Source organism: Eutrigla gurnardus (assembly GCF_963514095.1).
Source record: "Eutrigla gurnardus genome assembly, chromosome: 14".
NCBI classification, from domain to species: domain Eukaryota; kingdom Metazoa; phylum Chordata; class Actinopteri; order Perciformes; family Triglidae; genus Eutrigla; species Eutrigla gurnardus.
Window position 1 is genome coordinate 19,634,387 of NC_139937.1, and position 70,706 is coordinate 19,705,092.

General features: G+C 39.6%; 6 protein-coding genes across 9 annotated transcripts in view; 2 read left to right on the top strand and 4 right to left on the bottom strand.

Annotated features, from left to right (window-relative positions):
* Nucleotides 1-10,539: 10,539 nt before the first annotated feature.
* On the top strand, nucleotides 10,540-30,865 carry plekhf2 (pleckstrin homology domain containing, family F (with FYVE domain) member 2). Its single transcript, XM_084026195.1, has 2 exons — nucleotides 10,540-10,690; nucleotides 25,315-30,865. The coding sequence occupies exon 2, from the start codon at nucleotides 25,326-25,328 to the stop codon at nucleotides 26,058-26,060; it is 735 nt and encodes a 244-aa protein (XP_083882321.1). The 5' UTR covers nucleotides 10,540-10,690; nucleotides 25,315-25,325; the 3' UTR covers nucleotides 26,061-30,865.
* A 6,852-nt stretch (nucleotides 30,866-37,717) lies between these two features.
* Nucleotides 37,718-42,062, bottom strand: wdr73 (WD repeat domain 73). Its single transcript, XM_084026391.1, has 8 exons — nucleotides 41,929-42,062; nucleotides 41,053-41,120; nucleotides 40,630-40,715; nucleotides 40,460-40,548; nucleotides 39,873-39,940; nucleotides 39,492-39,659; nucleotides 38,452-38,808; nucleotides 37,718-38,209 (listed from the first exon to the last, which is right to left on the bottom strand). The coding sequence occupies exons 1-8, from the start codon at nucleotides 41,994-41,996 to the stop codon at nucleotides 37,980-37,982; spliced, it is 1,134 nt and encodes a 377-aa protein (XP_083882517.1). The 5' UTR covers nucleotides 41,997-42,062; the 3' UTR covers nucleotides 37,718-37,979.
* Nucleotides 42,063-43,900: 1,838 nt separating this feature from the next.
* Nucleotides 43,901-47,833, bottom strand: cfap418 (cilia and flagella associated protein 418). The gene is made up of 6 exons (XM_084026575.1): nucleotides 47,663-47,833; nucleotides 46,995-47,097; nucleotides 46,242-46,306; nucleotides 45,798-45,863; nucleotides 45,580-45,675; nucleotides 43,901-44,827 (listed from the first exon to the last, which is right to left on the bottom strand). Exons 1-6 carry the CDS (start codon nucleotides 47,806-47,808, stop codon nucleotides 44,668-44,670), a joined length of 636 nt encoding a protein of 211 aa, XP_083882701.1. The 5' UTR covers nucleotides 47,809-47,833; the 3' UTR covers nucleotides 43,901-44,667.
* Nucleotides 47,834-48,763: 930 nt separating this feature from the next.
* cd83 (CD83 molecule) lies at nucleotides 48,764-53,155 on the bottom strand. The gene is made up of 5 exons (XM_084026597.1): nucleotides 53,019-53,155; nucleotides 52,640-52,776; nucleotides 51,428-51,656; nucleotides 50,715-50,821; nucleotides 48,764-50,597 (listed from the first exon to the last, which is right to left on the bottom strand). The coding sequence occupies exons 1-5, from the start codon at nucleotides 53,044-53,046 to the stop codon at nucleotides 50,436-50,438; spliced, it is 663 nt and encodes a 220-aa protein (XP_083882723.1). The 5' UTR covers nucleotides 53,047-53,155; the 3' UTR covers nucleotides 48,764-50,435.
* A 117-nt stretch (nucleotides 53,156-53,272) lies between these two features.
* LOC311024064 (uncharacterized protein) lies at nucleotides 53,273-57,625 on the top strand. Of its 4 annotated transcripts, XM_084026259.1 has the most exons (6): nucleotides 53,275-53,316; nucleotides 54,809-54,833; nucleotides 54,921-55,045; nucleotides 55,918-56,037; nucleotides 56,285-56,399; nucleotides 56,795-57,625. In XM_084026259.1, exons 3-6 carry the CDS (start codon nucleotides 54,926-54,928, stop codon nucleotides 56,851-56,853), a joined length of 414 nt encoding a protein of 137 aa, XP_083882385.1. In that variant the 5' UTR covers nucleotides 53,275-53,316; nucleotides 54,809-54,833; nucleotides 54,921-54,925; the 3' UTR covers nucleotides 56,854-57,625. The 4 variants fall into 4 exon arrangements, with proteins under 4 accessions (XP_083882383.1, XP_083882384.1, XP_083882385.1 ...); XM_084026257.1 differs by lacking the exon at nucleotides 54,809-54,833 and having other exon boundaries at nucleotides 53,273-53,316; XM_084026258.1 differs by lacking the exon at nucleotides 54,809-54,833 and having other exon boundaries at nucleotides 53,273-53,316; nucleotides 56,285-56,375.
* Nucleotides 57,626-59,037: 1,412 nt separating this feature from the next.
* LOC311024270 (uncharacterized protein) overlaps nucleotides 59,038-70,706 on the bottom strand; it is an 18,398-nt gene continuing 6,729 nt past the window's right edge. Inside the window, exons 11-26 of the mRNA XM_084026596.1 lie at nucleotides 70,126-70,179; nucleotides 69,548-69,601; nucleotides 69,255-69,308; nucleotides 68,670-68,714; nucleotides 65,671-65,724; nucleotides 65,527-65,580; nucleotides 64,911-64,964; nucleotides 63,296-63,367; nucleotides 63,151-63,186; nucleotides 62,556-62,600; nucleotides 62,407-62,439; nucleotides 61,770-61,916; nucleotides 61,226-61,402; nucleotides 60,803-60,893; nucleotides 60,262-60,339; nucleotides 59,038-60,152 (exon numbers count right to left, since the gene is read on the bottom strand). Coding sequence (XP_083882722.1) covers nucleotides 59,947-60,152; nucleotides 60,262-60,339; nucleotides 60,803-60,893; nucleotides 61,226-61,402; nucleotides 61,770-61,916; nucleotides 62,407-62,439; nucleotides 62,556-62,600; nucleotides 63,151-63,186; nucleotides 63,296-63,367; nucleotides 64,911-64,964; nucleotides 65,527-65,580; nucleotides 65,671-65,724; nucleotides 68,670-68,714; nucleotides 69,255-69,308; nucleotides 69,548-69,601; nucleotides 70,126-70,179 — 1,254 coding nt within the window. The 3' untranslated portion in view covers nucleotides 59,038-59,946. The remainder of the gene's footprint in view (nucleotides 60,153-60,261; nucleotides 60,340-60,802; nucleotides 60,894-61,225; nucleotides 61,403-61,769; nucleotides 61,917-62,406; nucleotides 62,440-62,555; nucleotides 62,601-63,150; nucleotides 63,187-63,295; nucleotides 63,368-64,910; nucleotides 64,965-65,526; nucleotides 65,581-65,670; nucleotides 65,725-68,669; nucleotides 68,715-69,254; nucleotides 69,309-69,547; nucleotides 69,602-70,125; nucleotides 70,180-70,706) is intronic.

Here is a 70,706-nt window from a genome sequence, read left to right on the forward strand (position 1 = left end):
GGATGGATGGATGGATGATGGATGGATGGATAATGGATGGATGGATGGATGGATGATGGATGGATGGATGGATGATGGATGATGGATGGATGGATGGATGATGGATGGATGGATGGATGATGGATGGATGATGGATGGATGGATGATGGATGGATGGATAATGGATGGATGGATGGATGGATGATGGATGGATGATGGATGGATGGATGGATGGATGATGGATGGATGGATGGATGGATGATGGATGGATGGATGGATGATGGATGGATGGATGGATGGATGATGGATGGATGATGGATGGATGGATGATGGATGGATGGATGGATGGATGGATGGATGATGGATGGATGGATGGATGATGGATGGATGGATGGATGATGGATGGATGATGGATGGATGGATGGATGGATGATGGATGGATGGATGGATGGATGGATGGATGGATGGATGGATGATGGATGGATGGATAATGGATGGATGGATGGATGGATGGATGATGGATGGATGATGGATGGATGGATGGATGATGGATGGATGGATGGATGATGGATGGATGGATGGATGGATGGATGGATGGATGATGGATGGATGGATGGATGGATGGATGGATGGATGGATGATGGATGGATGGATGGATGATGGATGGATGGATGGATGGATGGATGATGGATGGATGGATGATGGATGGATGGATGGATGATGGATGATGGATGGATGATGGATGGATGGATGGATGGATGATGGATGATGGATGGATGGATTGATTGATTGGTTGATTGACTGATTGATTGAATGATTGATTGATTGATTGATTGATTGATTGATTGATTGATTGCTTTATTGATTGATTGGTGGATGGATGGATGGATGGATCCAGCTGAGGAAAGATGACATCATCGTCATAATCTGGCCCGAACAACAGTAGTAGTAAACAAAACCCAGCTGGCGCTCGTGCCGCCTTTAATCCGCAGAGGCACAAATCTGCACGCGCCTAAATATCAGGCAGGTTCCTGGACATCCTCCTTCAGTTCCACTCTAAGTCTGATTCAATACCTACTTAACTGTCGCGGTTCTTATTAAGGGCGACATGAAAATGTACATATTCAGTTTACAGATGTGCTCAAGTCATTTTTCAGACTTAAAGTGTCAAACTGGTCACCATGAGCCCCCAGCGCGCCCCGGAGTACTGTGTGATCTGAGACTGTTCGTGATGATCGTTGTTTAGTGGAAATCTCAAACAATGTCTTTAAATAAATGAAGATAAATCAAAATCTCAAATGTATTCCGTGGGAGGAGCTCCGCGTTTTAGAACATAGAACAAAGGCGCAGCTATAAGGCTCTCCTGTCACCACTTATTTTGCTTTTCACGTTCACATGTCGCGTCCTCAAGCTTTTGTTGTCACTGTATCTCCGTCCAGAGCGCGCAGTCATGCAGAAACCTCCCGCACATGCAGCTAATAATCCCCGGGATGCAACGAGGGGCACGGACCCGCTCCGTCCTGCAGGACTGTGCGCGTCCTGCGGGACTCCCAACACGTCCACACCTTCTAACAGTCACTCCGTGGTCAAGAGTTTCTTAAAGGAATACATTCATAATGCTGGTTTGAACTCAACCCTCTTTTTAAAAAAGTCTCACGATTTTCTCATATAGGTTATCACTGAAGATTATATCAGATATGAAATAATATAAAGATATTTAATAAATACAGGAATCTCTACTCACTCTCAGCTTTAAATGTCGCTTTAAACCAAGCCGTCCGGGAAGCAGCATTTCCCAGCTGGAAATCTATGCAGTTTAAAACATTCCCTCAGTCCCCAAGACACAAATAAAGAGTCCAGAATCAGCAGCGGGGAAACTCACTCTCCGGTGTGCAGATGTTGGAGCATGAACTGGAGGATGGATCATCCGCGCCACCGGGCGCTGCGCTCCGGAGAGACGGTTTACGTGTCTCCTCCGCTGGTCTCTCCTTTGGCTGAGGATGTTGATGACACCACCACCACCGCGTCCTCCTCCTCCTGCGTGCGTCTCTGAGGATGAGGGTGGTAGTTCATTTATCTGACGCTGAAGAACAATTCAACCCCTCTTCTAAAAGCCTCATTTCCTTACAGACTTGTGTATTAATCTCAAAACTGCAGCATTAAAAAGGTCCCAAAGGGGTTCCAAGTTTGACAGGAGGAGCTCATGTTCCATTTTCACACTGCGATTTTGCACATTTTGCAAAGTGGGCTGGTCCCTCCAGGGGCCCTGAATGATCCAGGTTTGTATGCACCATGGCCAGCATCGAATGGGGCTTTATCACGCTCACTCCTTATATCTTTGTCGTCATGTTTTGATCAAATCGACACGCAGCGAATGTGGAATAAGCTATGTACTCTCTGCACGGCTGGTAACTGCTGTAAATAGAGATGAAACATGACAAACCAAACGGACATTCAGGCCTCATTGTCTGCCCTCGAGAGGAATCTAATTACTGTAAACAAAGACCAATCAACCGCTTTTATGTGGATCTCTTTAATCTAAAGTTCTTTACAATGGACCTGCCATTCTCTCTCTCTCTCTCTCTCTCTCTCTCTCTCTCTCTCTCTCACACACACGCGCACACACACGCGCACACACACACACACACACACACACACACACACACACACACACACACACACACACACTTTGCTACTCGGCTTCCTACAAATCATATAGAACTAAGTGTTTTGGACTTCAGCTGTGCTTCACATTGTGGTTGTCATGACTATCAGTAGATGAGTAATTTGAGGATCCTTGTTTTTCAAGGACCCATAGATATGAAAACAGCAGAAGTGTTACAGTATATATATATATATATATATATATATATATATATAATATGTGAGGAAAGGCCAATATATATAAATAATATAATATATATATATATATATATATATACAACTTGACCACATGAAAATGCTTCTTCAATAAATGGACTTACAAGTGCACGTTGACAACCTGCCTCATGCTCCTTCATCACTGAAGCTACCAGTGATACGTCAGCCAAGTTTATTCAGAGGGTTTAGCTTTTCTGGTGACGTGTGCCTCAGTACGCACTCAGGTGCCAGAATAGCTGTCCTTAAATTCAGTGTCCAACAAGACTGATAAAGTAGATTCGGGATAAAAAAAAGACTGGTGACTCTGTGACTAATATTGCTGCTTGTAACTCACTGACAGTAGCTCTCGGAGTCTAATCCGGTCCAGCTCCTTATTTTTAAACTTCAAATCACTCTTTAATTTCCTGCCCATCAGGAAGCCTCAGAAACCGTCAAACAAACGCTGCCTGTGTGGTATATTAATATCATGCGTCTGCAGGTTTGCCTCCAGTCCTGCGTTATCAGAAGTGGTCACAACAAAACAAAAGCATAATCCTGTGTTTCTCTGTGTGTGGTGGGTAATCCTTAATCCAGAGGTCACAGCGGGCGGCCGTCGTCCGATGCTTGAGATTACAGAGTTTTGGGTCTGTTTCTGGAGCTTAAATCAGAAGGCTAGCTTCCCGTTAAACCCTTTAGCTGCTTCATTTCATGATTTCCATTCTTATACCACCAAAACCACTGTCAAACTTCATGTTGTTTATGCTCCAGTGAGTGCTGGTGAGCGACCACCCTGTAAGTGCACAACTGAACTGAAACTGTTTAAACTTGCATTCCCTCTACTGGCCATCAGGGGGCGACTCCTCGGTTTGCAAAAAGAAGTCAGATTCTATGGAAGTCTCTGAGAAAATGACCCTTCTTCTCACTTGTTTCTTATGTAAACGTGAGTTTATGGTCTGGGTGTTGTCTTACAACTTTCAAAATGTATTTTCAGTTCATGAAAGTATATTTTAACATTTGGGTCACCTAAAAACGTCTTATTCAGTGTCCGGCTGTACTTAGCTCCACCCTGTGTAACTTCTGGTTGCAATAACCGAGATGGCAACAGCAAAAAAATCAACACTTGTCACAGAAAATGTGTTTCTAGTCTAAACTAGGTATTTCAAGCCCAACCTTGAATTTAACTAAGTAAGTTTTGTTGCCCGACCCTAACTAACGTTTGTAGCTGTCGTCCAGAAGTCGTGCACAAAACAGATAGATTAAATGTTGCGACTGTTTCCTAAACTACTGAGACTGTGTCGAACCAAACCAGCTGGGTGACAGAAAGGAGTGTGATGTGATGATTCTGGGTCAAGGATGTTGTATGTGAAGCTCGTCATGCCCTCGTCTTCTTCTTCTGCAGTAGTTTAAAGAGAACCCATAACGCGTTTCTGCTTCTTCTCTTTCCTTTACCGTGTTATATTGTTTTTGTGCATATGAAAGCTCTCCAGTGTCTCCCCCACAGACAGGCTGCTCCTGAACTGCTTCTAAAGCCTCACAGAATCCTGCCTTTTTTCTTTTTTTTTACCTTTACATGAGTCACCAAGTAACACATTTGCATAATATCTGCCAAGCACGCCCTCAACCAGAGGTCCTCAGAGGTGGTGTAACATACTACAAGAGTATGGTTCGGTTAGTAGTCATGTAAAGGACATCCAAAGGAACAAGTGCAGCTAAAATTCATTTTTTAGTGGATGGAAATACACACACATATTTGGCTGGAAACCTGACCACACAACACTGTCACATGATTCTACATATCACATATATGCGATGTCTACATCCCGTCGAAGGAACACGTCTGCTCCGCAATGCAATTAAAAGAAAACAGCAGTGAGGGACAAACGAGAGCATGTTTCCTTCAAACTCATGATGCAAATACAGACATGTTGCTGCATATTGATAGCCGTTTATGCAGTGAGATAAAGTGTAGTTCCCTGAGTGAGGAGTTTAGTCAAGCAAGGACCACTAATCTGAATTTATACATCTTCATCTGGCGTGATGGTCCTGTTGATACCTCTGGTGTTGGAATTCATTTGTTATTCAGTGTTGGATGTCAGCGCCAGATGGATGTGTGGATACATTATGAAAACCCTGCAGGGTGTTCATTATGTATCCCAAAGGTCTATCATTATCTGTAATAGAGATGTTTTGTTATGTTTCTGTTAACATGTTGAGTCTGGGGGAGTAAAACTGACATGATAAAGAATAAATAAATAAATAAATACAAAAACAAATCATTCAACGTAGGATGAAAAGCCTCAATTGTGAAATAAATGTGCAGGTTAAAGTCTTAACCCTCATTCATCTCTCTTTGTATTTATTTCTGTATTTCTTCACCCGTATGTTAACAAGGTGGCGTGTCTTGACAGTATATGAGAGTGATTGTCTCGTTTCGCTCTACTAGTCAGTGTACATGCACAACTGACAGGGAATAATTAGCATCTAGCAATGATGATAACTGGAGAACAATTGCGAGAGAAATCAGCGTCTTGGGCAACTTGGCTGAAAATGCTTGTCGGGACTCGAAGCTGCTTCGACTGGAGGCGCATTTGGAACTTCGGATTTGGATTTGATTGCTCACGCATTAACAGTCAAGGCATGCGCCCTCTTGTCTCAACGGGGCATCAGTAAGCCTCATTCATCGTGCTATTTTCAATGCATTTAATGCAGACGGAGACAAGCTGTTGGGGTTTGTTGTTTCGGGGAGTCCAGGGATTCCAGGTAAGACGTCAGAGGAAAGGGCTGCACGATGGTGTAGTGGGTAGCACTCTCGCCTGCACAGCAAGAGGGTCCCGGGTTCGATTCCCGGGTCGGCCTGTGTGGAGTTTGCATGTTCTCCCCTCCGGCATGTCCAAAGAGGATGGGGATAGGTTAATCGATGACTCTAAATTGCCCGTAGGTGTGAATGTGAGCGTGAATGGTTGCTTGTCTCTACATGTTGGCCCTGTGATGGACTGGCGTCCTGTCCAGGGTGAACCCTGCCTTCGCCCAATGACAGCTGGGATCGGCTCCAGCCCCCCCCCCGCGACCCTGAATACAGGATAAGCAGTAGAAAATGGATGGATGGATGGACGTCGGAGGAAGATAAAGTGGCTGAGTCTGTGGCTGGAGCTGCAGAGACAGGTGAGTGAGCAGGCTGGAGAGTAGTAGCACAGGTGACAATTAACACAGACGCATGCAACGAGAAAGATCATCAGCCAGAGAGCAGTGTACCACTGAGTGGACAGAACAATGGACCATGAACCAGTGCATTTCAGGAGACATGAGGCCGATCAGCCTGCATTCGTCTACTTCACCAATCACCTTCTAATAACCACTGACTGAGCAGATTCAAAACGATAGGACAACAGGAAATAGAGGAAGCCAGAGGGAAAGTTATATAGTATACAGAGAGATGGAGATCATTACTGTGGAGACGTGGGGGGAGGAGGGGGAGAGAGAGAGAGAGCGCCCAATCCCAATCCCAGTCGGCACGCCATCACCGAGTGTTGGATTTATTCGCTCTGACCGTGATGTGCTCGCTTGTCTGTGGGGAAAGACAAGCACTGTAGCCCCCCTCCTCTTCGCCCTCCTCCTCCTCCTCCTCCCCATCATACTCCGATCCCCGCCCCTCCTCATAACTTCCTCCCACCTCACCACTGCTGGGCTGATCTCTGGAGGGCTGATGGAGCTCGGCTGGGGGCCGGCGCTCTGGATTTCGGGCGACAGATGGGAGAGTTCGCAGGAGGCTGAGCTTCACGGTCGGCTGCATGCAGAGCGCCGACTGAGTCACGTTTGAGTGTGCGGTGATGTCATCTTTGTTTGGACTTGCGTGTCCGAGCGAGACCCGGGGGAGGGGGGGGGGGGGGGGGGGGGGGGCGTGTGGGTGAGAGGTTGCCTCAGCTGCTGCTATAAGAGACACAGTCGGCCCTCCACAGCTGTCTGCACACTGTACTTTAAATTTATATAACAGAGTTCTGAGACAAAGTAGAGGATGCAACCTGGCCAAAAGTATGTGGACACATTACGCCCATATGTGATTCCAAAAGGCATTAACATAAACGCTGATTACTTAATTAGATGACAAAAGAAATACAGTATTTAATTACTGTGGATTGATATAAATGCCTGTCAGTGTAATGCAATTGGCTGATAGACTCGCAGCGTCCACATAATTTGTCTAACTGGATATCCTGCCAGAAAAAGGAGTTTTAAAACTAGTAAAAATGCTTTATATTTTACACTTCCTTTGGGTTAACTGTCCCTTTAATGTGTCGACGTACTGTATAATATGCGGTGCTATAGGAGGAGTCTCTGCCTGCCAATGGCCTTTCCTCACATAAATGATCATGACATACTGTAAATTGACATGTTCCCGGGGAGACGAATAATTCAGCCACCACAGAGATAAACAACAATGGACGCCGTCAGCAGCACACAAGGCCCTCAGTCAAATGTGACTAAGTGACAGCTGCGCTGATGCATCGTGGGTCTGCAGAGCCTGAGTCAGCTCCAATCGCCGACCTGACGACCTGCACAGAGACAGAAGTAGAGCGCCGGTCTGCATGTCCACTAGTTCAGATTCAGAGAAGGTCAAAGGTTACAGAGCGTCCTTAAGGTCCAACAGCAGCTGGTTGTGAGGAGTAATACCCAGCATGTAACACAAAACCCTGATTTTTGCTTTAATTTCTTTCCTGACACAATCCTCTGACAAATCATCAGCTTATAACGTTGCTCTTTTGTGCTTTTAGGAATAAATGTGATATCAATCAGTGTATACTGGTGTAAAACAATAAACTTATACTAGTTTGTATTTGAAAATGCCTCGTTGGCATATTTAAACATAATATTTCAGAAAACTTCTCACTTCTCACACAAAATATGATTATCTTTATGTACGTAAACCTTTCTTCCCTTAACATTGAAGAGCTGATAGCATTTCATTTCCGGGACCAATTAACACACTGCATTGCGTTCCTGTTAATCACCTGACGACAGGACAAAATAAAATAATCTCCTCCGAAAAATAAAAAGTCAAACACATTATGGGGTTCCAGAAGAATTATGTAGAGTGGTTGAAGAAAGGAGGGATGACGTTGAGAGAAACAGGAGATGACGGGTTATTATCTCCTTTAACAAGCTTTCCCCCCATCTTCCTCCTTTCAATTAAACTCATGATGCTGATTTTTTCTAAATAGAAAAAAAAAAGTCTCACATTTGTTCTGTTCTGATCTTAAATAATTGTATCAATATTTAATCTCATGTTGCCTATTGGGTCCTAATCTGGTCTCCTCCAGCGTCTCAGTGCTGCATCTATCTCTGTGGTCGCTCAGGTCAACTTCATACTCCCTGTCTTTATGTCTTATTCATGGTGATCGATGTGTTTCCTCATCCTTTGCCCCTCTTCTCAGATCATCAAGGACAGCTCTGCTAATTGTTATTCTTACTGTCTAAAACGATAGAAGCAGCATTCACTTTCTGTGCACCACATATACCACTATAAATAATAAAGATTTTTTTTTTTAAATGTTTCTGTTTTGCCTTTTGTTAATTTACATTTGAGCCTGTTTATTCCAAAACCTGTCATGTTTTTCTTCCTGTTTAATCTGTTTAAATGTGAATTTGTGTTTTGTAATATGTATTTTTTCTTTCTTTCTACTATATCTTTTACATATTCAGTCATATCATTGATATATTTGCTTGTATATTGCCTGGTAACAGCGTGTCCTGTTGTGTTGACTGCTCTGAACCAGGATCAGCTCTCCTCCCAACAGCTCAGCTCCTGGTCCTACTCATGTTGCCTTTACTGTGCGTGGGAATAACCGTGTGAAAGACTTATTCACGTCTGTTGCTACTCGTTTGAATGCGTCAAGGACCGATTGAAGATATTAAGCTCTTTGCACACACGCACTCCTGTGAGTAATACATGTAATAACGTTAGACAGTGAGGAGCTCTGTCCTGACATGGTGTTTCAGGAGTTATGTAATAAAAACAGATCTTTTTATTTTTTGTTCAGTGTATTTCAGAATGCTGTGCCCTACATTTCACAATTAGATGTTTGCTTATGAGTCATTTCAGAAGGTAGGAAGCCGTGAAAAGTATGTTCTAGTAGAATCGCAAAACAACTCAGGTAGCTGATATTTGTTTGGTTCATTCACTTTAAATCATTTACACAGTATAATAAAGTATATCAGAAATCACAATATGTTATGTCCAACCCAGAAGGAATTGTCTCACAACAACATTCCTGTTGTGTCTGACAGTTTACATTAAAAAATGTATAGAAAATTAAGAACAACCAGTGAAGATAAAACCACAAAAAGAAAACCAAGTAAATCCAAACCATGACTAATGAACCAAGAAATAAGTTCATGACAAATGAGGGAAAACCTCAGATAGTGCATGTATGTGGACTGATTAAATGTTAAGAAAAGCTCTTGTAAAAATGTGATGATGTTTGACTTGTATCACAATGACACTCAACGCCATGATGTTAAATCTTCAAAATGAAGATAGTTTTACTGACTGAAGTTTTCCTTGTGTTGAGAAAATCCTCCTACTTCTTGTAGAATACTCTTATTATCACAAAGCTGAAAACAGGCGATACGTGGGTTTCACAGGACAGCGATGCATTAAACATATGATGATCTTATATGATGCATTACTTTGGATTAAACTAGTTAAAAACATGCAACATGCTTCTGATTCCATACTTTTTTGAAGTAGTGTTAATGGGCTTTTCCTTGCACTGGAGTATTTATGTGGTGTTAGTACTTTTACTTTAGAAAAGGATCTAAGGAGGTTTGTGTTGAGATTATTCATGATAGTTCAATCAATACAACACATGTTATGACACAAGGTCGTACACAGAACTCCTCCTTTCAGACTGCAGCAAACACTCTCAGAACTGTCATGAAATGTTTTATGGATGAATGAACATTGTCTCAGTATCTCTTTTAAATTACTTTTTCAAATTCATTTGAACAGAATGTCCTTTATGTGTTGTCTTTTCACTGCTTTTATTCATTTGTTGTCTTCACTTTTTCTATTATTGCATTTGTATTATTGTATTGATTTGTTTTTATTGTTTCATCTATAGCACTGTTTTATCAGTGTTTAGATGTGACCTGCTTTTATGTTGCTTTCTGTTGTTTTATTGACTTGTATCTTGCGTTTGCTTAGCTTTGTATGTCAAAGCCCCCTTTTGAAAGGTATTATATCATGAAAGTTATGATTATGATTATTATGATTATTATTATTATTATTATTATTATTATTATTATTATTATTATTATTATCTTGTCATTAGATTCAAATCATTTTCGGGTACATGTGCTAAGCTTTTTAACAGATGATCTCCCTTTCAACATTGTTAGTCAGAAAGCTACTGCTGCAATCCTGGAAATCTGAAACATTCCTATATTGTAAATGTGGTTTAGGAAGTAGCTTTCTACACCTGTAGAAAAGTATACATTATGTCAACCAGAGAGGAAATTGTTTTGAAAATGTGTCATGAATCTAACGATTTAAAGTGATCAAACACTTTGTCAGAATATCTCTGTTGACCTTTGTATTTCTGTCAACTCTGAAAGACATTTAGTGTGTGTTGTTATATTTCCGGACTCTCCAGTGTGCCCTGAACGCAGCGCGGCGCTTCGCTGCCATATTGTTGTTTTATTTTCGGGGCAGCGGCGGTCGGAGTTTCCAGCTGCGGTCGCTGTCTGCGGACTCAGCGGTCTCTGAGGGGGAGGCACTGCTTTACTGACATTATCTGGAATACAACTGAGCTTCAACTCGCTGTCAAAGTCATCGGAGTACGAGAGGAGCCGCCAGGTATGTAGTTTTTCTGTTTTAAAAGTTGGTGTTCTGTCACACTTCATGCTAAGGACTAGCTAAAGCTCTCTCCGTGTGTTGGTGCTACTTTTTCCCATTCATGCTAACAGACGCTAGCCTGTTAAAGTTAGCTCAGCGAAACCTCTTCTCTGGACTTCCCTAAAGGTCTGAACTTTAATGTAGAGATGCATGTGTGCGTGTGGTGTTAAAAAACGAGCTCGAGAGTTGAGTTTGCTTCGGCGCAATCGACCACAAATGAGTTTTGGATGCTAACTTCTGTGCTAGCTCGGCTAACTAACTTAGCTGCCAACTTGCACTAAACTTCTGCGATAACTTGGAAAAGTTGTTGAGGAAACCTGAAGTAATTAATTGTTGCCAGCACATGTGAGTTCGTGTACGCGGAGGGGATCAACTGGTGTGTTTGCTCAGTTTGATGAAGTCATTGTGGTTTATTTATTTATGGCAGGTCAGGACGGACTGGAAACGCACCATTCAACAGCTCGTACACAGTTAGCTTGGTTTTTTAACGATAAGACGTGATTTCCAAAAGGGAGCAAAGAGTTTCAGTGTGGGTGTACTCCACCCACCTGTACCTCACTGTATGTCGGGGAAACTTCTCCACCACTAAAAGGGAAGTTTGCCTGGTCTTGTCTTTGCTGCATTCGGGTTTGTCTGGAGTTGACTTCTCTCCTGACTTATGTGTGTGCCTTTTATTCTGTCGAGGTTCATTCACATGCAGTTTACTATGTGTTTCTAGGCTTTTTATTATTATCCATTTGCACCCAATATCTTGCTGCTTAGTTTCAGTAAGGAATTTCTAAGCCCTTGGAATGTTATTTAGATTCACATCTCTGGCTTTAAGGGCTGCAAGGATTATTATTATTTATATATATTATTTATATTTATATAACTGAATGAGTTTCTTTGGTTTTAAACATCAGAAAACACAATTCTAATGAGTCCAATGTGGCATCTTCAATTTTTTTTTTGACCAGCAACCAAATCCCAAATAGTTATATTGTACATATTTCTTAGGGTTTTTGTATCGTTTTGGGGGAGTTTTATTGCAACTTTTGTATTAAACATTTATGTACTGCATTTTGCAGCACTTAGCCTGTATTTCAATGTACTGAATAAACCTGATTTACAACAATATAAAACAACAAAAAGCAGCAAATCTTCACATCATGAGAAGCAGAAGCAGAAAGAGATGAGATGTTGTTAGAAAACAATTTCATCGGATGCCTCTGAAGTATTTGCGGTTGGGGTCCTTGTAGACGTAGCCCCTTTTACACTGCCTTTTTGTTGCAGGAGTATCGCTCCTTTTTTCCACACAGTCGTCATTGTAAAAGCTACTGAGACGGAATTCATGTTTTAAAATGAGTATTTAAGGCATTTAGCGATGAATCTTGAACGGGACAACTCTTAGACTCTTCAACAGGACACTCATAACGGGTATCAAAACTGTGATCTTTTTGGATTTGAGGTTGTTTATGAAACTGCTCTGTAGTGTTGAGTTTCATCTCCTGATCGTGTTGAAATCCAGCTGTGATGCGTTTCCGCTAGGTCTGCAAGTGAATTATTTGCATTATTAGTAATTCATTCACTATTCCTCAAATAGCTAACAGACAATTTAAAAAACCCCACAGTAATCAATGTGCAGGGATATGCAACAGATCTTCCTAATTGAGCTGCCAGGACCAGCAATCAAACTTGTTTTCAAAGTTGTTGTTGAATCTACATCAACAATGAATCACCATTCTTCAGCACTTCATGACACGATGTTTAAAAAAAAACTGCACAGAAAGTAAAAAGCTTAGTCAGAGGCCCCTTTCCCGTGCATGTCACGCATTTCTCTTTTTTAACACAAAACTTGCACAAACTTGATAGGGTTGATGTGTTAGTGATAAATCTCTGGTCTTAACCTAAAACTGACAAGTGATTTATGTGTCTTGTGCACAGCAGCGTTTTGGGGGGAATTCTCCTTCTTTAAAGGAATAGGAGGCTGGCACTCGGTTGTTCGTCTCTGAGTGGGAAATTACCATCAGCATAGTCAGATGTAAATAAAGAGCGAACAGGAAGCCTCTGGTTAGTGACTCTTGGAAAACAAAACTGTCACTTTCCATTTCCAGTCCCCGAAGAGATTAAATTACATTGCACAGTTTTTGGCAGGTAATCAGCCGTTGACTGTGACTAATCAGCCGCTCAAGTTGCTGGATGAGACGGTAAATTTCCTACTGGAAAGTCAGTCAGCTGAGGTGTCTTCCTGTCTTCCCTGTGTAAGTTTAGCATTGTAAAACAAGTTCTGCCAGAGCTAAAGAGGGTGAGGCCAATGGAAATTAACTACCTGACAGGTAATCCCGCCCCTCTCCTTTCAGGACGCCTGGTCTGGCTTCCTGTGTAATCCAACAACCAGCACATAATCCAATATATCTGTTTATAAATGGATGCAGATTAGAAGCATAAGAAGAGCAGGTTACGTCCTCTGTGAAACGGCAGGTAAACAAACAGAATAGGGAGCGCTTGATTTAACACACGAGAGATGGTATGCTAATGGTATAGCTATCGTTATTAGAAGGTTTGCACGCTTTATTCAAATTTGAAATTGCAATATAATATTTTGTCCATAAAATCAGTGAATAACCATGATAATGATAATAGTTTTGTCTAGCACTTTTCCAGGTGCTCAAATATGCTTTACAAAAGCAAAACGTAAGTAAACATGATCTCAGTGTTGATCAGGATAATCTTGATTATTGTTCTGGCCGATATCGTGCAGTGTCTAGCTATGACACAGGACTCAGGGATATCTTTTAGGGGCTTTATTGTGAACTAAAATATAGATGCAGATGCACAGACACTATCTCTTGTACTACTTGTGCATGGGTGTGACCCTGTGGAAGAGAAAACGAAGCACACCAACGATAGGCTACTTAAGTATTGTAGATAATTAATTAAAATTACACATCCACAATTTTCAGTTATTAAAACGACAAAGGTCGTTTTTTCAAGTAAGCTTTTCTGTTTGGGAGCTCTCAACTTTAATGAGTGAAAACTGATTGGTTAACCATTCAGTACTGAGATATTCAAACAGTCACCGTTGAAGTAATTCAAACTAGTTTCAGGCACATGCTCATTAGGGAGATGGTATTTCCTGTCAGGTTTCCAGTGAAACAGACAAGCCTTTCTATTGGTTGAAACATAAGACGCCGTTATATCACTTCCTTCGCCTGCATCTTTGATTTTTTACTTTAATCTTCATTCATTACTTCCTGTGGGTAAAGATGAGTTGTTGAACCATCTGCAGCTGAATGGATCAACAGTTTTCTTTCTGGTACATTAGAATGCCTAATTGGTGGGAATTTATGTTACCTTTCCAATATTGAGGCATCAAAGTATGAATTTATCATGCATGTATTTATCCGTCAAACTAAAACACTGTGTTGTGGGTGTTTCCTGAAACCATATCACCACTTGTGCTGATAACTAGTTGTCCTGAATACACTTTGTAGACATAGTGTAGTGTAGTGTAGTTCAGCCTCAGATTGCACAAATTATTACATCCCAACAAACCAAAACATCCAGACAACTCAAACGTTCTGCTCTTAAACGCAACACCAGAACCCAAGATCAGAAAATAAATAAACCCAGAAGGCTTTAAAATGAGGGGTAGAAACTGAAGAATAACCTATTTACATTAAATACATCATGTTAGTCTGGAGGTCATATCAATAGTCATCATTAAAACTGAAAGACCTTTTAAGACTTACGCCAGAGATATTAAAGAAACATAGCAGCTAACACCGTAAACACAATATGGTTTACACATTTATTTAAACTCATACCATAGATTTGCATATTGCCTATATGTCTTAATAATCAGCTGACATGAGTCTGTAGGTGAAGCAGCAGGTTTTCCTTGTTTCCTCTCTGGATAGTTTAGAGGAAAGTGAGCCAGCAGAGAGGAGACAAACTACAGTGACAGAAGTGTGAAACACTCTGCTGAGGCCACATTAGAAAAATAGAGAAGTGAAACGCTGACTTACTATGAAACGAGCGTTGTTTCCAGAAGTGTTGAGTAATGGTAAGATATGAAAAGGAGAAGTGTAGCTGTAGGTGCTGTAATGATTGTATTATCAAAATAATGTTAAAATCATTAAATTGCATGCTGATAACTCTGTGGTTACTCAGATGCAATTATATAATATTATTATTGCTGCTTATGTAGTATTTTACCAGCAAGTTTGTATCGAGTAGTATTCCCAATTTAGTTTATGGCATTTAGTAGCCATTAAGCACTGTAACTGTATAGAGATAGTACAGCCAGGCGGCAACCTCCGGTTCTGAAAAGTAAAGCCAAAGCTGAAATGCCTTAAACTTGCATTCTCTCTACTGGCAGGTGGCAACTCCTCTGGTTGCATAAAGAAGTTTGATTAGAAGTCTATTAGAAAATTACCCTACTTCTCACTTGATTTATTACCTCAGCAAACATTGTAAACATGAGTTTATGGTCTCAATCTCTAGTTTAAGTGCTGTAGGAATAAATCACATATTTACATCAAAATAATATCAATAATTCCATGATAAAACTAAATCTTCCCACACAGTCAATTTATTATAAACAAAATGTGTATTTAAAGTACATTCTAGTAATTTCTGAATTATAATATTACAATGTAGAAATTCTCTCCACCATAGAGTTGGTTTTCCAGTGTACCTGTTGGGTGTATTTGCATTGGAAAGGCTCAAAGGTTGATCAGCTGCACACATGAGTTCAGCAGAATGAGGGAAACAGATGGAGGCCTGTTCGGAGCACATTCCTTAGAAACTCCATCCTGTCAATCCCGTTTCTTTTTGCTGCACACCAGCAGTTAACACTGAGCTGCAAGCTGAGCTATTTCATGTGCACTGCTCACCGAGTCCGCTCGCCTCCTTTCAGACCCAATCATGACTGCTGCATCATGTTTGCCTCTGTTTTGTGAGATTTAGTATGGACCAGCATGTTTGGATCTTTAGAATTCTACTCGTTTCAACGTATTTGTGCCATAGATTATGAGGTATCCTCAAAAATCTCATTGATGGACTAGAATTATTTTTCATGTCTATCAAATGTCAGACAATGTGAAACATCCAGACAAAAACAGTGATGCATCTTTATTTTTGGATTTTAATGAGAATTTTACCTTCATATCTTTCAAACCAATTCCGATTTGTATGATACAGTTGATGTGCTACTTTACTTATATACAATTAATAAGGGGGAAAAAAACGATTATAGACTTTACTGCATCGTTGCAGAATCGTTCAACAAAACATCGCGATGCATCATAGAAATAGGATTATTTGTCCCACCTCTACCTACTAGTAACCCTCTCTGCCAGACTACATCTTTAGTATAATCCAAAACTCCAAAAAAAACAGGCACATGAACAAGGCTTAATTATTTAATTGATTATTCTATAATATCCTCAAAAACCGTGTCAGGTTGTGACAAGAGAACTCTGTGTGTACTGAAGCATCGCTGGCTCTTGCATCGGTTTTTGTATATTAATCTTTACACCTTTAGTCAATATACTGGCGGCTGCCACAGTGTTTTCTAGACTGTACTGGAAACAGTGGCAAGTTAGTGTATTTCCGAAGACATGACTAATCTCTGTGGTTACCGCCAGATTTATCATCTGCAAGACTGCACCAGCTCATTCTACTTGGGGAAAGCTCTTCACGTTTGAACATGTACTTGACTAATCAGTTAGCTCGATAGCCCGCCTCATACATCTTTAATCTGTTTGAACTTGTTTATGTGACTGATGAAACCCTCGTGGCTGCTAAAGACAGAATTGAGTTCAGGGCAGGGATGAGTTTCTGCATCTTTTGCAGGCTGAATAATAGTTTGATTTATGATTATTCATAAATAAATCTTCACCAGGAGGTATTGGGAACCGAGCTGAATGTCTGCTGCTGAAAGGAACGTAATCATTTTTAGATACTAAGTGTTTATCTACAAAGGTCACTTCTTTCATGGAGAGCAAAGTGTAGGAAATGTGCTTTGAGTCAACAGGTTGTAGGTCACGTGTAAAGCTGTAAACGAGCAAAAGATATTCAAATGCAGTCGTTTTTTGGGTAAAAGGTGGTGGCAAAATAACTCGGTTTGACTTTCAAAGGGGACAGCTCAGGTCAGGAGGAAGCAACTGCTGGAAATGTGTAGGTCATTAGCTGATTTCTAATCTTACTAGGAGCTTAAAGGACCTAATTCTGACTTCTCTCCATTAGCAGAGATTTCCCCCCTGTCTAAAACATGTTGTGTGCATCAGTGCCTGTCGTACCTGGAAAAATAGTTTCTTACAAGAACTGAATTTCTAACTTGAATTTGAGCTAGTAGGATTTTAATGACGAGGTGAGATTTAACACATGGACAAACATGTCCAGGTACATTCTGTAACGTTTATTGAATATGGGCAAAATGTAAACGCACAAACTATCTCTAAAAAATAAAGACAATGACATGTAGAAACAGTGGTATGGTCCTTTTTAAAAAGCTTTGTGTGCTCATATGATTAATGACGTTTTGCGCTTCGCCTCTGAGAAAAGTTTTAATTGTAGTTAACTCACATTTCAGAATAAAAGTTTGTTTAGAGGATGAAGAATAACTCAAGTATAAATGAACAGAGAAATAAAATACAAATTGGAAAATAAACAGGACATTTTTACATCGTTGGTAATTTGTTTCAATTATGTATTTACATTTTCATACTTTTATTTATGTATACATTTATTCATTGTTTGAATGAAGTCCCTTTTCCGTCCTTCCTAAACATGGACTGTTTTGCAGAAATTGATGTCTTAGTGCAGCTGAACTGTTATCTAACATGAATTTTGGTCTGTTATTACTGTGATTATTACCCTGAACCTGCCCCCAGATCACAGTGGTTAGAAATCTCTGTAAAATCCTTTCATTTTCTTTCTCATCTGAGAGCTTTTGAACGTTTATGTGTTTGGATGCTGTTGTGACGAGCTGAGAAAACTGTTTTCAACGTTCCTGCATGCCAGAGGAGAGCCTGAGAAAGTATGGGAACAGGTCCTTAAGGGTTTGACAATAGAACCGTGTAAAGGGGGGGAAACATATGTCCTTCTCATGTATCCAGAAAGTTGTTTTCAGTACACTATTAACACCGGAGTTATATAAATAACAGCGAATTAAGGAATTATCTCATTCCTTCTTTTGCAGGGAATATCCTTGATGAGCAGCCTGGTTAAAAGTGATATATTGTATCCAAAATCTTATTAGTATAAGACATTTAAATTGGCTCTATAATGTAACCTGTCAGCAAATTTAGTCGACCTGATTTCAGTCAGTTTTAGTGTTTCCAAGGGCTGCAACTAACAATTACTTTAATTACTGAGTGATCATGCAATTATTGATTCGATGGATGTAAAAACTCTGAAACTTGTGAAAAATGGCAGTTAAAAATTCCCACGGCCCAAGGAGATCTATTATGATGATCTTTTATGATGCTTGTTTAGTCCGGCCATCAGTCCAAATGCCGAAACGTGTGCTGTCTACTTCATCATATCTCATGAAAAACACCATAAAATTTTCCACATTGTTTCACAAAGGTTTATTTTTTATGTTTGCTTTAAAAATGACTGAAAGGATAATTCAACTATCAAAATAGTTACATAAACTTATGGACTAGGCCTTGCAGTTATTAATGTATCACAGAAGCCTGTTCTCCTTACATAACAGAATATTGACATGTCAAAGTCTGTTTCCCCAGGAAGTCGTTCCTCTGGAGATAAGTCGTAAACACTCTTGTACACTAGCTCGTCCATGCTGCACAGGAAATGAAGCCTTTTATCCTGAAAAGTGCAGGAGTTTTAGTACTTTACTGCTATATGTTGTACTTTTACTCCAGCCAAATTTCGAATGCAGGACCTTTTCTTGTAACAGAGTATTTCTACACTGTGATATTATTACTTTCCCTTAAGTAAAAGTACTTCTTCAACGTTGTTGGTCGTGTTATTGGATGCCTGCTCACGTTGGCATGACATCTCTGGTGAGTTCCTGTCTGGAAGTGTTGCTCAAAAAGTGTCCACACCTGCTTGAAGCTTGAAATCCTCTAATTGAACATTTGCCTCAGGTTATTTTTCAGAGTGTAGAGTTGTCGTATTCCCTCCAGTTAAATTAAATATTTGAGCAGAAAAGCTGCGTGGCATTTTCCCAACCAGAGTGAAAAATTACCACCAGCCTCCAGCCAGATCCTGCTAAATTAAATTCTGTGTTCTGGCCTACAGGAGGAACGGTTAATAATCACTGTTTATAAAACTGAATGGATGATAAGAACAATTGTTATCTCTTAACATTTATAATTTGTTTACATACCATCACCTCTCACAACGATCCTTTTATTTGTTTGTACTCGCCCACATTCGGCTGCGTTTAATCTTGTGTACAGACTGAAGGACATAGTTGACAAATAAGAGCTCCACAGAGTTATAAATGACTGTTTGATTTCTGTCAGTGTGTGAATTGTGTTAGAAAATGTGAGGTAGTCCATCATGGAAGTTCATCCGCTCAGAGTGGAGCAATGCTCCGTCGTTCCCCTTTCACATCAGAGCTGCAACTTTGGGGAAAACCTGTTTGTAGTCCAGCTGGCAGTGTAGCTTTAGGGGTCAGTCAGTTAGAGCCTGTTGCCTGCAGCCCTTTTCAGATCACTGTGGTTTTTTTGTACTATACCTGCCTGCAATATTAAACTTTACCCACAGACGTAGTAGTAGAGGTGTGGCCGTTTCTCCATTCTAGTGTTTTGTATGCAAAGTCAATGCAAAAGATGCGAAATCACCCCAGGCGTTGGCATTCAATCATCGCACAACCACAATTTGCTCTCCCACTAGCTGCCACACGCAAAGCTGTATTACCAGACCTCATTCAAAAATCGACAAAAAATGTTTTGGATTTTAAATATACCCAGGCTATGTCTTGCTATAACTTTATGACAAAACTTCCACAACCATGTCTGTCACAATGACAAAAAACTATTAAGTCTGCCGCAACCACTGAGTACATGCGTGATCGTAATACATTTCTCATCACAGATTTGCGCGTGGCGCTCTGACGCGAAGCCAATCATTGTTGGGGTTCTCATAGGGTCGTCACTCATGGAGAATCGTGCAGAAATAGAGGCAAAACATAGCGTTGTGGTCTCCTGGAGCTCTACGATAGTATCTTTATGTTTCATACAGATGCCGAACCAAACTATGAGTACATACCAGAGACCGGCTGTTAGTTTTTTGATCCTTCTTCTTGTGCCTTACAGGGCAAACCTTTGTCCCACCTGTTCTAGAGAACAAGGCACCTTTTTCCACTTTCTTTCTTGTTTTTATGTGTTAGGTGGAGGAGGGGGTTAATTTGATTCTCTCCTGGCAGTAAATGACTGAACCGTGTAAACTGAGAGAGAGGCCACAGCGCTGCTAATGAATTAACCATTACGCTCATCTAAAGCCGCTGCTGTTTCTGTAAACCAAGGTAGCAGCCAGTTGCCTGGACTGCATTGGCATTCAAAACTACCCATGTACAAAAATAGCCTTCATTCTCTACCCTTTTCTCTTATGCAGCACTTCTTGATCATTTGTGCACAAAGGAGTCAGGGTGGTATTTTATTTACTCTTTAGATTCAAGCAAATTAACCCAGTATATTAATACTAATGCATGAGACTGAGTTTGAGCTTTCAAAACAGTCCAGATAGATTTCAGCCTAAAGATCATCTTTTATAATTAATACATTTTCAAGCAATATCGCCAAACATCGTTTGATTCATTTGTGTTTTACACACTTAAATGTCACCCTAGACTATGGATAGTTGTGTGAAGTATTCTATTTTACTCTTTTTCTCATTTATAGACTGAACAATTATTACATTTTTCAAAAAAGAATTGGTAGTGATTATAGTTTGGTGAAAAATATTTTTATTCATATTATTAAATATTTTTCAGGTGTGTATCAGATCAATATTATAGAGCTTTCTGTAATTATAACCTAGAGAGTCTTTTAGACGGACCAGAGTGAAAATGTGCAATTTGTTTACAAGCAAACATGCAGTTTAACCAATACACAGAATAATGTTTTCAATGAGAAATGGATGAATAATAAAAAATGCACTTGATTTTAAATGAGCCGGTCTTTGAAGGAAGATTGTTGAGAAATCAACAATTACTTTTAAAAGCAACACGACTAACTAAACTAAAATTCCAGCCTGAGGACCTTTCTTTAATGCTCTCTATTATTAGCGAGTCGTCCTCCAATCAGAAGATCGGAAGTGGCTTGAATCCCGACTCCTCCGGTCCGCAAGTGTCCTTGGGTAAGATACTGACCCCAACATTTCCCATGAAGGCTGTGCCATCAGTGTGGGAATGGGTAGATAGACTGAATGAAGTGCCTTGAGAAGTCAAAAAGACTAGAAAAGTGCAATAGAAATGCGTTTACCCATTAGATGTGTGAAATTACTGCGGGTGAGCCTTCAAAACCCCCGACCCTTGCAACAAATGCAATTTATCCATGACTAGTTTGGTGATCGTGTGGGTGTCTTGGCTCAGTCTAGCCTCCATCTATCCGTCCACAGCTGGACGGTGTGTTTATTGTTTCGGATGACACAGCAGCTGGTGAGGGTTAGCATCGCTCTCCAGCTGGCTGACAAACCCAATCCGTCCCCAAGGTGGGAAAATGACACCAACTGCCAACGTAATGGTAATAAAGTCTATCTCTACTACCAGCCTTGTCAGGTAACAACTCCTTAATGAGGGCATTTATCTAAACGTTATCATCACAGTGTTGAAAGATTAAAGCAATTAATTTTCTCACTCTGGCATGCCAAAGAGATTTTAGCCTTAAATATTATTACCTGATGACTTAATTCAGAGTAAAGGGATAATACAGCGTATCTGTAACTGTGGCATCTTAACAAACGGTGGCAAGATTTACTTTAGTTTATTTAAAGCAGCTATAATAAGCTGTTTTATAATACTAATAATGATTAATCAAACAATCAAAATGTTTTAATCAGATTAATCACAGGGTAGCTGTAGATAAATTATGACTACCACAATGACCATTTGTAAATATACCAATAACAATAAATTTAACTGATACAAACGGAACATTGTTTGAAGTAGAAGTATTACTAATTAACTGTTTAACCATACAGTTACACAGTTACACAGTTAAGAGACTCAGAGGAGCAACTTGTCACTTAAAGAGGACAAGCTTTAAGTGACAATCTGACCTTAAACGTCAGCCCACCTTAAGTGTTTCTGAGCAGCCAGAATTGATAAATTAATATTTGTTCCATTTCTTTATGAACCCCTGGATGTTCAGTTCAGATTAGCAAAGATTTGTCAATTTGAAGTTAATCCACTACAATTTCGATCATTGATTTATCGTTTAAAGTAATTTCTTAAGCAAAACTAGGCAATAGTAGCTTCTCAGATATGATTATTTGCTGGGTTTCTAACTAATGGTAGTAATTCTAATCTCTTGGCCGGAGAAGTCGAGACATTTGAAAACGTCACAATAGACTCTTGTCTATAAAATGCCTGCAGATAGTTTCCAAATGACGAATCAACTAAACAAAATGTCAACATTTTTGGGGAATATGCTTTCTCGGGGGGGGGGGTGTGTTAGAGTCAGTGGGGGTCCCGGGCCTTGTCTTTGACGAGGCCAGTGTCAGAGAAGAAGAAACTGTTTTTGTGGAGGGGAGTGAAGTAAAATGGTATTCAAGTATTTTACTGAGTAATCTTTATTATTTTAATGTAAGATTTCTTGTTCTGTTGTTGTGTTACTTGATGAATGAAAATGATTTCTCTAAGAAGTTTTATAAGCAAAACTTGCAGCTAATTAGGTGGTTGTGAACATGGAGACTGAAACCAGGAACAAGCCTGAATTACTTCAAACCTATAACTTCGGAGTTCTGATGAAATCCAGGGTACTTTCTTCTCAGTCGACTGCATTTAGTGCATTATGGCAGAAAGTCAGAACGCAGTGTTCTAGTTTCAAGTAAGGAAATTAAGACAATATAAGTACTGAAAAGATTGATTTGATGAATCAATTAGTTAATTCCTCAGAAAAGGCTGTTTTCATGTTTTAATGTTTAGAGCTGCATTTCTTTGTTTTATTTAATAATAATTTATTTAATCATTTCAGGGTGATCTGTATTAATTAATTACTTATCATAAATTAAATGTGTTGGTAAGTAATAAACTATGACTTATTTGTCTCTCAGATTTCTTTGTGAAACATTTTCACAGCCGTGCAAAGAAACCTAGTATTTCTCCGTGTAGTAATTTCTCTACAGTCTGCATCATCCCACTGTGTCTCCTTATGATTACTGGGTTTGGAGTCTCGAGTCTCTATTTGTGTCTCTCTGTCTCTCTCTCTCTCCCTCTCTCTCTCTCTCTCTCTTCGTGCCATCGTCTGTCTGCTGATGGCCGCTGGTTGGCCGGTTGCCTCGGCGGTGGACAGCGAGGCCTCGCTAACAGGGTTGAGGTGTCAGCGCCCTCTCTGTCCTCTTCAGGCCTTTCAGCAGCAGCTCTCCTCCGTTGGGTTATTAGTGTGCAGATCACTGGGAAGCCCAGCCCCGACTGCACTGGCATCTGCTGGCTAATTAGCATTGTTTTAGCTCTGCGGTTTGTTTTGAAAAGGTCAAGAAATCACAGGTCCCATAGGCTCATAGTCAGTTTTACAGGGGTCTCATGGTGTTTGGGCTTACAGTTCACACTTACCCACAAAATACAAAGAAGAACATTTTAAAATACTAAGCTTTTTAACAAAGTTGGATGAGAAATGCTACAACTATAAAGTGAGTGAAAGTGTCTGCAGAGAAAATGCTGTACAGAGCACAAAGGAAATTAATATACAATAATTCTGATAAATGATTTATTTTTGAAGTCACTTTTCAAGCTAAAATGTCCAATATTGTCTGGTTTCGTCTCAAACGTGAGGATTTGCTGCTTTTCGTTTAAGTTATTACGTTTTTTTTTACGTATTTATCTGTATGGTTTGTGATTGTTTCAATACACTACACTGTGTACATCATCATCATCACCACCATCATCATCATGCATGTGTGCATCTTTCTGAGGTCACAACTGTGCACTCGACCCTCAGGGATCGCCAGAGAGTGCCAGCACATTTCCATCACCAGTGACCTTTGACCTCCGGTGTTGCGCTGTGGGAAAAGCTGGAGGCTGGGCACTGCCCGTGAGCTGTGCTGCCATCAGAGTCACAGTAGGGAACGGGAACCTCCTGGTGTTTGCTCTGCCCTCTTAGAACTGGATTGAAGGCTTCACAAATAGTCATTTAAAACATTGTTTTACAAAGACGTCAAACACTGAACGCAAGGCTGTTAACAAACTACAAAATATAATAAAAGCATGGTGAATATTAAGAAATGTATCCTGTAGCCTGGATTCAGTTTAAAGCATTTTCCCTCTGATACCACACGGCAACCGTGAAAAGTGAAGCCTATAAGAAAATGATCCTACTTCTATCTTGATTTATTATGTCAGTACACATGAGTTTATGGTCTCAATCTTTAGTCTCAAGTCTTCTTCAATACAGCATGATATTCATTTTGTAAATTATGGCCCATTTAGAGTCAAAGGGAAGGTTATGCGTTAGGGCGGGGCTATGTTGTGATTGACAGGTCGTTACCACGGCGTTGTCCACCTCTCATGTCTTTACCAAAGATGTGCTCATTGGTCTAGAGGAAATGGAAATGTATTTATAAAGAAAATGAAAGAAAAGAGGTAGAAAAGCATAAAGGATCTAATGAGATTTTAGTCGACAAAGACCATCTAAAGAGGGAGCGGACTGAGTACATTTACATTATCATCGAGTGGACTGGAAAGGAACATTTCAAATGTTAACGTCCTTGAGCTCGAGGTGTTTTTATAACAAGGGAGAGAAAGAGGAATAGTGAGTGCATGTGGGATTTCAGTAGAAGACTAATACAAACCACAACCAGACGAGTTACTTGTTTTCCTGTTGGAGTGGTTGCAGTTCAGCAGCGAAAGGGAATGTGATTCATATTAGATATGAAAATGCAAGTAGAAAGAAGAACATTTTCCTTTTCATATGCTTTTTTTTTCTGTAAGAACATCAGGAAGGTTTTGACCTCTAATTAGAAAATGCTGGTGACTCCTTGAGTAATTTCACATTTCCGAGTGTTTTACTAGATTAACTATTTATGCCTGTCTTGATGATTTATGCAAAATAAATCACAGACGGACTAATTAGCTTCTTCATATTCTTTAAAAGGCAGATATGTGAAAATGTATCAATTATAGCGTGACAGTGCTTCTCAAACTGGAGAATTAAAGGAAACCAGAAGATGCTCATTGAACAAACGATTCAGTGAAATCAAACGCGCTCTGAGGTTTACTGTCAACACAGCTAGAGAGTTGTTTTTCTATTTGCACAGCAGCGACTGCTTTGTGATTAAATATGTTTGAAATGAAAAATCCAGCTTGTCATCTATAAAATGTTTTTTTACGTTTGATGGAAAAAGTTTGATTTCAACTTATTAAATAGCTGTTGGTGAAAATGTGTTTCTTTCTCTCCCTTTTCCTCCAGGTGAGGTGAAGATGGTCGACCGGCTTGCAAACAGCGAGGCCAACTCCAAGCGGATCGCCGTGGTGGAGGGTTGCTTTGGCGCCGCGGGCCAGCCTCTGGTCATCCCGGGCCGCGTGCTGATCGGCGAGGGCGTCCTCACTAAGCTCTGCCGCAAGAAGCCCAAGGCGCGGCAGTTCTTCCTCTTCAACGACATCCTGGTCTACGGCAACATCGTCATCCAGAAGAAGAAGTACAACAAGCAGCACATCATTCCACTGGAGAGCGTCACCATCGACACGGTGCCGGACGAGGGCGACCTCCGCAACGGCTGGCTCATCAAGACGCCCACCAAGTCCTTCGCCGTCTACGCTGCCACCGCCACTGAGAAGTCCGAGTGGATGAACCACATAGGGAAGTGTGTGGATGACTTGCTGCAGAAGAGCGGCAAGGCGCCGACGGGCGAGCACGCCGCCGTGTGGGTGCCCGACTCGGAGGCGACGGTGTGCATGCGCTGCCAGAAGGTGAAGTTCACGCCGGTCAGCCGGCGCCACCACTGCAGGAAGTGTGGCTTTGTGGTTTGCGGGCCGTGCTCGGAGAAGAAGCACCTGCTGCCCAGCCAGTCGTCCAAACCCGTTCGCGTCTGCGAGTACTGCTACGTGCAGCTGACGTCGGGAGGCCTAGCGCCGCGCTCGGACTCCATCAGCCGGCTGGGGTCAAAGTTCAACAACCTGTCGGACGATGACGACGAAGATGACAGCAGTGACTGAGGAATGGAGCGTCCTCGTCACCGTCCGCCTCGTCCACATGTGGAGGGGGAACCTCGTCTCTTTCTCCTCCCAGATGGTTGAGTCATGCCACACTTTAAAATGAATTCCACCTCCCGGGATTATTTCATTCATTCACTTCACAACCAAAATCTATATTCCAGCAGGGATCAATCTTTACCGGAACACGGTGATTAAACGAGGACGACCAGCAGAACTCTGGGAAAAGGTCCGTCTTCCACTCTGCTCAGTTTGCCGGCCCGTCTCGTTTGACTCTCGATTAGGAAACAATTAGTCACTACAGGACACGATGGTGCTAACGAGAAACATCCCTCCTCTCTCTACTCCTCTTAAATTCCTGTAATCTAAGAGGACTCTTTTTTTTCCAGTCTTTTTTTATTAGATTTCTTGTAATTTCTGCAGGGAAAAGCAAATGCTTGAGCTCTAACCTTTCTCTCCTTGTCCTTCAGGTGTTACACCAAAAGGGCCTCCTTTTTTTTTGGTATTTTTCTGCCCCATTTTGTAAATTTGTCTCCAGCAAAATATCAGGATCCCTTTTTATAAAAGTGCTTTTCTAGTTGACCTAATGTAGTTGCTTCTGACAAATCAGCTAAAACGTGTCTCACAGTGAGTGTGTTCACCTCTGCAAACAGCTGCCACCCCAAAAAACGACCTAACTCACGTAGTGCCTTGTAGAACGAGCCCAGCCTTTTGTAAGAGAAAAGGTTATTTCTTAATGAACACAGGCTGCAAACCAACCATGACTTCATGACAGTTGGACTCTGAAACACAGGCAGAAACTGTTTGCTTTTTGTGTTTGTGTGCTGCAAACAGAAGAGCAGGGAGACTACAAACCAGCCACGGGACGGGAAGAGATCAATTTGGACTTTTTCATCGAAATTTAAAAAAAAAAAAGGCATTTTCTTAACAGCCTGTAATCTTCCCTTTACCTCAAACGCCATTATTGCTCTGTGATGTTCGGCAGGCGAGTGCCGTGCAATTGTTGAGCGTCTCCGAGCGACCTCTGTGCACAATTACAAAGAGTCACTCCTGGAACTGTCGCTTTAAATTTCATTCCAATAATCCAACTAGTAACGTACTCCCCCCCGACGCTGCACATATTCTGATTCGGATTATTGTGGCTTCATGTTAAGAGGCCCAAATGAAGGAAGAAGGTGGACAAAGATTAGAAGTTTCCTCCCTCTCTCCCTCTTGGATTGAATATTACACAATTTTCCCCCCTGGATTTTGTATTTACAAAACTGAGATGAGGACATCTCGTCTTGCATAATAGTCTGTTGTCATCGTGTTCACTAGTTTGGGTGGTTTGCTCTCTGCCAACACGGGCTAACATTGCCGTCCTTCCCTGCCTTAGTTTGTAGCACTAGAGCTTTCCTACACTTCCCCCAGTCTAACCTTCATGTGAGATATGTATGTGTGTGTCTCAACCTAAATCATGTGATGAGCCACTGAACTAGGAACTGAAAAGGCCGTTGGGGGTGGGGTGAGATTTTTGGCGAACTGCTTCAGGTTCAGTCGCTCTCACAGATGTTCAACTCGGTTTCTCTTCCCGCTGGCTCCCCGTAAAGAGTTTCATTCCTGTTAAAGAGACTCATCTCACACTCTCACACTGTGTGTTTATCATAGCTCACCTTATGTGATCACAGTCTTTTAAAGTCAGGAAGTTGGAACCAAACCATTCGCATACATTTGCAAATTTAATTAAAAATATTTGTGCTGTATAAATCTCTTTTGAGAAGGTTTCTCCACACTCTGTTCCTAAGACTACAGGCCTGTTCCACATTACATTCAGCCCTTATTTGGTCAGGCTGGGTCTTGTGGATCTGCTGTTTGTCTTGGGTCAATATTTAAAGCCATGGCTGCGTCCCGATCACTACTACGTTGTGCGCTACTGTAATCCTGCACCATTTTATTTGACTGTCTATACACTAGAGGTAAAAATCGATGCAGCATAATATCGCGATATTTTGCGTGGCAGAATTGTACACAGACCCATTAATCTGTTGATTGAGTATTGATCTTTTATTATCTAAACCATTAATAATGCAAATATAACTTAAACCTTTTGGTAACAGTTGTGCCCACTAGATAACGGGTAAAATAAAGGCAACTAGGCATCAAAATATGCTCTCGCTTAAAAGATGATCATAAATAATGCGACCTCCCTGCATAAATAAAGGAGACATCAATAAAATATATTTTTGTATTTTTAAAATCAGGCTCTATTTTTCACTTAACTTCACAAGACACAATATTTATGGTTATCCTGATAATGGAAGCTCAACACAATCAACTTATTGTGTTTCTAATAAAGTATACGTCCCTAAATACACACATTCAAATTCCCATCAAAGAGAGTAAAGACGTCCACTGCAGACAGATGATGTGATGTGTGACATGTGAACACGGTGGCTCATTGGACCAGGTTTGGCGTCACTGTCAGATCTGGTTTCTTTGCCTTTTTTTATATAAAACAAACACAGTCCACAGCTCAGTCTCTTAAAATGTTTGACTAGATGTTGGCATGAAACTCTACAGAGGTGTGCTGGAACAGAAAAGTGTTGCGATCAACCATCTCCCTTCACCTTTTAGCTGAGACCAAACCAGCAGAAGCTCAACCTCCTAACAGATCTTGCAGATGTTTCCTTTCCTTCAGACTAAACACTCGCAGCGTTTTCTTTGTACGCAGGCCTTTTTTGACACGGTGATGCCGTAAGCAATAGGGAGAAGAAAGGGATCTTTTTTTTGATTTTTGCAGGTTTAACGTTGAAGTTGCTGCAGTCAAAGCAGCAGAAGTGATCAGAGAAATGAACGCGTTGGCGATCACTAACCAGCTGTCCTTTTAATACGCGCTGTGGCCGGCGTGCTGATGGAGGAGGCCACTCCCCCCGTCAACAGTCCGGCTTCAGGTTTGCTGTGGATTGCACTTAACAAAGTTGGCACATTGACTTTTGATCCAGGTTGAGTTGTTATACTGTCGCGTCCACAGTGACTCTGGTGGATGTTTTAAAAATGAATCTTGTTTTAATCCTGTTGATTTTTCTTTTTGTACATTTGTACAGATTTGTTTTGGGATATTTTTTATTGTTATTGTACATTTCTGATCAGTTCTGATATGATGCTGTTTCAGGTCTTCCTCCTCCTCCTCCTCCTCCTCCTGTCACATCTCAACCAGTGTCTGCAGCTCGTTCACTCTTAGCACGACTAAAAGCACAGCGTTAAAGACATCCAGAATCAGTCCCAGCAGCCAGGTGATCCCTGAATGCAGCAGACTCTCTTATTTACCAGCTAAAAACACATCTGTGTTTTAAATGATCCCCGTTCCATCAGCCATAGCAGCTGCTCAAAAAGACACTTCAGCTGGGTCGGACGGGTTTCAACTCCCCCTGTTGACAACTTGGGTGTGTTTACATGCACTTAAGTAACCAGGTTACAGAAACCAGGACCTCTTGTTTACTTGACAACGACTGTAAACGGAGAAACTGATTTTCCCATGTAGATTTCTCTTGGAGAAATCGCTGGCAACTGGATTTCAAATCTGGTTTCCACATATGAATGCAGACGGGTAAACCATCTAGAAGTTGTTTCTACAGCTGAACAATTGACATTTAGGAGCTCAAACTGCAATTAGTCTACAGAGACAAACACTAACGAAATAATAAACTACATGGTTTCTCGATCTGAAACAAAAAAAATAAGCAACTTTGGCAGGTGGATGAACAAAAACAGCTTAATTCCTCATGTTATTATTTCCCAGAAGTCCTGTGCTTTCGACTGCTTCGTCCAGCTGTTTTGTTTGTGAGCAACGTGTTTGCCACGGGGAACTCTTCTGGCTGATTTCTAGATTTATTTGAGGGTTTTTATGACATTAACCAATGCTTATTTATGGCGATATCATATGCCATGGCTAGGGATGGGACGATGTAGGATTTGATCACAGATCGTGAAAAAAAACACTAAGATATTCATGATGAATTTTCATGTGATAGTGATAGCAGTAAGTACCGTTAAGAGTTTTAAGCATTTTTTGATGATTATCAGGATAAAATCGTGAATCGTAATTATTTTGGCAGGATAATCATGACATTTCCATAGCGTCCCATGCCGAGTAGTGCCTTTGATTTTTAATGCCATTTTGGAGATTTTTTTTTTTTTTTTTTAAACAACTGATGCAGATAAAGGCGCTTTAATGATGAAACAGAAGAAAAATAGTTCCTTGCTTCCCCTCCAATCCTTTAGGGATGATTTTTAAATGTCAATTTCAACACGTTTGAATCCGTCGTCTTGAACTCGTCAAGTCTGCTGCATTCAGTTGATGATCATCAGCGCGTAAAATTTTGAAAAAAATCAGTATTTCCCAGGCATCCGGGCACTTATGGGTCACCGGTCAATCAATACACAGGAACTCCTGTTGATGAAGACTTTGCTCGTGTTCGCAGCCTTGCCGATGCTGTTCATCACTGTATTGTGGTTATAAGTTGGTCCAATCACAGCTGCAGATCCTGAGATTTGTGGAGGAAACTAAACAATGAGGAGACGTGGTGACAGCTGAAAGAGAGGTCACTGTGTTTAATTTGCTTTTTGTTTAATTTTTAATGTTCTCTGTTTGATGGTGTCATATTTGGTGTTTTTTTTCTTTTAATTTTAGTTTAATTTTAATTATTTTTTGAAAAGCTTCTAAACAAAAAGGGCTTCAATCAGAATGTAACCCAGCATATCATTGTTTAATACTAATTCTTCCGATATCTTTGAGTATATATTATATAAATAATGTATTGCTTAAAGTCGGACTGTTGTCTTCATTCAGCCGGTCTCGAGAGAATACATCGCTTGATTATTTCTAGTTGAGCAAAGTTTGGTTTGATAAAGTATTTGGAGTTTGTTGTCGGCATGAAAACCTTTGACATTCGTTCTTCTTCGGATCAACGTTCTGAGCGTTTTAAATCCCCGGTGGACCGGTGGACGGACACACAGACGCACACGAATAATTGCACGATTCTCCTGGTGGAGATGATGATGATAGAATTGTGACTTATTTTTAAAATACTGTAGTTGTTTAAGATATTACTGTGAAGTTAGTAATATTGTCACACTGAAGCAGGAAATCACAAACTGCCTGCAACTTCAAATCAACTCAAGTTTGTAGCAAAATATATCATATATATTATAACGAGAACAGACTTTGATGAAGTGAGTGTGTTTTATAACATCACAGCGGGAGCCAATCAGCTGCTTTTATGAGAAACCTTAAAGGAATCCGTCCCGCAGAGTTCACACTGTAGCAATATGCAAGAAATCCAAATACATTTTTCATCAAAAACAAATCAGTCCGAGCATGCTAATGAATATGTCATCCTATGTCGGAGGCCACTGCTTCTTCAAAACAAATCCCACTTGTCAACCACATCATAATGGCATTTCATATTAATTGCATTTAAATTATAAATCACACGTGTCACTGCTTGACACTTCCATCCATGCTAATGAAGGTGGCCGTAAGTGGAACGGAAAAGAAGCTGAACTTACTCCATTTTAAGAAACCTAGATTAGTATTAAACTCAGTGTGGCTTTTATTTTAAAGCATTTTTTAATGAATTTTTTGAATTATTTCTAATTATGCCGCTTAAAAGAGAAATGATGTAGTGATGCCTTTAAGGCACAATAACAGTATTTGATACTCTCACAGTTGCACAACTTAAGTGGAATTCAGAAGTTGTGTCATTAATTCTCCTTTTTAGGTTCAAGGAAATTACAAACTTGTAAACCACTGCATTTCACTAATGTGTGTCTAAATCAGTGTATCACAGCAGTCTAGGAAGAAGACGTGATTAAACTTTATTTTTACTGCAATACAAAAGTGTAGAAATACTCGTACAAGTAAAAGCCCTACATGTAATTATTTGGATTCATATGAATTCATTACTCATTAAAGTAATTTACCAATCATAAAATAAATAATAAAACAGTCTCTGGTTTAAGCTTGTAAAAGTTTTTAAAGATATGAATGTTAGAAATGAAATTAAGAAAGATTGATTTATTCTTTCTTTTTCTTTCTTTTTTCCACTCAGGTTTATTTACTTATTTTTTATTATTATTTTTTGTTAATTATTTACTATTTTATTTTAATTTCTGAATTAATTTATAGTTTGGATACCAAAATATCTCAATATGTTTATATATATTTTTGGTCAAATTAATTGAATATGCAAGAAACTATATCTATTAGGAATACATGAGAAAAAAAATGGTATGACGTAAGATACTTGTTAAGTAAAGTTAAAAAAAAACAAAATAAATAAATATACATATGACTGAGGATATGAATCATGAGAAGGGGTGAGATTAAATATGTTTATACTTCTTCCCACTCCTTTTCGGACATGTCAAACAAAAATAGGCATTGAGATATTTTCATATATCTGTGTAATATTTTGTTTTCTGACACTTTCTGTATTAATTTTGACATGTTTGAAATAAAAACCCTCTAAATTATTCTAAAATGTGAAGATTGTGGGCTGCTGCACTCGACGTGTTTAATTAGTCTGCTGCTCAATTAAATTGTTTTTATTTAATTACATCTCAAAGTGATGTGTGAACAGGAGTTATAGCAGTTAAATTGAGTTTGCTTAGATATAGAGGGACTTCTAATCTGAAGTGAGAGAGCGACGTAGTCAGGAATGTTGGAAAGGAGATAATCAGGCTTATATCTCAGCAAGATGTGTCCCAACACGTTTTCTCCAGATCCCCATCTGAGTTAGGTATTTGAGTCTGAGCCGATACTTATATTTAATCGTGATTTTAGTATGTATCACTGAAATAAGAGCTGCAGAGAGTAAATCTGAAAGAGCTTCATACGATCACTCTCCATGATGTGTGATGACATTTAAATGTCTTCTATAAGTGAAGAGCAGGAGATGGCTGATTGTTTTTTCTGTTTCCGCTTCAGCACGGAGAGCTGCTTTAAAGTTCAAACTGTCTGCGGCGTCGGCGTGAAGGAAGGGGTGATCAATGATAATGGAGGATAATAACCATAATCATCCTGCTTATTTTCAAGGGATATTAAGCCTGCATTCAGGGATTCACCATTACCACTTTTACCACTTACCACAAGTATCCCACAAGTATTATGAGCACTCAATAATACCATTACAGTTCTCCCAATAACTTTAAAACAGATTACATTTTCAACAGATACTTTAACCAATTAAGAATACATGATGTCGTTGGATTTTAACATTCAACGTTGTGTTTTCCTGATACAAACGGAGCAGAATTTACAGTAGGGATGTCAATAATTAACCGTTTAACCAGTTACACAGTTCAAAGAATTATTAAAGCTAAACAAGAGTAGGTGAAACATAGTTTACATCATAGGCGAGCACGAGAAATTCAATATCATCAATATCATTGCTTTTTTGCCATATAAATATCCCACGTGTTCAGATTTAGATACAATAACGACATATATCGTTCAACCCAATTTTATTGCATTTGTTGCATTTCCTTTGGTCGCCTGTAGAAGGCATCATATCCCTTTACCCCCTTCAGTTGCTGTGACCATGGGAAACACCAGGAGAGGTCAGAGGGCGAGAAAGGAAGCCGGCGAGCTGCTCTGTTTACTATTGATTGAATTAGTATTTGTATTGATCTCTAGCTGAAGCTAAAACGTAGGAGGGAACCAAGGGACACCGTGCACCTCCTTATATGGTGGTGGGGCATTGATTGCTGCCCTATAGTGTTCAGTAGTTTTAATTTATTTAATCTATTGAAGTGAGATTTTCTCAGTACTTTCACGTTCATGTCTTTTTTTTTTAACCTTTATGTGAAAGTGATAGTTGACGCAAAGTGTTATATTTCTGTAAAAAACGTTTCACCTTTCATGTATATGTTTTTCTTTGATTGTCGGTATTCTTACATAATTGTACTTTCGCTTCCATTAAATATAACAACAGGGTTGTATAGACAAAGTGATGTCAAGACGTAATTTGATGTTGCAAAGAAAATGACAGCATGATTACAGGTGTTAATGTCTATTTCTGTGAAACTGAAGTTTCTGCTTCAATGGAAAACAGTCAGAGAAAAGGAAGAAAATCACAGTTTGCGTCCTGCAAAGACGGAGAAATAGATGGCTTCTGTAAGTGCAGAACTACAATTGGGCTCAAATTGACACACAGGGAACATCAACAATGGAAGTCGTTTTCAAACAGTTGCCGAGTCATTTTCTGTCAATAAAGTAAAGTGCTTAATTGACCTCTAGTGTTACTCCTGCTGTATAACAGGATACTGTAACAACAACTCCTCTAGGAAGGCTTTCCCAGCGTCCCTTTTGTTCCGCAGTTTCATCGGATGTCGTCACACAGCTAGAAGCAAGTATTTTCTGCCATCTTACAAACGGAATTCTACTGGTTGTTTCCATATTTTTATTGTTGTAAACCTCATTTCATATCTCATATTGACTCGTATCTCCACTCTCTGTCGCAGCTGCGATCATGAAGCTGCAGCTGCTGAATGTTAATTCACAAGCCTGAGAGCTGGAACTACGAGGAGGGGGATCAGTATTCTGTCAAAACATCAGGAGATATTTGTACTCCTCCAAAGCTGCTTTTTACACAAGGTAAAAATATGTTGACATCTTGTTCTAGGATATAAAACATGTCAGTAAATACCCCTCTATTGTTATTGAATTTACTAAAAATATTAAAAGTGGTGATTATTTGTAAAGAATATCTTTTCATAACCGCTTGTATTTTCCACAATAAGCCAAAATCCAATGGAGAATCTCATTGGCTTTTCGTTCGATGGAATCAGTGCAATGCTAACATCCTGTTGGACTACAAAACGACGTCATCACTGTAGTTCTCTCTGTGTGGAAAATGGTGAACACAAACATGTGAAAACCGCCCTTTTTATTTCTCATTGAACAATTATGAGGCTTGAAAGTTAAAGTCACATTAAACTGAACAAGATCTTCCAAAAGTAGAGAAAAAAAAGTAGACATTATCATATATGTGTTCATAGACGACTCAATAATTCAAATGAACGTCACTCATGCGGTTTTAAATATAAATGAGAGGTGAGCACAAACTTACTCAACAAACTCTCACAACATTTTACCATCAAAGCATGAAATGATTCCTCGTATAAAAGTGTAATGACAGCCAGGTAATTACCCACGCAGCTTAGCTGTCCACTTCACACTCTGCAGAATGAGACTAATTGGGATCTCACACAGAGATGGACACACACACACACACTCTCACACACAAACACACTCTTCTTTTGTTGTGTTCTTGCTGCATTAGTCACTTTCTCTAACAGCCGACTGCATTTTCTCTGCTGGTGTCCACTTTTCCTTTTGACCCCAAATCCACTTAACCGTCTTCATCAGCCGTCGCTCTCAAAGTTAGTTCAGTGAAATCCCCTGTAGTCTTCAGTCTGGCAACATCTTCTTCTCATGGTGTTCACATTGGAAACAAATACAGTTTAATGTCTGAACATTTTTATATATTATTTTGTCTGCCCAGAGTAATATGCTCTTTTTTGTGCGTTCATTTTAATGAAGCACAATCTTGCTTTAACCAGTTTAAACCTTGTAAATCAGTCAAAGTTAAAAAAAAAAAAAAATACACTGAATGAGCTATAAATATACAAGTCAGATAGTCAATTATCAGTAAATGATTAATCCCAGAAATACCCTCGTAATAAAATAATAAAAGCTGACATTGATTGTCTCGTATTCTCTGATTAAACTTAATTCAAAGTTCTTGGTTGCACTGAGAACCTTTTACATGTGAGAAATGTGGCTTCTTTGTTACATAAAAGTGTTTTATTAGAAAAACATTCATATCCCTCAAGTAAGAAAAGGGTGAATAAATTAAAAAGTAAAAATCTGTACAAATTTCAAATGATCCCCAACCCTCGTGAATAAATGAATGAGCGTAAATGCAACATACATTTCCTTTTTAAAGGTGAACAAGTATTGACTGTCATACCCAGTCTTTGGGATTACATTTCTTTTCTATATATTTAATGATATTTTAGGAAAAAAACACACTCATGTGGAAAAATCACTCGTCTCAGGAGCACAGTGAATTACTTTCTATGGACTATTAAATGGTAATTTCCAGTTGTCTTCCTGAACATCAGATTTTTATTTAAACACCGACTGATTCAGAGGAAGGTTTAAGAGCTGGAAATAGTTCTGGCTCATTCAGATCAATCAGTGATAATGGCTCCAGCATCATCAGACCCTGAGAGAGTTCAGGCTCTCAGCTCACTGTTCTGTCAGTCAATATAATAACCGTCTCTTGTGTCCTTTCAAAAGCCTCCTTACTTTTTTCTCTTTGCAGTTTAGCCCTCGTAACCTCCTTAAACGGACACATCGAGACACTGCAGGTAATCATTTATAAGCTATAGTATGACTTTTTTTTTCCCTGAAAAAGTTGACCATGGCTTTTTATGGCTGTTTTGGACTCACTACACTGAGACTAGGCGCGTCAAGCGAGATGAGCGATTTTTCTGACTGTTTAACAATTTTATATATTTTTTTATGAATATATTCTGACTGACTTTTTCGTGAATTTTCGACATGCTATAGTATGACTTTTTTTTTGGGGGGGGGGGGGGGGGGGGGAATATGACTAAGCCTTTTTATAACTATTTTGCACTCACTACACTGAGACTAGGCGCGTCAAGCGAGATGAGCGATTTTTATGCCTTTTTAACTATTTAAAATATTTTTTTATGAATATATCCTGACTGACTTTTTCGTGAGCCTTTTTATAAATATTTTGCACTCACTACACTCAGATTTTGATTGACACGCGATATAGAAGCATATGTTAGGACTTTTACATCATTTTTACAACATTTTATGAATTTTGTCGATTTTTCACTTTTTTTTCGACATGCTATATCATCATTTGCTGTGCTGCTCGTCTCTTCATCTGCAGCCCGTTGCCTTCAGACGCCTCAACGACTCAGTATTAATTGTCTTGACACCGGAGACTGGGGGAAAAAACGCCCCTCATGCCTTCCAGTGGCCTATGAAACTGTGACGAGAGCAGGAGCTGCTCGGAAAAAACACCAGAAACACTTCCAAGTTGTGAAAATAAATGCGTTGGGTGTGACGCTGGAGGAAGGACGGGAACACTGAAGCTAGCTGCTCTCTGGTGCGTTTTCTTGTTTTCGCGTCTCATTCTTCTGCTGGGATTGACGGCGGCAGCATGAAGACCAATGTTTCTGAAGTAAAATGGAGGAGTCAGTTGCCTGTGTGATATTAGTGTTGTCATAGAACAATGTTTTATTAATTTGTTTTATTATATTGATTGATATTGCTAAAGTTGAATATACTTTATTATTTTCTTTAAAAGGCTGCTGTCTGTGGTTATTGCTGGGTGAACATTGTGATAATGGCTGGTTGAGAAGGTCAGAGCTGGGACTTGTTGATAAATACTGGCATTATGAGTGAACAGCCTTCATTTGTGACTAGATTAACGCAACAGTTTAAATACAACCTTACCAGAGTCAGTGCACATATTTGGAGTCTAACCAGAATGTATCCCAGCACATTAAATCTAAAATAAGAGGAAAAAATACTTTTAAATCGGGGCAAACAGATTTTTAAACTTCCATGTTAAAGCAGTTTAATTCAACAGCAATTTATTTGTAATGTATAAAAGCAAAGTTCTGTTCATGTTTACTGAAGACGTTCTCTGATCCAGTTGTTTGGAAAAAGATTACGGAGAAAATTCAGGAAAAAACAGTTTAATTTCTTCCCCCTGGCATTAGATACTGGAACCCACACAGGAAGTTTGGGATCATTAGTCCGTCTCACATTATCTGAGATAACCTCAGCGCTCTTCCTCGTCCCAGCTGAACTACGTCTTTGCATGGACCCCGTCAGCAGCTGGAAGCCGATTGGTCGACCCAGTCCCACACATGGACGGAGCCGTCGGAGGCCGCAGACAGCACCGTCCGCGGCCGCTCGGGATGCCAGACGTGGGAGGTGACGTAGAGGTCGTCCGACTGCGATGACACGGCGTGACCGCGATGCTCAAACAGCGGCTGAACATCCTGCGGCTCCGTCCTCCAGGCTGATGTGTTGTAGATCTGAACGGCTCCACTGAAACCTGCAGAGAGAAGGTGAGGACTTTAAATCATTTAATCAAACTAATATCTTGTAGGAGACTTTTATCGTCCATCAGACTTCTCAAGGTATCCTACTGCTGCTTAAGACCGAGTGCTGTTCATTAGATTTAGTAGAGAACCAAGCTACCTGGCTGTGCTTTCAGAAGTGGCATCGATATTTTCATCTAACTCTCAGCAAATGATTTGTTGAAATTAGCAGATAACTATGTGCCTTTGAACTCACCCGAGACTGCGATACACTCTTCAAGTGCCGGAGCCCACGACACCGTGACATCCAAGTCCGATGGCCGTGGCGGGACGTCCAGCTGAGCCCGACTCGTGGCTGCTGCAGGGTTCCTCAGGTCCGAGATGATTGCCTGTCCGGACGAGGAGAGTCTGACGATGCTGCGTGCGGACGGACCTGCCGAAACGTCCGTCCACCAGAGGACGGATTCACCCGACGACGCTGGTGGAGGGGACAGGTGAGGACAGGCGGACGTGCGAGTGTCGGCGACATAGACGTTCCCGTTAGAGCAGCCGGCGAGGAAGACGTCGTCGCTCACAAACTGTAAAGAACTCAGAGGATCTGCTGACTCGGTGTCTGCCGGGACAAAAAGGACACAATAAGCTGTAAAAATCACAATATCAGTCATTCGACGAGAGAGAGAGAGAGAGAGAGAGAGAGCAGCCAAAGTTCAATGCTAATCCAAACTGCAGTGGAATAATGTCTTAAATTGTTAAAATATCATTTTAACAATACATTAAAAAAGAAATCCACTATTATTATGGCATCTTGTAAAGACTGAACATTTGTCTGACATTCAATAAATGACCTTTTCTGACATTTCCTGTTTGACTTATTTAGACATACTATATTGTAACTTGTTTCAACATTCTGCACTTTGATGTATTTTTAATTACATATTTTTGGTATGCCATACTGGGACACTTTTCTGATATTCTATAACTTATTCAATGAAATATTCACGGTATATTATACCACGACATTTGTGGACACTCTTACGATATAAAATACTTTTTAATTACATTTTTAAGACATACGTAACCATACAAACTAAGACTGTTTAATTGCTGATCTTGTAATTAAGGTACAGTAAATGTAGATTAAAGTGTGTCGCTTATGTAACCTGATAGAACTTGAATTGGATCGTAACTGGTTTGAAAAAGGTATTAATGTATCCATTCCTGCTGCTCTGTGAAGTTGAACTGAGCATGAAGATAAATGACAGTAAATGAGCGGTAAAAGACAAATGTCAGTGTTACCTAGCGTGTAGAGAATCTGTCCTGAGGTCAGCTCAGTCAGCTGGACGTCGCTGCTCTGAGCTCCGTGGAGAACTTGTGAGGAGAGTCGAGCTGCGATCCTGCTGCCTCCCTCCGAAGCGCTCCTCCTCCTCTTCCTCCCCTCGACACACCCCGTTCTTCTGATCACGTCTGTCATTGGATGACAAGATAACCAATCAGCTTCATTCAGACTTAACGTGTTGAGTTTGTGTCCAAAGAATAATCAGAATATAAAACCTGTGCCTTTGGTGGGACAGAAAGATGCAAAAATATGTTGTTTGTTCTTATTCTGGAGATTAAAACAATAAATAAAAGGTGTCTTTTGTAACGACACCTAAGGAGCTTTGGGTGACTTTCACTGACCGCTGTCGTCTCCTCCGATGGTCCACAGCTGCAGGTCGGAGGTCAGCCCATCGTTGGTGACAACACACCTGCAGGAAGGACAACGGGACATGAATCTTGTCTGATGGACTCCAGCGTTAATGAGATAGAAAACAGCTGCTTCGTGACATTACACTTCATTTAGCCGACGCTTTTATCCAAAGTGACTTCCAATAAGTGCATTCAGCCGTGAGGCTCCAGACCCAGAAGAGCTCACAAATTAAGTAAGTGCGCTAGCTGCAAATGAGCCAAACTACAGAGTTAACCAAACTCACATTGCCTCCCTCCACCTGATAATAAACACTGAACCTCCATTTTACGCCATCAACTCCATCCATCATCCTGCTGGATCGCAGCACTCTCCCAACCGCCCTCTTTAAAATCGTACGGAAGAGCAGAGAACAAAGAGTTCTCTCTTTCTTTCTGTGTTTCCAGGACTCGTTTCACCAAATTTAAAAGATTTAAAATGTTCATGGTGATTATGACACATGCCTGCAAACCCTGTAAAATACTCTAATCTGCTATCTGTAAGATGGATTTTTCCCCAAAGTGCTTTTTTACAAACTCACCTCGTCCCTGGGACGTGCTTGAGGCAGCGAACAGGACCGTCTGTGAACCCACCGTAGGCAACTTTGAAGTCCCTTTCTGCACAGAGACCCTGAACACAACACAGGCTTCAAGTATTGGATGTTGCCTTCGTTAAATGAAATAAAACCAGACGTTTGGACTGATTTGTTACCTTGTTTTCATCGGCGAACAGTTTCAGAGGCAAATGCAGCTCCAGGATTTCATTTTTAACCAAAGTGTTTCCTGCGACGCACACAGCTGTGAACGCAAGGAGAAAAAGACACTATCTGATCACTTTTTAATTCGCAAAATATACTTCAATAATTCAACTTAAAGTAGAATTTTCAGGTATCTGTACTTTACTTGAGTATTCATTTTTAATTCCTACATTTTAAAACAAATATCTGTACTTTCCACTCTTTTTCGGGGGGATTTGAGGGGAATTATTATTTTTACCACTAGAAAAATCCTTCATAGGGATACATTTTACAGAGCCTGTACTTTATCCACTTGCACCTAGGTAAAGAAGTTGAATCAGTACTTCTACTTGAGTAGAGAATAGCTGTATTTCTGACTCCAAACTATCCAAACTCACTCTTCCCTGATGTCCACTCGATGACCTGGGTGGGATGTTCCAGCTGATACACGTGAAGATCTCTGTACCTGAATGAACCAGACAGGTGTTAAACACTCAACACATCAGGACCCGGATCCCAGACTCACTCCAGGAATGTTACAGTAAAACCAAACTGTACATCATTGTTGTACATTTCTCTTCAGTAAACTATGAAGTGGTGCAGAAGCTTCAGAGAAGAAGCTTGATGAGAATGTTGAGGAAGAACAGACGAGGAGCCCCTTACAGCTAACCCTCAATTCTCCACTCTCACACTCCGGTTAAAGACCGCGGTCAAGCCAGCCGCAACTCCGATCTCCGTGGTCAAATCAGCCGCACTTAAATTTCGAGTGTACAAGTATTCTCAGCATTGCGGTAAATGCGGAGAAACATCGTATTACTTCCGGTTTTCAAAATAAAGGTATTAAGAACAGTAAGCTATATATCGAACCTAAGAACCATTGAAAATAAAATGTTACATTAAAGTATTTTTTAATCAATGAAGTGCACTCTTCTATTCGGCATAAACATAGTCCACCGAAGATAAGCTTCCTGCACCGGAAAACGTTTTTAATCCGTTTTTAAAGCTTCTCCCTCATATTTAAGCGCAATGAGCGGCTGCTAAGTGCAGTAAAGGCAAGCCGAATTTAACACGGCCGAATAAAACGCAAGAAATGTCTGGTGATATTACCTATAAGGGGCGTACACCTGCACATCGTTAAGGAGAATTCAAACTTCCTAAGATTTTAAAGCCAAGTTCGGTTTGTAAGGCAGGCGAATGAATGGAGCTCGTAGCTGACATCTAACGTAACCTTTAAAACACGTCAAAAGTGTAAAGAAAGAGGAATGACTTCTTACGTTTTCAGGGATTCGATGAACCAGTCATCTAAAACATCATTAAAGTCCGATTCTTCCACTTCTGCCATCACTTAACGTGCTGTTTCACTTCCTCTACGTCTTGTTCTCGAGCTTCTTGCCGGCCCGTTGATGTTCTACACCGCCACCTGCTGGACAGGAGGTCAGCTCTACTGCTGGAAATGAGATATAGGACGACGTTAAACGTATAATCGGGCTTAAAAGCAACACAAAAAAGCAGTAAGGAGAGCGAGGAAAACGTCATCATCATGTGTGTATATGTAAATTAATGTGTATATGTAAATTAATGTTTATAATATCACTGCCCAGCGAGAGCAACATTATTGTGTTTCACATATATTCTTATAAAATAGATTATTTAATCATCCCCTTGAGGAAATCATAGCGTGTATGATATCGCATGAATCTTCCAGCTGTGACCGTGTGAAACGGACTGGAAGCAAATAAAGAATAGCATGAAAATAAGAATTATAGTCAGATCTATCAGCTCTAGATGCAGCAGTGATATTATAAGTCAATCCATTTACACATTCACACAGTCCAGCTGTCCTTTCTCGTGACATTTAAACTGCTGCTGCTAGTCCGATTATGTCTTTACATTCTTATTATTGGTGTAATAAAACCTTGAGATCCTCACATCCAGCTCTGATTGGTCAGTAGGCGGGGCTTGAGTTGATCTCCAATCTGGACCATGACCTGCTCCAGGGCAGGTCAAGGTGTGCAGCATCAGTTAACATAGTGATTTACCCAAAGTTACCTCATCACTTCGAATCATGCTTCCCAGTACAGACCTCTGCTGTTGTGATTTTCAAGATGTTTTACTTTGCATCGACTATGGCAGACCCGTGACAACAGCAGACACTCCATCCGTCCGGCTGTTGTTTTTTCCGGCTCCTCTTCCTCCTCCTGTCGTTCTGTTCTTCCTGCCGTCTGACAGCAGAGACACTGAGTCGGACACTCTGGCACTGTCCTCCTCTCTCGGCCCATCAGTCGTCCTCTCAGAGGCGGCAACAGCATCGACAGCTCCACCAGGATGCTAATTTACTCTTATTTTATTACTATTGCTATTATTATTATAATTGATTGTAATCTATTTTTCATTGTTTTAGGTTATTGGTGGATTTTTTTTTAACCATGCTAAATTATAGGATATTATCTGTAACATTACAGTTAAATACAATAATTCTACAACAGCTACTGCTAAATCACAGGGATCATTCATATTTGACTGACTGACATCGTGTTTTCTGCTGCTGAAGGTGTAAAAAATGCTGCTTCAAACAAACTGTACAACATGAGGTCTATATTTGATATAGCTGGTCGGATGCAGAGTACTTTCCATACTTCTTATAGACAGAAAAAACTGTCATTTTCAGGCTTTTGTGCTGGTTAAAATACATTCAGTGAGAGAGCCCATAGACACATTTATGACTGCCAAAACAAACCACCGCTCAGCCGTCACCGAGCCAATCCAGCAGAACAAACAGGGTGTTTTCTAGCGGTCACAGCACTCACGTGACACTCATCTTCTCGCTGCTGCCATTTCACACTTCCTCAGATAATATGATGATTGTATGGACTGTCTGGATGAGCCAGACCTCTACCAGGCTGATGGTCAAAGCATCCAGCAGGTGCTAATAATTCCTGGCAAAAAGAGAAACAGAGGAGTCAGTATTTATTATATATTAATATATTTCTGCAGGAGAGAGAAGGATATGTGTTTTCTACAGCCGTCTACAGTGGTGTGGTTCAGGGAAAATAATAAGTAACTACACTTCAGTATTATTATTAATAATAATAATAATAATAATAATAATAATAATAATAATAATAATAATAATAATACATCTCTGAGGGAAGAAGTAACAATGAGCAACATGCATTAATGCTTTTCTTATAATGGTTGTAATATTTTCACTTAGTTAAAATAGGAAAACCTTCATACAGCCTCCATGATATACAGTTTGTGATTCTCCATCGCTGCTATGGCATAAAAAGTTGATTCTTTTTTGATTGAGGTAATACCAAACAGACACCAAACACTTCCCTTTGTCTCCATCTGGTGGATAAAAATGCACCCAGTATTGATTGTTTCAAAGTTGATAAAAAAGGGTCTCACAGGCTGAAGCTAACACAGGATCACATAATTGCTTTAGTATGAAAAGGGTGATGAACTCAGCTTCCCTAAACTCTGCAGATATTATTTTATTGGCTCTCCAGGTAGCATCGGCATCCTTCTGCGCACTAAAGTCTTCTTGCAAAGAGCACAGTTCACGAAACGCTGCCAGTGATAGAAAAGAAGAAAACATGAGTAATAATAATAATACATTTTATTTATAGAGCGCTTTTCATGATATTAAACTTGCTTTGCAGTTAGAATACAGTTAATATAGACAGGATTAGTCTCACATTAAAAGCGGATCTAAAAAGGTGAGTTTTAAGTCGTGTTTTGAATGTGGACATACATTTACATTTAAATTTAGGTCATTTAGCAGACGCTTTTGTCCAAAGCGACTTACAATAAGTACATTTGTCAAAATGTGGACAGGTCAGTGCAGTCTCTGATGTGTTTTGGGAGAAAGTTCAGTGTTGGTCCTGATGCGAGGAGAGAGGAGGTGAGCATCAGAGGAATGAAGGCTACAGGAAGGAGGAGTTTGAAGTGGAGTTTCTGGAGGACAGGTGGTCACGGTGAGCAGGTATGAGGGAGGTATCTTCTGAACATCAGTCCTGGTGTTTCCCACAGACCCATCTGAGCCGAGGTCGGTCTCTGAGGTCTGTGGGCTCGGACGTGGAGAACCAGCTGCACTGGCAAGCGTACGCCCGCAAACCTCCTCTCTTTCTCAGCTTTGCTCGGAGTTTTTGACGGTCCGGCACGTTGTTCCTACACACGCAGAACCAACCGGAATCGAGTTAAAGAAAGTGGAATTCTCAGGATGTGACCTTTGCATGTGAGCAACATTTTAGTCTGATTAAATATCATAATTCGTTTGAAATCGTCATTATTGAAGCTAATTAAGTTATTTATTGTCTTATTTATTGTTTTACTGTGATGTATTAGTTACCGCGGAGATTTCTTATTTTCTTTTGTGTACTTGAATGCCTCGCCTAAGAGCACGTGTCCGTCACAGTCTGCTGTCTCTGTCCTCGCGGTAGGTTGATTTGTGCTAAGCTACTCCAAAATACGTGACTTTTTATGGGTAAATGTGTGTTTTATTTGCATACACGTGGAGAAAACCCTCCCCGACAACACTCACTAATGTTCTGTGATGATGTTGGGTGAAGATATGTGTAGCAAGTTACTGTGTAACTTTGTTAGCTTGTTAGCCGTTCGTGGCTAATCCCGGTGGTGTGGCTAGTTGACTGGCAGCTAGCTTAATGTGTTTGGTTTCATCTTGTTTCAGTGTATGCTGAGCTGCATTTAAGGAGGGCTGGCTGTGGAGGTTGACATTATTGTGTTTATTCACCACCAGTGTCAAAATAAATCTGGGTCCAAGCCGAACAGTGACTGAGATTGGGTCATCACTTAATCTACGCAACGCAAGAGTACTAACAAGGTAATAAACTTAATATTTAATACACTTTAATAATAAATAAACTGTAAAGCAAGAGTACTAACCCGCTACACACACTCACCTGAGGAACAGGTAATCACAGGACGAGTCCCACTCACAGTCATCAAACACCAGCACCCGGAAGTCACAGGAGGTACACCTCAACTGGTCACATGACCTGTTCATGCAGAGCGCAGGAGTCATGTTAGGGATGACTTGCTGCCTCAAATCTGAATCATTTTGGACCAAAAGCAGGCGAGACGTGACAGATAATTGCGGTATGAAATCCTGTTTTCACACCTCTGGGATGTGGCGGTCCCTACGCCGCTGGTGACGGAGCTCCCACCGATGAAAACAGGACAGCACCTGGATGCATGAGAACCAGCACAGATTGTCTCCACTTTTATACACACATACATATATACACACACATTAAATGTGTCTTATAATATATTTAGCATTTTTTAATGGCTCATAACTTTTGTAATTTGTCTATTAATGACAGATAATACTGACTGCTGTCGGTGGTTAATATTTGGTTTCTGGTCCACCTATCTATTTAAAGATGTTTTTATTGTAGGTTAACAAATGATAGCATATAAAAATGTGTGCAAACTGTTCATAAATAGTTTACTAATCAGATCAAAAGTGTTCTTGTCTCTTTATCAGCTTTGATGCAATATATACTTTTTAATTTTTCACACCTGTTGGTTTGTTTTATTCAGAATTAACCCGTTCACTTACTTTCTCCCTCCAGACTGTGACGGCAGCTTCTTCTCCACACGTGTTCCTTTAGGGAACAGTTCTGTCTGAAACAAAAGGTAAAAATAAACTACAGATTGTCACCATGTTGTAAAAAAAAACAAAATACATTCTCATGTCAAACCATTTAAATCTGAATATAAGTAATACCAATATAAGAAATTGTCATTGTGTCTAATACAATATTCATGTGGATCCACAAACTAGTAAAGATGGGCCTAAAGAAAGCTGTGTTTAAATACTTTCAGAATACGCTTGGCAAAGATTATACAAGACAAGGAATACTTGTTTGTTTGACCTCAAATATACACACAATGCAATTTTAGTAAATGTCACAACTTCACAGGGCTCTTCATAGAGTACTGTACATACCACATATAACATTAAAATACTTCTTACAGGCCAGGGATTCTTTGTTCCTCCTTACAGTGTTTTATTGATTATAAGTATTAATTTGTATGATGTTAGAAGACATTTGGGGTGCTGCAGGAAAGGTAAGACATCGGTTTACACAGTTGAGTGCTCACCTTTTTTTCCTCCAGCAGGAGCATCCAAAATCTAGCTTTGTAAAAAGTTTTTCTGTTGTTTTTTTTAGTAGTTTAACTTCACTAATTCAATTTAGTACGGCTCCTTCTAATGAACTGTGGTTTACCTTAAAAAGTCCATTTGTGTAAGACAGAGAAAAGGTAGTACGGTGATAATTCTTCTGTCCATGTATAGAAAGTACAGGTTCACCTTTAGTTGAGAGGAATCATTGTCGTCTTCCTCCAGTAATTCTTCCAGAAGGCTGTCAAGATCTTCAGTGATGCTGCTTATCGGCTCTTCAGGTTTAGTGGCACTAAATCAGAGGAACCAGAATCATGAATTAATATCAAACATCAGTTCAGACTTTTGACAGTAAACCACGTTGTTTACAATTCAACACTAAATAATAATACACATACTTGATATTTTATATTAGACATTGCTTTTAATATATTAATAAATACTTTATAGGTATAGTGTGTCTCATTTGATAATTGGAGGTATCTTCAAGTGATAATAGCGCAAGTGTACATAGTGAGGGTCATTAAAACGTATTAAAAATAAACTACAAGCGATGTCAATGTCATTCTTATGACGGGAAAGAGCAAATTAACTATCATTAACTATATTGAGAAGAAAATAGTTTGAAGCCTGACAAGTCCAAAGAGGTCGGTATCTTCTTTATTAGCTATTTATTCTGAACACAAGCTAATTTAACTTCTAATCTTTACTCAGCTTGGACAGTTAGCTAACGGGTAAGCCTTCAGAGGCCCATAACATACAGCTCACATTACCAACACAGAGAAACGAAAAGGCAGACAGCACATCCCACTGATAAACGTTAGCTGGGATTAGCTAGCCAAATTAGCAATGTTAACCTGAGTTTTCCCCGTCCTTCGTTGTCTTTCCCGCATTTGCCAGCCTGGCTCGGGTGCACGCGCGCCGAAGATGCGACAGAAACGTTGCGACAAAACTTTTTTTCGACTTCATCCAGCAGTTCGTCCAGGTCGTCATCCTCATCCATTTTGGGCACTAACCGAGCTAACGCCAGCTAAAGACACGAGCCAGCACGCTCAGAGCGTTCGTCGTTGCTTAGGAACACGAGAAAGGAGCGGAAATGGAGCCACACCGCCTTCAAAATAAGTTTCACAACGATTTTCCTCCGACTTACTTCCCCGACTAAATTTGACGACAATGGGACTTCAGCGGCAAAAAAAAACTGAAAAGGGCGAAGAGGTTGGGAAACATATCAAATGTTAAGCTATATATAAAGCGGTGAAACGTGTGGCAAAGAGGTTACAATATCAACCTCGATCCTAGTCTAAACCTAATTAATTACGTTAGGATTTTATTTTGAAAATATGAAAGGAAGTTATTTTTTTTTGTTGATACCGCTGGAATTCGACTTAACACAACGACGGTACCGTTAGCCCAGACGTTTTCATAATACTACCACGAGTGTACAAGGTAGATACAAGTGAGAGACAATGTGATTGTTTTATTTTTGAGAAAAGAGGAGGGAAAAAACGAATCGTTGTCGGCAGGATTCGAACCTGCGCGGGGAGACCCCAATGGATTTCTAGTCCATCGCCTTAACCACTCGGCCACGACAACTGGATGATGTTGTGACGTCACCAAAACAGAATTTGTTAGCCCTTAATAATATAATATTTTATCATAATAACATTTTATTTATATATATATATATATATATATATATATATATATATATATATATATATATATACGGTATAGTATTATAACACACACAGACACACACACATATATATATAGTATTATAACACATTATAATACTATATATATATATATATATATATATATATATATAGTATTATAACACACACAGACACACACACATATATATATACACATTATAATGCATTTATTAGGTTTTATAAAAGTCATTATACATGTTTATAATCATGCATGACACCTTTATAACAAGGTTTATAAAGTATTTTAAGTGGTGGACATAATGTATTATAAGTTCAGCATTCATAACGCTTTATACCTCCATGCCCATGGTGACCCCAGTGTTTGAAAGAAGAATCTGAGTTCTGGGTTACACAGAGAACTGTTCTAACGTATCATAAATTTGTGATAATTGTAAATTTCACCACTGCGGGACGAATAAAGGACTACCGGTATCTTATCTTATAACTTATAAATTCTCAATTTTTGAAATAGACTCAGATTCTTCTTTCAACACAATCAGGCAGTTTCTTATCAGAACAGTAGTCACGTTCACAATTATTCACTTTTTCTCTTTATGTTTTCTGAATGTTATCACTTGAAATGAATCCATTTGTCAAACTAATTTCAATAACCTGAGCATTTCCCCACATTTCCTTTTTGCAGAATAGAAACTAATTTGGAGTTCCCTGTGGAAGCAACAGTGCTGACAGAGCTAACAGTATTTACTAGGGGTGTAACAGTTCACAAAATTCACGGTTTCAGTACGTACCTCGGTTTTGGGCACGAGGTTTGGTATGTTTTCAGTAAAAGGAATAAAATGCAGAAAGTAACTTTTCATTTATTTTTTTATTTTCCATCCTTCGCCCAATGACAGCTGGGATTGGCTCCAAACCTGTATTCAGGTTCCCGCAAACCTGAATACAGAACATGCAAACTCCACACAGAAGGAATCTGAGCCCCGGACCCCACTCCGGAATCGAACCCGGGACCCTCTCGCTGTGAGGTGACAGTGCTACCCACTACACCACCGTGCAGCCAAAGTGGCATACTATCAATACAAAAATAAATAACATATAGAAAAGTTTCATATAAAAAGTCAAAAGTAACGCAACTCAGAATTCCTGTTCCACGTGGTAATAAATAAAATAAAAGGAAGTAATAAAAATCAACCATTCAATTTCTAGTGGAACCGTTACTCCTCTGCTCAGGTAGACGTCACAGTTGTTGGCTGCTATATTAATGCTCTGAATCCCGTATACATAGAACCCTTTAAGCAACTTTAAAAGTCCCTTCGCCGAGGACGGAGAGTAAAAACATTTTACATTTGGATGGCAATGTCATCTACCGTTATCATTACTCTCTGCCAGCCTCACCTAATTTTACCGCCCTGCTCCCTGTCTGATGAAGAGCTATGAGCTCGAAACGTTACTATTGATGTGCTAATAAATCTGCACATAAGGGAGCTGATGTGTGCGGTCTCCTCTTCTTGCTTTTCCTGTCTACAATTTTGAGGCCAGCACCTTTTGAACTGGATGTGCGCGACCGTGTCTACTCTTTGTTCACCGCCCTGCTCCCGTCCATTAAAATGATATGTGGTTATCCGTCGACCCTCTACCTGATTCCATTTGAAAGCGTTAAAATATCGCTAACCTGATAATATCTAACATAGGTCTAGTCGTTACTGGTACAAAAGTAACCAAATAACTGTTCACATTTTACAGGGATATAGATTTTCACACACACACACACACACACACTGTTCATTGGACTGGAGGTCGTGTCAACCGTCCCAACTGATGGCCATTTCTGTCTGGGAGGAAGATCCCACTTTTCTTGTGGGTCTTGTGGGTCATTCAATGGAAATAGGCTCTTTTGTGGGTTCTCTCCGGTCGTCAGCTGACCTTCCTCCTGCAGTTTCCAGCACCATCTTTGTCTTCAAACGCAGACGTGCTTCATTGTGGGTGCTTTAGACACTTTAGGACCCAGTGTATAGATCAACATTAAGTCCTTTTTTTCAAGCGGTTTCAGCGGTGCGTCCAATAAAGTTTCTGTTTTTGTTGTCCTGATTCTGTCTTTGGTGATATTCTTCAAAATATGCTGTGGTGGAGAGAGCATACATTTAGATGAGGACTGAAAAAGCGAGACATATAAAAAAGTGCAACGAGCTGATTCTCTCAAGCATTAGTGTTTGTGTAAGCAGATTCTACAACTTACGTAGCTTATGAGGAATATCACAAGCGCTAGCATCAGCACCAGTGTGGCGAAAACAACCAAGTAAGTGTCTGTCATGAGATCTTCTGTGGGACTGTCGGTGGGACAATCTGAAAATGAAAACAGAAAATAAAGTTACTCGAGTTCAAGTGCATAAGATATCTCCTGAATAAGATGAGATCTGACAACTTAGCTCTACTTCTAAAGAGGTTCTTGTTCTAGAGTAGATTCTTATGATACAACTAATATTTAAAAAATATGTCTCCCAGTTTCTCAGGATGTAAAGGGATGTCTTTAAATATCTTGATAAACATTGCGTGAAATTTGCGTCATTCGCATATTTGCACAATGTGACACTGTGTTGTGAAAGCCTGTCATCACGAGATTGTCTTGATGTTTGCCTGTTGTCTCGCAGACAGACCGACTTCAGACTTTTTACTAATCATGTGTTATTTCAGCATCCCTTTTATCCGTGATTTGCTATTAAATCACGGCTAAATAGTTTATTTTGGGTTCATCCAGCTGTGTTAAACCAGCCACCATATGTCATGGCTCCATCCCGGGAGCCAAAGAGAAATGTTTTTTTTTCTATAACCGATGTAAATGTGATGGATGACTGAGTGTTGAAGATTCAAAAGACTTCTTCCCATTAGAGAACCAGGAAATCTGCTTGAATCTGAATGAGAACGTGAGAGAAAAAGTGATTTTTTTTTTACCTTTCAGACTGAGGAGCACCTGCCCTTCACGGTTCTGCTCCCCGATGGGTGCCGCCAGGTGACACGTGTACACGCCGGCGTCGCCACAAGTCACGTTGGGTAGGAAGATGTCAAGGGACTCGCCAAGCAGCTCCACCTCTCGCTCCACACCGACGTACCATCGCGTCGTACCGTTGGGGAGGTCTTTGGTCAAAAGGCCGTTGAGATGAGACGATGGAGGCTCTCCGACCTGTGACATCATCAGTACAGAGTTCATTTAATATACAAGTACACTGTTCAACATGAAAACCAGGAGTTTAAACAGCAACCCGTGTACTTTTACTTGTACTTTATGTATTAACAATATAAGTTACTTTATACTTCTACTACACAACATTTTTGGAAGTACTTTTAACTTATAATTGCGGATATCCAGATGCATGCATCAATGATTATACATATACTGTATATATCTACAGATGTTTTTGTGTTTATACATGTATATACAGCATTTGCAGTATATTATTCACTTTTATTCTATTTTTGTATGTCTTTAAATACAAAAATACTCATGTTTGTATCACTGAGTGTTATTTTTAAGTCCTTTATTTGTGCGTTTATGATGAAAAATGAATGCTGCCGTCTTGGCTGGGAAAAGGGATTTTAAATCTCAAAGAGACTATCCTGAAAATAAAAGAATAAATAAATAAATAAAAATCAAATAAGATCTCCATTCAGTATCGTCACGTTTTACTCATCAATCTAAAGTTTCATTCAATATGTTTAATTGAGTATATTCTGACTTTCTTTCCATAGCCATCACTCTACCTTCACATTATGATACAGTACTATAAAGTACTTCTAATCTACCTAGTAGTGAACATTGAAATGCTCTTACATGTATTGTACTTCTTTTCATACTCTAAGTACATTTTTCTTGTCATACTTCTGAACTACTAAGTCAAGTAACATTTTGAATGCAGGACATTTACTTCATATGAATCTTTTAAAAAAAGTAATACTTCCTATACTGTGCCTGCCTTTAGTTGCAGTAAAGGGTGAAACTCTTATTATATATCATATTAATCAAATCTGCTGCTCTTTGGGCGGGATGATGAAACAGAAAGTAAAAGTAGACTGAATTTAAATTCAAACCAGCCAATAAGAAGTCGACATGTAGCCAAAGAACCTAGCTTGCTATGACTTAAAGCACGTATGAAAGAGCAGTCTTACCTTGTACCACCTGACTGCTCTGTACTCGACCCCGGGCTTGGGTTTAGCGGTACATCCCAGCCTGCAGTCCGCTCCTATGTAGGAACCAACCTCCAGCATGTCCTCGTTGATGACCAAGCCCGCTGTTAGGCGCACACCTGAGCGAACACACAGGAATACATCCAGTTAAAAACGATTTACTCTAGATACTGTATCCTTGTTTAAATGTCTGTGCATAGAATCACCGTGCAACGCTTTATGGACTATACATATTTCTATTTCTGCTATATTTCGACTGCTATGCATACATCACATTAAAAAAAAAACTCTACAATAATATAAACTCTTTAGTACATTGTGACTGAGATCCAATACGGATGTAGTTAACCAGGGTACTCACATAGTGACAACAGCAGAACAAGACTCATGATGTCTGGAGATCTGGTGATCTGGTGATCTGGTGATCCTGGTGATGATGATAGAAGTGATCGAGTGAAGGTCCACGTTTTCAGTTAGGTTTGCTCTATTAATATAGACGCGCCTTCCTTTTGAGGAAACGAAACCATTTGACATGTGGGGACGCCGTGACGCTGCAGGGGCTGTCCGCGGTCTGAGGTAGGCTGGGCTTAATATCTGTCGCATCAGTTGCCACTTGCACTCAATGATGGACGGTCAAATGCAAATGCTCATCGTTTTAGGTGAGCATGCCAGTTATCCATTCAATGGAATAATTCTCCTTATATTTTACCGTGTAATTTATCGTGAATTATGCTGATGGTCGAAAATCCCCCGTTGCGTTGCAACAAAAATGCTGCGCGCACCAAACTGCGTTAGCAGAATTAGCAATTAAAAGCCCCGCTGCTGTAAATTCCGCACAAGCAGCTCAAAAAAGCAAATATTCGGCACGATAGAGCTTGATCTTACACCGATCAGCCTTTTAGATATATCCCCATTATAGAGTGCCGAAGCGGAAGCAGGAAGTAACGGCGCCATGGGTCCTTTCGGAGCGAAAAAAATGAATGGTGTTCAATGGACGGAAAATAATTATTATCTGATCCCCCGGTCGTTATGCCTTGGATTACACAAATGTTGTTTATAGGCTTAAATTATAATTTTCCATGTCAAGAGTTTGACCGTTTATTGTGCAATTCTTCAGTTAAAATTCATTGAGAAAACACAATGATAAAGACTACATGTTGTGTCGCGTATGTGACGTCACGTCATCGCCCTTTCCCCATCGGCGAAGTTGAGGCTCTCCACATGACCCGACTTATAGTGGTTCTCCCCCCTTTCGATACTTTTATTCTGCCCTTGGAAAAAAGCGGTGAAGTGGAGCAGAGAAACAGCCATCTCGGCGGACTTCGGACTCGGCGGGTGGTGACGTATATCATTCGCGACGAGAACAGCGAGGAGCTGTAGTTCACAAAGCGGCTCACACAAAACCTAACTTTATCAAAACTCTTCGCGCTTAATTGTCGTCTTCTTTGCGTGAAAAATTTTCTTTAAATATCACAAAGAACATATGTGAAATCCATGGCACAATTCAAACGGGACCAGAAAATAATTTGTATCTACCCATTGAATCGCATTGATATTTTTTTGCTTTTGAGGACCCATGTCCCGGAAATGGAGGGGCGGGACTTCACCACTCTATAACCGATAGCGAGATCAGTTTGACGTGAGACGAATTGAAGAGCGGACCGTGTAGATCTTGGGAATATGTTAAAATCTCGCTTTACTTGCTCAAGACACAGGTTGCAGGATAGAATGTTTTAAATTGGCAGATTTTTGAATGAAGTTTGGCGTAACTTGGTGGGAGAGGGCGTATTAATTTTCTAGTGTGTTGTTTAAATTTGGGATGCCTCAAACTAATGTAATAATATAATATTCGGGCATCAAAGTGTTTTATAATTTTCATAATTACCTTAATGAAAGCGAAAGGAACTCCGTGGGACTTCCCCGTGCTTTCTGGAAGATCGGGTAGTTTCCAGCTCTGTCAGATCCGGTTAGGAAATTCCCGCTGGAGGAAGTGGGTCATGTAATAAATAGTTTGCCATTTATAAACACACGCTATGTCATGCTTGTGAAAAAAACGAAAATAAACAAGCAAGTCAACGTGTTTCTTATGTTATGCGCACTGGATTTGAGTTATTTTAGATTTAAATTCATGTATTTTTCATTCATTTGCAGGCATTCAAGTTTGGCCAAAAATGAAGTACGAAGCAATAAAAAAATAAATAAAAATAAAATAAATGTAGAAAATGAAAACATGGTTATAACAATAATGTGTATTCCTCTTCAGCCGGGATGTGTTCTGTGAGGGGCAACTCAGCCGTGATGGAGAGCAATGCTTCTTATTGCTGCAGCAAAGTCCCCGCAATTAAGCTGGTACCAAACTGTTACACCATGTACACCATCTTCAAAAAGGTAAAACAATCATCATGCTGAATTATAGTGATAAATATGACCCCATCCTCTATTATTCAACCAGGAATTAGACAAACGCAACCAACCAATGTACCATTTATTTTTCACAAAAACTCTCACAATTGAACTTCCATTTGACTTCATACAAGCTAAATTTAAGTCATGATCAAAATCCAAAAGCAAATTGAAAAAAGCACTGATTCTCTGCCAATTTTTGAATTTCTGAAATTCTATATCTGCATTCAGACAATTAACAAAGTTGAGAGCATCCAAACTTGAGACAGACCAATCACATATCATCCTCACCGCTGGTGTCTACTAAGAAAAGTCACATTCAGTGTTACTCACCAACATGCAATGGGCGGGACAAAGGTGTCGATTTTAAATGTGGTCTTTTCTGGCACATTACGGCATATCTTGGCATGTAAGCGTCCCCTGTCGGTCAGTGGAAATGGTGTGAAACCATTGGCAGCATTGTGTCAAAATTAACAAAAAATGTCAGAAACTACACAGTGAATCATCATTTTTTCTCATTTATTATTTTTCAGCAGTGATAAACCTTAAATACATAAATGTACAATAACCTCCCCTAGTTTCTCCTCGTAAGTTCTCGCTCACTCTTCTCTCTCATATTTCATTCATTCATACTTCTTGTCTCTCCCCCCCTTTTCTCTCCACCTTCACCCCTCTCACATTGACCCCCCGCTACTCTCAGTGACCCTCATCCAGAGTACATTTCCACCAGCAATGGTGAAGGGAGTGGAGAGGGATAACAATAAGAAAAAAGAATAACTATTAAAAAAAATGTAGTAATAGTAGTAGTGAGAAGTAGTCCAAAGTGATTTTTTGCTCATGGTGTTTGCTTCTTGCAGCCCTTCGCCTTCTCCAACGGTACAACCAATAAGTGCATCTCTCCGTGCAAGAAGATCGAAGGTGGATTGATGACGCTGGATAGATGTGTCGGTGTCAACGCTACTATGGTCTACAAAGATGTAGGTCACCCACGTTCTATAGTTGAATTAACTTGGACTTTTTTTATTCATAACTGTGGACTCTCGGCGTATTGTGTTTATGGCTTTGAATATTTGAAATATTGATTGTTTTTATTTGATTTGATTGTTTTTTTTTTAGAAATGGCTGTCAAAAGAATGCGGTCCGAGTGTTAGAAACCAACATATTTAACTTTTTTTTTGACCAACATAATCTGTTAAGACATGATTTTCATTCATGTATTCACAGGCGATGGATGTGATTGTCGAGAAGAGGGTCTACCACTACGACCGACTCTGCTCTGGTTCGGTATCAAACACTAAGGCAGCAGGAAATCAGGGTAATTCTCAGCTGATATCTGATGGTATTTAAAAGACATTTTTCATCTCAAACACTTTGTTAAACTCAGAAAGTCACTCAAACACATTCATTCCTGAGGCCCACTCACATGTTTTGAACACAAACAGTGATGTGGGAGGATATTTGGGGATTTCTGTTCATGGGTATTGTCTACCAGAACAACATCAGCGATCAGGGTACCTTAGTAGTATGAGTAGCTCAGCATCCCTTTAACATGATAGTGTGTGTTATGAAATGTTGAGAGTGGTAGCATTGAATGACATACACATACTTTGAGATTATGTTCGCATCAGTGTGAACAGTTAAGGCAGAAACGATCCAGTCTAGTGTGTCATGGGCGACTTATGATGACTTTCTCATTTTTCTTAGTTTATATTTGTCTTTTTCTTTTATCTGCAGGGTCGGGTGCTCTGTTGCTGCTCACTGCTGCCATAGCTGGATTGTATGAGATCCTCTAAATTGTCAAGTTCGTACGATCAAACTCAGGTGCCAGCTGATATCCTAATGTAACGCTGCTAATTGTTGGATGGTTTCAGGTATGCTTCCAGCCATTCTCTCTACTTTTGCTGCCATCTGAACTATATTCGTAGTGAGCTATTTAGTAGTAGTGACAGTATATATAAAAGTGTTCCATGATTTGTTCTTAACTGCCTCACCATGCAGTGCCTTGGAGTATTAATATTTATAGTATTTTTACTTATTTTATATATGTGTATCCATTTATTTAGCTTCCGTTTTCTATCTCAAATCATGCACATCAGTTTTAGTCTCTTATTGTTAACCCTTTGCATAGTGTCGAGCGAATCAGAGACAACAAACACAAAATTCGTCGTAAATACCTCGGTTTACAGTTCACAGATTCAGTCTCTCATCTCTCCATATGACCTTGTTAAGTTAAAGAAGGATGTAACGCACTGGAAACTTTACTTGTTGTACTGTAAACTGTCCCGCTCTCTACATATCTTGGTCACAATGCTTCAAAAGACTAATGTACAAGATTTTGTAGAACAGTTGTAGTCATATGAGTTTGAAGCTAAGTCAAAGCAGGAAAGAGCATCTGATTGGAAGCTGAGGTGTTTTCCTCTACTGTGGTGGAACCAGACTAAGCACATGCAATTATTGCAGCTTTAATGCCAGTAAAAGCACAATATGTCGAGGCAAATCTTCATGAATCTAAGTAGTTTCTGAGACTCCTGCAATAAATCGGCCAAAAGCCAGATTGGGAAAAAACAAGTAGGCTATACAAAGAATAAGCTAAACTACCCTACCTGCAATTTCACAACACTATACTCTCCACTTTCTACTACGTTATGAATCTCTGTGTTTCTGGTGAGCATCTCGTGGCATTACTTCAAATAGTTTACACCAATTCAATAACTGATGGTTCCTGTCAGAGTTAAAATGGTCCTCATTTATATAACGCTTTTATCCAAAGCGCTTTACAGCAATGACTGACATTCACCCAGACAGCCAGCTCGTCAGGAGCAATTAGGGTGAGGTGTCTTGCTCAGGGACACCAGGCACAGAGTTCCCTTATGTGACTTTTAAATCACTTGTAAAAGCAGCATTTGACATAGAGCTGCACTATGCACCGAATTTCCTCTTTCATGCTTTAAAACCCACCAAATCCCTAAAATCGTGCACTAAGGTTCCTGCAACCTGTGATACCACTATTCCTGTTTACATTCATCTGTGCATACTCCGTGGAATCATTATGGCATATCCCCATTTCCAATGTTAACCTTATTCAGAATATCCAAATAAAAAATACTTTTCACATGAACCATATCATATTCAGAATAACAGTGAAATATAATAGTTTTTAAAAATTATTTTCTTAAAAAGGAGCAAAGTATAAACACGGATCCACAGCATTACTATGCAACATGTAGAATAATAATGGTACTTTTATTTTTGATTGATAACAGGTTTTTGCTTTCACAGAAATCATTTTTATTTCATTTGAATGAATGGGAGTTCTCAACGCTGCTGGTCGAATATTTGTTCGACACAACTTATATTTCCATCATTCTCTATCAATGTGATTTCTGTTGAATGAAAAAAGTGAAACGAGCCTGAACATTATCTATGTACTGTATTTCCTTTCCTATCATTCATGTATTTGTAACCAAGACCTGGTGGAACAAACCAACTACCTGAAATTATATTTGTTGCACTGTGAGTATCATCATCATCATCAGTATACACTGTGAAGTGTCATTTCATTCAGTAAGGACCAAAACTTATGTGCAATTCTTCCTGTTGTGTTGCCGCTCTGAGAATAATAATAAAAAGGGTTTTCTTGAAATCTTCTTTTCATTGTGTCTCTTAATTTATTAAAATAACAAGATTCTGATTTGTAGTTTGGCAAGGAAGTAAAAAGTTCGTAAAGCAACTATTTTACTTAATTGATTTTGATTATGTTGTGCAATAGTGATTTACTGTGGGATTGACAATATTTATATTGAACATTTCAACTCATATTCTTAGTTATACTCTTCTTGCATGTTATATCTCTAAACCATAGATCCCATTTTGCAGCAAAATTGTATCATTATTATTTACTCTGTTATTACTATTACTAGTTGTAGTATTGTAGTATACACACATTTCTCATTTCTATTTTTGTATATAGTTGTATTCTAGGAACTCTTAATATCCAATTTTCCCAGTGATCAATAAAGGATGTCTGATGCAGAACTCCTTACATTTTGTGGACAATTTATTGTGAAGAAATTAGTCTGTAACTACTGAGAACATTTAAAGTTGTTAAAAATTAGAATTCAAGATCGTAAAATTAAAAGAGAAAAGTACCTTGGTTCAGCTATAGATGTCTTTGAAAAAGAAGGAACTATTTAAGAAGGTACTTTGACTGGAGTTTATTTTGTCAGATGTTCAACAGATATTTATATTTTTTAATAGTTTACAGTAGAAACACACTGTGGTCGATAATCACAATGGATTATCATTTCGAGATTCAGAAGTGTGGAACCATCATTTTAATGCGATTTATCTTTTCTGGAATATTATGTTTTCAAATTTACAAACTGGAGACAACTGATTAAAAAAACATCACACAGTTTATCTGAAACAAATTTCAGAGTACAGTACATGTATTTGAGATATTTTACAAATTATTTACATGGCACCTTTTGTTTATTTGTTTTCATAGAGACTTTGGGGAAAGTTTTTTTTTATCAAATTAAACAAACTCAAGACATCATTGATCCTGGTCAAAGCTTTGACAGTGTTTGGATCTTTATGAGGAATTGTATTTGTAATTGGTTTTATTCCTGAACAGTTTCCCCATTTCTTACCAAACCTGCCCACCAGAGGAGACTCCCAGGGTACTACACTGGGTCCTCTGACATTTTCAATGAAGAATAGAATAATTTGCAGCTTTTAAACAATTGATCGTCTTAAATCTAAATTTTTTGTCCCGTTACACCCACTTCTAACGTTAGCTGCAATTCAATGAGACGAACCTTGAAGTTGCCACCAGATGAATCTCAGACCTTCAATAATCAGACGGCGGTGCTCGTCACTCATGTTCACATTTGTGAACTGACCGGTCCTTTCACCAAACCCTGCTCTTTGCGCATCACAGGTGCATGAATGCTGCAGTCTCGTGCCTCGCAGATTCCCGGCACGCCTGCAACCCCGAGCATGCCCGACTGGCCGACTGGACCAGGGAAGCCACGGGGACCTCGCAGACCCTCCATTCCGTTTTTGGGTTCTGCTGGGTGACCTGGCAAACCTTAAATATAAAAAGAAGGCGCAAAACAGACAGGTTCTTTTAGAACCTAATCAGATTGCATATATATATATAGTTATTAATGATTGTGTGAACATGAACAGAGTCCTACCTCTGAGGCCTTGTGGTCCGTCGGGTCCTGCCAGGCCTGTACCTGAATCACCTGCGCGGCCTTTAGGTCCCGTTTGACCTGTTGAGATAAACACAAAGCATTTTTGCGAAATGCTGCATCTCACAGGATACAAGACTGGAGAACACTTAAAAAAAAATCATGTTTTTGTTCTTGATTGGTGTTGAAGATGAATTCATTCTTTCACTCCTTATATTTTTAGCAAGCGTACACCCTTGAATAATTTGATAGAACTTGTTTGGGTTTTTTTTTCTTTCATGACGTCTGTAAAAGGGTCTATATGTATCTCAGTAAAATTAAACTGTAATAAATCTGAGCAAACCACAGTGAGACAGTCAAAAAAAACATTCAAATAAATACTGGGAAGTGTTAATTCAAGGGAGTTACATTCTATAAAAAGATGGCTTAGAGTCTCATGAATTGGTTTGTTTGCTGAGACAAAACAAATAACTATGTAAATATTGTGAGCAAGTAGTTTGAGGGAATGATTTATCAAAATGTTCTTGTGCAAATGAGATTGTACCTCTGTCTCCTTGCGCTCCTTTCTGTCCTTCCAATCCTCTGTCACCTTGAGCACCTCGGGCTCCTTTTGATCCTGTTTTTCCTGCTTTACCCTGAAAGAACGGAGGCAGAAATGGTTAATTTGGTAACTTATGATATATATACGGCTTCTTACAAGACTCTGTGTGTCGTCCTGCATAATCTATTTCATCCGATCTGTCTCACTGAAGAGGAATACTATACATACATGTGTTTTGAAGTATTTTTCAAAGGGCAGAAATTCCTTTATTTACTGTATTATAATTTTACGGACAACTGTGATTAAACTGTGTGACAAAATACAGTCTTTTTTGTTTCATGTACACATTTGCCACTCATGTAGAACAGCTATAAATTGGCATTTTTCTCTCCACCCTTTTAGCTTTGAGGTAGGAGAGGGACTTACAGGTTTGCCTATTGACCCTGATGATCCTTGTGCCCCTGGGGGCCCGATGAGGGTCCGGTTGTTAATTGGGCAGCCCTGGGAGCACTTGGCCCGGATGGAGGCGGCGTACTGGGAGATCTGGGTCGTGACCACACCTTTGCAGAGCTGCAGGACCTGCTCATCAGTCAGACCAGGACCCTGCAGGACAGAAATATGAATATTTCCTTCCTGGCCCAGCCAGTTTGAACTCAACAAAATTATATGATATGATAAAATAAAGCATAGTCTTTCAAACTGCATTATTGTGAAATGCCCGATGTTGAAATGACAAGAGATGGTGAAAAAAATTAAAATGTTTCTAATTAATAGAGAGTTTTCAAATTAAGTATAAAGCATAACATTTGTTTTTCTTGAATTAAAATTGGCATTTTTGCTGGATGGCTGAGACAAAACTGACCCGAGGTCCAAAACTTAAAGTCAATTTAAAAACTGCTGTGACTCACTGATACTGATGACATTTAAGTGCTCTGAAAGCAGACGATCTGTTACACAAACTGCTACTCACAGAGGGACCTGGAACTCCTTTGGGTCCTGCTTGACCTTTAACGCCGAGGTCACCGAAGGCGCCTCGCTCACCTCTGGTGCCCGGGATGCCGGGCGGTCCCACGGGGCCGGGGACACCGTTAGGACCGACTGCTCCTTTTGGTCCACGCTGTCAGAAAATGAGGGCGGAGAAGCACAGATTAATCATGTTTAACTGTAATTATTGTCTCTTTTACATATCACAAGGCTGCTTATAGCTGCTTATGGCTGTTCATAGCCAACTGTACAAAGAAGAAGAAAGAACATAGTTACATAATGACATATCTACATGGCTATTTTACATTTTCTCTCTCTCTCTCTCTCTCTCTCTCTCTCTATATATATATATATATATATTAATATATATCTCAGTTCAAATGTATCTTACACCTTAATTGTTCTTTATTAAAAGCTCTTTTGGACAGAAGTCATTAACCTGAAGTTTATCATTTAATAATATCTCTAAACTCTAAAGAACCTTGACGCCTGCTATCATTTTAAAAAACAACAATCCTTTTGGGTTCTGTATATAGATTATTTTGGAAACTCCTCGACGGCGTTAGATGTGCGTCTATTTCTATGACGTCATGGTAAAAAGATAAAGTAAACAGCGTAACCACCTGTCCTTTGTCTCCACGCTCTCCCACGCCGCCCTGGATGGAGAAAAAAGGTACAAACTAATCAGTAGGTAATCCCCCCCCAGGTGCGGATAGAGGAAGTGAAATGGAGAAACATGTTTCATCATCAGACTGTAAACAGGCAGAATTACCTTTTGTCCAATCGCACCTTTAATTCCCTTTTTCCCTGCTGCACCCTGCAGGGGGAAAAAACACCCAACAACTACGTGTGATGAAAGAGGAAGTGGTTATCATTGTTTCGCACAAACAACAGCTGACTGACTCCTCGAGTTACCTGGTCGAATAAGGATAGTAAACTATTTGTAATGTAAAAGAGGAAGTACAAGATAAAAAAAAAGACAGAGATCAACTGCCTATTACAAAACTACTACAAAATGCTTGGACAGCTGAGCCGGCGGCTTGCAGCTAATGGTGCCAAGAGTGTTAACAGTACAAACCATGGAAATGGTGCTGACAATCAATCGATTCATTGAGAAAATAATCAGCAGCTTAATCTATGATGAAAATAGTCAGCAGATAATAGTTTGAAATGAGGTCCACCTCAACCAACTTCAACAGTAAAATCCTGTTTTTACATGAATGCGTAACTCATAATAATCTAACAATAGATAGTATAACCTTCACAGTTTAACACTCTAACTACTTTTGACCTATTACACATCATTTTCAACATGTGTACCAGAGTATTTTGAACATGAACAGACAGACGTGTGGTGAAACACTCACCTTAACACCATCAGGTCCCGTCTCACCTTTCGCTCCCTGGAGGAAAATTCAGGACCCGGTTTAGGTTGTGTTTCTGAATTTCAGATCACATTCAAGTTGCTCTTTGTGTAAAGACGAGACCCCGGTGACCCTGTGTTGTACTCACAGTCTGGCCTTGGAGGCCCTTCGGTCCTGGTTTGCCTGGTAGTCCGGCATCTCCTTGCTCTCCTTCAGCTCCCTGTTGAACAAACACAGAGAATAATACTCAATCAATGGGAGTAATAGCTGATAAATATATTAAGTTTAAAGTGTATAACTTTTTGGTTTTGCTGTGATCATAAATATACTTCTGAGTCATGCAATTTGAGGGACACCATATAAAACTCAAAATTGAGATCTCATTGGTGTAGAAAAGAACAGAGTTGAAGTGAATGGAGGCATATGCACATATGAGTACTGATTTGAACATTATTAACTATAATTATCAAGTGTGTTTACATTTTCAAACGTATTTTACACTAATTATTCTAATTATTAATTGTATATACATTATATGAGAGAGAGAGAGAGAGAGAGAGAGAGAGAGAGAGAGAGAGAGAGAGAGAGAGAGAGAGAGAGAGAGAGAGAGAGAGAGATGGGGGAAATTAAGACAACATACAGCAGTAAGTAAAATACATTTATTGTTAACATAATATATGATTTGAAAAAGTAAAACTCAGTCATAAATGTGTTCACCATATGAGTCTTCTTCCAGTAGTTAAACTGTTCTTCTCAAGCGATGAGAGATTTCACTTTGACCTTTCAAAAATGAAAACTGAGCCTGGAACCCCCCCTGTGGCCATTACCATACCACAGAATTGAAGTTCCCTCTGAAAGTCTGCTAGAAGATGTGAATGCAGTAGTACATACGATACAACAGGCTGATCTATAGAACAGCAGCAGTGATAGATGATCTTGATCTCCAAGATCTTGTTACATTTTCCTTTTTTTATTTATTTTTTGATGGATAAGGACACTTGTAGTTTTTAATTTGTCTCTATAAACGAACAGAACATGTTTTCTTGCATTCAGGGACAGTCCCCAACTTCCTTCTCTTAATGTCACTGTGATCAAATTAGTGTGAAAAACAAGAAGTTAACCTCCAGAGAGCTGGACTATGGATACTTTGAGGTTGTCAGAAAAGGGTTTCAATTGTATTTTGCAACCACAATTGACTTCTTCAGAAATACATCTGTCACAAAAAAAACCCATATGTGTCTCGGGCTTTTATTGTGAAAGGTATTTGTAAAGGTTGAAAGGAGTAATAAAGCATACTGTCTAAGTTCGGACAATGGAGCCTCCGTTGTTGTACAATACAGTGTAGATTTTGTTTGAGAAGCGTCGCTAGCATCTAGCCATCGTCAAACTGGTGGTTTTTATTTGGAATACCCTGCGGTTAAACATGCACCTCTGACGGATCGGCGCAAATGTTGAAATAGGTGTCATTTGGATAAACTGATCACACATTGCGAATGTAACTGGTTACTTCTCACCTTGTTTTGGCAAGGAAAGGCTGATAAAGCTGGTGATGCTTAGCAAAGTAATCACGCTGTTTTCTTAAACCGAAGTGAGGACACAAAATTAAGCAATGTGTTTAGCAGTGTTACTTTGATTGGGTCTCAGAAGTTCAGCAGTTTGAAATTTGCATATTCTTGCCCTGCAAAAAAAAGAATATGACCAGGCTCTACACCTTTAAAACAACAGTCGGCTGAGTCACTAATCAAACCTGTGAGTTCACTCACCCTGGCGCCCACTCTTCCTCGGGGTCCTCTCACACCACCATCTCCCTTACTGCCCTGCAGAAGCACAACACACATTAAGACACTGAGTGGCACACATTTGGGCCTTTTCTAGAATGGAAACAACATGTTAAACATAAGTTTTATGTTTCTTAAATGGCCAAACTCAATGGATTGTGTTCAGGAAAACAGCCTTGCATGTTCTGGCTTGAAATGCAGCCACTCACAACAAAAACAGGAAACAAAAGACGTGGGTGTTGTCGATTGACATGATACGCCGCCAGTGTATTGCTATATCAGATAACTAAATCGTTCCCCATGTCATGATTCCTTTTGTGGAACTATAGGTACCAAGAATATATAATACAGTATAACTATGAGGTGGTTTTTTTCTGCCAAACAGGATTCCATCTGCGTCTACGGCAACATGTTGGAGATAGATTCATAAGTCTATTGTTTTTTCAAATCCATCTGCAGCAGAACATTGCTTTGCTCCCGTGCTGGTACTCCTGTTTGCCTGTTTCTCCAAACTCCATCTACTAAAGATGCATTTTTCCATTTGGATGAATGAAATACTCTATGCTAGATATTTATAGTGTTGAGCTATTCTATTCGTTACCTTGGCTCCAAAAATTCCAGGCTCTCCCATCACACCCGAGACTCCTGTAGGACCCTGAGGAAGAAGATGAACTGATGTTTGTAGCAGCAGGGGAAGTAAAGATGGCAGATAGTTATAAAGCTCTACAAACTGGGTCTAACTCACATCTTCTCCAGGGTCACCGCCGCCGCCTGGCAGGCCGTCAAGACCTGCATTACCCTGAGAGAGAAAAGGAATGAACTCGAGCAAAGAGAAAACACTGTGGAATATGTTCTGACATTCGTTGTGTTTGTAAACAGGGGTGGTGGATTTTGTGGGCAGAGAAAGTGAGAGTTCTGTAGCATGCTGTCACATGTGAGCGCTAAAATCACAAAGAATATGGATCATCTCCTTCCTGATTTGACTGGTTTTCCAGAAGAAGACATTAAGTCTTAAGTTTCCTGATCCTTACTCATTGTATGGATCCAACTATATGGATCTACACAAAAGAACACCTATCTATACAAAAGAACAACCCAGTATCTACACAAAAGAACAACCCAGTATCTATACAAAAGAACAACCCAGTATCTACACAAAAAAACAAACAAGTATCTACACAAAAGAACAACCCAGTATCTACACAAAAGAACAACCCAGTATCTATACAAAAGAACAACCCAGTATCTACACAAAAGAACAACCCAGTATCTACACAAAAGAACAACCCAGTATCTACACAAAAGAACAACCCAGTATCTACACAAAAGAACATCTATCTATACACAAAAGAACAACCCAGTATCTACACAAAAGAACACCTATCTATACAAAAGAACAACCCAGTATCTACACAAGAGAACAACCCAGTATCTACACAAAAGAACAACCCAGTATCTACACAAAAGAACACATATCTATACAAAAGAACAACCCAGTATCTACACAAAAGAACAACCCAGTATCTACACAAAAGAACACCTATCTATACAAAAGAACAACCCAGTATCTACACAAAAGAACAACCCAGTATCTACACAAAATAACACCTATCTATAAAAAAGAACAACCCAGTATCTACACAAAAGAACAACCCAGTATCTACACAAAAGAACAACCCAGTATCTACACAAAAGAACACCTATCTATACAAAAGAACAACCCAGTATCTACACAAGAGAACAACCCAGTATCTACACAAGAGAACACCTATCTATACAAAAGAAAACCTCGTATCTACACAAAAGAACAAATTAAGGCCACAAATATCTTGATGCTTAAAATGTTCTACTTTCACAAGAAATCTTTTCGATCCCGGACTCCTGATGGTCCTAAATCAGATACAGGTCTGTCTGAATTAAATTATAACAATTGTCCAAACCCCTGTTGATATTTTGCCATCTATTATTTACATCTAAATATAGCCGTAAACCTGTTTGTTACATCAGTTCCTTCCCACAGGCCGTGGGAGGAGCGAGTAGTCAAAACACCATCAATAACCCTCGGCCAGGTGACAGACAGCATGACCTGCACACAATGAAGCTTATGGAGATGCAAAACATGTCAACATCTCTTGTATTAACTTTTGCTTTTGCTTGGATTGGTATTTTTCTGACTTGTACTGCGGCTACAGTTTTGGTTTCAAGTTAGAGCTTGAACTGTCCCCGATATTCTTTTTTTATGCGTTGTGGTGTCGATGAGTGAAAATGCAAGAAGCTGAAACAACCAGATAACTGTTTGTTTTTTTGATTGCCATGAAGCTCAAAGCAACAGAGAGTACTTTGGAAATGTCCATGTGCTTTAGACATCCCCTTATGTGTCACTGGTACTGCCTAGATGAACGTGAAGATAATTATGTTACTCAGTTCCTGCTCTGATTACATACTCTTCACTAAAGCTGCCCATTGATGGAGGGAAGACAAAAGTAAAACTATAAAGATCCTTGAAATAATCCGGGTATTTTTCTGACATGAAGTGAAAGTATTTAAAATAATTTCAAAACATCACGCTGTCGTGAAATGAAAGAACAGAAATGTCCTTCTTCCCTCCGGGGAGAAATCCCATTCTGAGTCAGATGTTATAGAAAGTCAGACGAGGCAATGGGAAAACAAAAAATGGCGTTTCCTTGCCAACACACGTTTGTTATAATGGGATCAAAAAATAAAAGTTCTCGACATGACCTGAAAACATTTAACGCTTTCATAGAACATACAGTAAGTTTAGTGATCTTGCAATAATTATTAGTTTTATTATAAGTTTGTTAAGGTAAGATTACTAAAGAAGAAATAAGCGTGTGTTAGAGCTGCTGATAAATGTATATGTTATTAACTTCCCTACTTCTATTATAGTGTAAAAAAAAGGTCACTTTTCATATAAACACTGTGTTATTTCACATCTGCTCCTGGTCAGGACAAAGTCCCGTTTGTTTAAATGATTCATTTGGACAGACAGCTGCTGGTTCGACCACCAGGCCTGTACCGCATGGTGACTAAGCAGTCTGTGGTTCAGCGTTTTGCTCAAAAGCACTTGAGCAGGACATTTGCAAAGGTCAAACCGGTGACTCCTTAGCTCCAGACAGATTCCTGCGCAACGCTGGTTATTTTCGTGTTCATAAACCATAATGATCCATCACATTTTGTTTCACATCGCATTCTTTTTTTCCTTTAGGGGAAGATTGAGGCCGACAGACAATCTTTCCATTTAAGTGAGATAACGTTTGGAGGCCTAAAGAGGTCAAATTATACAGTAACTCACAGGAAAAACCCAAAGATGTGTTTCTGATTAGCCGTCCTATTGATGATATCACAACCCCTCTGACTTATCGTGGAAGCTTTGATTGGAAACCCCTGGGGACCCTGAATATTAACAGCACATTTAATCAGAATTTGGCCAGTAGTGTTTGAGACGTTTTGGCATCACATACTTCTATGATGTTTCAGTATTTACTCCTCAGAAGTAACTGTTACAGAATAAAGGTTGTCATTGGGAAACTAAAAACTCTCCACTGAAAAGGAGACTGATAAGATATTGATCACACACACACACACACACACACACACACACACACACACACACACACACACACACACACACACACACACACACACACACACACACACACACACACACACTGTCATAATGAATAATAAACTATAGTAATAACATGTTTAAATGTGTGTTTGTACCTTTGGTCCACCAGGTCCGATGGGCCCCAGCTGTCCAGTATAACCCTGAGGAGACACAAATACATCTCTGTGTGATGAGTACATCATTTCAAAGAAATGTTTAATTCATGAGAACGGATTGAGTAAAAACACACGAAGCGGCTCATTGAAAACAGTAAATAAATGATCGCCACACTGGCTGTGAAGCCTCAGTGTCAGTGATGTCATTTGTTGATACAGAAACTCACTTAAGGAAGTGAACAGACAGTCACATGCTCTCTACCTCTCACTTCCTCGTCTCTCATAATGGAAACATGGACATGGACGCCATCTCCTGTTTCATAACTGACTTACATTCACCCACACTGCCAAGAAACTGCTTTGAACTTTATTACGCTGAGCAAACATATTTTAGCAACAGGAAGCGTTGTGTTGATTTTGTAACAAAAATGTACATGTCATAATATCACATCCAGCCATGATAATCATCCACGTATTAAATCTACTTAGAGCTCGAAATAGAAACAGTTATGGGGGAAAAGTGAGCGGATATCCAAACCGAATGTGAGTGATTACATTATCAAATAGAGATAATAGGTTTCTTACAGTGTAACCCGGGTCGCCGACATCACCTGGAAACCCTGGAGCGCCGATCTGACCCTGTTTGGAGAAGACGGGACGGTTAAAGAGATTCAAAACTAGCTGCTTTATTGACGTCTGATGGTGAGCAGAGGGAAGTGAAACAAGACTACACATTTGTTCCCAGTGAAGAATACAGTCACTTTTCAAAGCAGGAAGAAGTCCTTCATCACTCAGGTGAGCAGGGAATGTAATGTTATGTAGTTTGGCCATGACCTTGCTGCAGAAATACTGTACTTCAGATCCTCTCGTTGCCATACCTTCAGTCCGTCTCGTCCCTGAGGACCCTCTTTGCCTTTGTTACCAAGAAATCCCTGAACAGCAAACACAGACGTGACAGGAATGAGGGAAAGATGATGAAGAATGAATCGAAAACATCAGCCGTTCTATGAACAGTAGAAGTGTATGAGGAGTCGTAAAATGAACAAAACGAGTAGATGTTTTGGAAACAGGTTGAAAGTTCAAACTGATAGATGACAGATAATAGATTAAATTGCATTTTCAGAGAGTAGTTACCTGCTAACTCAATTAAATTCAGTACAATATAATATTTTTCTTATTTACATTTAGTTCATACATAAATTGTTATGTCATATTTGAGCTATACATGTTTAAAAGAGAAATAAAACATTTGCAAAGTAAACGATTTCATATAATGAAAAAGTGAAAAAAAAACATTTTAATTTATTAATTAATTAAATTAATTTAAATTATTTAATAAATTCATTAATATTATTAAATACATTTCAATCTTATCTAAACACACGTGTTTATTATGTTTGTACAAGCAGTTAAAATAAATGAAAGAAAGTTTAAATGTGTGCATTTAACACTTTACCTTGATACCTCTACCTCCCTTTGGTCCCTGAGACCCAGCATCACCTCGAGGGCCCTGAAATGAAACAAACTCTACATTAAAAATGTAGATTTGTGTTTGCGGTGTTGCAGGCTGTTGAATTTGAGATTTGAAATAAAGCGTGTGACAACTACAAACTGGGCTCCAGAAACAAAAGTAAAAATAAGTAATATATATTTATCATTTAGTGCAGCTGGTGTGAAGAGTTTGGGGAAAAAAGTAATGTATTTCACATGTTGTGTAACAGCAACAACTGGTAAAGCCCCAAAGTTACCAGCAGCCTCTTTTACTGGGTCTCTGGTCCACCTGGTGAGCTGAAGGAACCACCATGACGGTTGTTGTTGTGCCAAACTGGCAGGTGGAGGGGATTTCCAACAAATACTGGATCAGCATCTTGAGACCACCTGGATCTTCACGTATCCATTATGGTGATTTAGAGTCTCCGTCATATTATTGTTGCACCTTCCTTAGCAGGTCTTACATACATATTGGGTTTTTTATTACTTTTATTCACTGCTGTATTGTTGATCGTACGATATAATACAACTTTACAACATTAAATG

Coding starts and splice junctions, on each gene's coding strand:
- plekhf2 (XM_084026195.1), top strand. CDS start 25,326: ATGGTCGACCGGCTTGCAAACAGCGAGGCCAACTCCAAGCGGATCGCC.
- wdr73 (XM_084026391.1), bottom strand. CDS start 41,996: ATGGCAGAAGTGGAAGAATCGGACTTTAATGATGTTTTAGATGACTGG. Junction 40,716..41,052: donor CGAGTGGACATCAGGGAAGA/GTGAGTTTGGAT, acceptor TTGCGTTCACAG/CTGTGTGCGTCGCAGGAAAC. Junction 39,941..40,459: donor AAGCACGTCCCAGGGACGAG/GTGAGTTTGTAA, acceptor TCCTTCCTGCAG/GTGTGTTGTCACCAACGATG.
- cfap418 (XM_084026575.1), bottom strand. CDS start 47,808: ATGGATGAGGATGACGACCTGGACGAACTGCTGGATGAAGTCGAAAAA. Junction 46,307..46,994: donor ATGATTCCTCTCAACTAAAG/GTGAACCTGTAC, acceptor CTTTTGTTTCAG/ACAGAACTGTTCCCTAAAGG. Junction 45,864..46,241: donor TCACAGTCTGGAGGGAGAAA/GTAAGTGAACGG, acceptor TCATGCATCCAG/GTGCTGTCCTGTTTTCATCG.
- cd83 (XM_084026597.1), bottom strand. CDS start 53,046: ATGAGTCTTGTTCTGCTGTTGTCACTAT. Junction 52,777..53,018: donor TGTTCTGCTGTTGTCACTAT/GTGAGTACCCTG, acceptor GTGTTCGCTCAG/GTGTGCGCCTAACAGCGGGC. Junction 51,657..52,639: donor GAGCAGTCAGGTGGTACAAG/GTAAGACTGCTC, acceptor ATGATGTCACAG/GTCGGAGAGCCTCCATCGTC.
- LOC311024064 (XM_084026257.1), top strand. CDS start 53,280: ATGATGGACGGTCAAATGCAAATGCTCATCGTTTTAG. Junction 56,038..56,284: donor CTACTATGGTCTACAAAGAT/GTAGGTCACCCA, acceptor ATGTATTCACAG/GCGATGGATGTGATTGTCGA. Junction 56,400..56,794: donor TTCTCAGCTGATATCTGATG/GTATTTAAAAGA, acceptor TTTTATCTGCAG/GGTCGGGTGCTCTGTTGCTG.